This window comes from Anser anser (genome assembly GCF_964211835.1).
Source record: "Anser anser genome assembly, contig: HAP1_SCAFFOLD_118, whole genome shotgun sequence".
Classification (NCBI taxonomy): Eukaryota; Metazoa; Chordata; class Aves; order Anseriformes; family Anatidae; genus Anser; species Anser anser.
This window is the reverse complement of record NW_028153816.1, coordinates 179,864-233,034: the sequence shown is the minus strand read 5'-3', so window position 1 is coordinate 233,034 and position 53,171 is coordinate 179,864. Positions and strand designations below refer to the sequence as shown.

General features: G+C 42.0%; 1 protein-coding gene across 5 annotated transcripts; it reads right to left on the bottom strand.

Moving 5' to 3' along the window:
• Positions 1-3,054: 3,054 nt before the first annotated feature.
• LOC310891409 (tRNA selenocysteine 1-associated protein 1-like) lies at positions 3,055-48,893 on the bottom strand. 5 transcript variants are annotated; one of them, XM_083853673.1, is made up of 5 exons: positions 9,786-9,906; positions 7,406-7,601; positions 6,834-6,879; positions 5,847-6,015; positions 3,055-3,370 (listed from the first exon to the last, which is right to left on the bottom strand). In XM_083853673.1, the coding sequence occupies exons 1-4, from the start codon at positions 9,863-9,865 to the stop codon at positions 5,879-5,881; spliced, it is 459 nt and encodes a 152-aa protein (XP_083709799.1). In that variant the 5' UTR covers positions 9,866-9,906; the 3' UTR covers positions 3,055-3,370; positions 5,847-5,878. The 5 variants fall into 5 exon arrangements, 1 of the variants encoding a protein (XP_083709799.1); XR_014577559.1 differs by lacking the exons at positions 3,055-3,370; positions 5,847-6,015; positions 9,786-9,906 and adding exons at positions 11,632-11,785; positions 47,973-48,167; positions 48,795-48,893; XR_014577560.1 differs by lacking the exons at positions 3,055-3,370; positions 5,847-6,015; positions 9,786-9,906 and adding exons at positions 11,632-11,785; positions 47,973-48,167; positions 48,774-48,841.
• Between the last annotated feature and the right edge of the window lie 4,278 nt (positions 48,894-53,171).

The window sequence follows — 53,171 nt, the reverse complement described above, 5'->3', positions numbered from 1 at the left end:
CATCTCCACTGATTATTTTCAATCCACGTGTAAGGTTTATCAGTTAGCTACACAGTGTCGGCACACGCAAGCTATGGCACTTTCAACATTAATGCACTGTTCAAGCCAGAGGTTTCAACGGTTGCTCTGTAAGCGTGGGGAATGTTTGCATTGCCCTTCCAGGCCAGCTTTAGATGGACAAGATTGATTGTCAATATGTGGTATAAGGGACTTGGCATTTCTGCAAGTGATAAAAACCTAATTGAGCAGCTATCCATGCGTAGCGCTCCCTTGGTTTTGCATATGATAATCAATCCCCTCAGCTACGTTGCTCATTTAATAGCGGAGAGGTTTTGGCTGAACAAACATGTGCACAGGGCATCTCCAGAGCATCTCTCTGGGCGTCCTGACATTTCTTAGCAAAGAGCTGCTGGGAGGGATCTCGGCGCGTCCCCCCTCCAGCACGGGGATTTTCACACCCCGAATTGACGGACCGCTTTCACCATCAACCTGCTGTACCCTACAGCACAAACGAGAAGCAAAGCCTGGCAGGTAACGTTCAGAGAATTGATGATGGGCTGAGGAGGGGTGCAGGGAGCGGGGAAAGCCCTGGGGGTGGCACTGGGGGTCCTGAGGGCAGCGGGCTGGGGGTGAAGGGGAGGGGGAGGAGGGGGGTAATGGGCTGGGTAGAGGGGTAAGGGGGTAAGTAAGGGGCTGAGGGGGTAACTGAGGGGGTTAGGAAGGGGCTGAGGGGGTAACTAAGGGGGTAACTAAGCCGTTGAGGGGGTAACTAAGGGGGTAACTAAGCGGTCGAGGGGGTAACTAAGGGGGTAAGGAGGTGGGTAGGGGGTAACTAAGGGGATAAAGGGGCGGGTAAGGTAAGGGGGTAAGTAAGGGGGTAACTGGTGGGCTGAGGGGGAAGGGCCCGCTGTGGGGGGGCCGCTCCTCACCCGCTTGCTCCTGGCACAGGGGGGCTTCGCGGCGCCCAAACGGTGGCGCCGCCTCTTCACCTTGCCGCCGGCCGCTCCTCCTCCTCCTCCTCCTCCTCCTCCTCCTCCTCCTCCTGCTCCTCCTCCTCCTGATCGGGCTCCTGGGCTGCCGCCCGGCGCCCCGCCGCCACCGGCCCTGCCACCGCCGGCCATGCCGCTGCCGGTCGCGCCGCTACCGGTCGCGCCGCCCGAGGCCATACCGCCCCCCCCCCGCGTTCGGTGCCGTCACGGGGCCCCCCCGCCCCCCGCCGCCACGCGCCGCGGGGCCTGCCCTGCCCCTCGTGGGAATAAAAATGTTGTTTTTGCAGAGTTACGTTGTTTAAAGGTAAGGAATGGGGTATCGAGGTGTGCTTGCAGCGATAAGAACGCTTAGCAGGCGACCTTGTAAAATGCAGACAACCAGACTCCGTAGAACAATTCGGGGAAAATCACGGTGTTGAGTCAAGTCAGGTAAGTGAAGAACCATTACCGCTTCAACCAGTAAAAAAGTCGAAAGAAATTCGAAATTTAACAGGCCGGCAACTGAAGGCCATGCATTGTCTGGGAAGCATCAGACAGATTGTGAGCCTGGATCACCCCCTCAGTGGGGAAACAGGGGAGGGTCCCGTCATCAAAAAGTATATAAACTGGGTTTTGGAACCAGCAGGGGCGCTCCTGCTCGTGGGACGCCCGCCACTGCGATCGCGAATAAATTCCTGCTTCGCTGAGCTCCTCGCCTGAGCCCAAGTTATTGGCTACGGAGTGTTTCTCACAATTTGGGGGCTCGTCCGGGAGCCAGTCGCCTACTGGGGAGCCCCACCGCCGCAGCAGCAGGAAGGCATGCCCCGCTGATTTCAGCGGTCCTGTGCATCGACGGCGGCGGTTCTGCGGAGAGCTGACAGAGGGCCCGAGACTGATGAAAGAGGCAGGATCCGTGAAGGAGTGGGGAAGGGAAGAAGGCAGGCACTCCGGCTTTGAGAATTGATCCGGTAACTCTGTGCACAGACCAAGGTAAGAAATAGGAAGTATTGCCTTGGGGGTCGGGTGAGACTCTGTGTGCCGTGTGATTGAGACGTACTTTTGTACGGAGCGAGTGTGGAGTCCTGATCCGCGGTTCCGCAGCTCCGCGAGGGGCGCGGCCGGAGACGGACGAAGCGTGAGATAAGGGAGAGAAAGGAAGAGTCTCGGGAAATGTGGTGTATGGTAAGCCCTTGCACGGGGAAGTGCTTGGCAATACACCAGGGAAATTTGGTGTGCGGTAGTCCTCGCACGGACGGGACGCCCGCCACTGCGATCGCGAATAAATTCCTGCTTCGCCGAGCTCCTCGCCTGAGCCCAAGTTATTGGCTACGGAGTGTTTCTCACACCCTCCCCCTCCCTCCCTCGCGCGCCCCCTCCCCTCACGGGAACGCGCGCCCCCCCCTCCCGCTGCCGCTCCCGTTCCTCGCCCCGCCCCGGTCCCGTCCCGGTCCCGCCGCCCTCCCGCTCCCGCCCTCAGGACCCGGCCGCCATAATGAACCCCGGCCCGGCCACCGTAAGCACGGGGCTAGGAGTCACCTCCAGAGCCTCCCCGCGCCGTGGCGCCGACCGCTGGTGTGCCGCAGCACCGCGCCGGGCGTGGGACGGCGCCCCGAGCCCACAGTGCTCGTCAGAAAAGCCCCGCACCGACAACCGATACCCCCGCACCGACAACCAACAGCCCCCACGCCGACAACCAACGCACAAGCAGTGTTTTAGGCCGGATTCGTGGCCCCGTTGGTCCGGGAGGCAGTCGTCACGCTAAATTCTACCCCACGGCAGGGGAACGATGGGCATCGTGACAGATCGCCGCCCCAGAAAATAAACACATAAATAAAGAATAAAAACGATAACGGGACATGAATCGTGCCCTTAATAACAGACATTGGGCAGTGAAATCACCGACTTCTGCAACAATACGTGCTCAGGGAACTGACTAAAACCCCTCCTGCATCGGCCATGTAATAGCTAGGCAAACATCACATAATACTTCCCTCCCTCATGTACACCAAACCTATTAAGGCAACCATAGTAGCGTGATAACGTGATTTTTCTCCTCCAGATCAGCGTCAAAGGCAGCTACGCTAGGTTTGCTCATAAGTTCAAACGCTGCTTTATTTATTTATTTGAATTCCATTTTTCTTATTTAGAAGGATTTCCATAGGGTGACAGGCCTTTAATGACACTCACGACTCAGAAACATTTGCCGATGCAGTCAAACGGTGTCTATTAACGCGAGGCACTGAAGTTAATTGGTATTAAAAATGAGCCAAAACGAAAGGCAAGTATCTGCGTGTCCAGCAGAATGACAGCGATCATCACCATTTGATCAACCTTCCCTGTGAGTTCTATCTGCAAGTTACTTTGAGGTAGCGCTAGAAAGAAGCGGTTGGTCCAGAGCATCCCTGCAAAAAGAAACATCCACGGCTTAAGTACCGTTTACTCTTTTGGTATCCTTTTAAGTACTTTTTACCCGTTTCGGACTCCTGCCTTTTCCCGGCTCACTGATGACAGCATTAGTAGCCCCTCAAGCTACTGTCCTACAGCCTTTCCCATCAGTGAAGAGATAGGAAAAACCCCACTACTTCTTGGAAGAGAAAACCAGCAGGTTTTTGAATAAAAGCACTCTCTGTTGCAGCTAGGTACAACGAAAAGAGTTTATGAAATCATTACGGGACATTCTTGTAGAAAACTTCCTCAAGCTTGGAAGAAAAAAAAACATTTCAGCTAAGTAAAACAGAAAATAACTGGAAGAAGTGAAGTATGGCGGTGTTGGAAAAGTTGCTTCAAAGACTTGTTTAATTAAAAAGAAGGAAGAAAGCAAGTCCCTACTGCAATCCCATCTTTGTCAAACTGATGGCGGGCACCAGTACGATGTGTTCAGCTAACACAGGCTGGAAGTTGTAACTGCAGCTGTGAAGTTTACCCAGTAAAAAGACTCCGCAAAGCATTGTAGCAGTTCCGATGCAATCACTGCTTCCTGAATTTGTGACTCATGGTTAACACGGCAGTACAGGAAGAAGTCTGGCATTCACTGTGCTCTTACGGTAAAGAATCTGCACTGCGCACACCATCCCAAGCCAGGTATGCGCTCCTAACAGGAAAGGACGATAGGCTGATAAGTCTCAGCAGAGGGAAAAAGACATCAGAGAACTACTTTATAACAGCAGCACACGGGCTGCAACCAACGTTCTCTTCCTCTCATCATTTTCATTTCTGTGGACTCCAAGAGAATACACTCCCAACATTTTTCAGCTCTGGAGAACAAACAGCCCAACCAATCTCATTCACTGAACTACAAAACTGGTATTTTCGCTATCTAGTCCGGAAAAGGAGGCGCACGTCTCTAACGTACAGTGTAGAGACCTTGTTAATAGGCAAAGTCTGCATAAAATAGGTGGCCACAGCCTGATTTTCTGACGTTCAGGGCCTTGGGTCACACACCACCACAGCATCAGACTTAATGAAGTCACCAATCTATGTGGGCCTCTCGTTACACAGGTCACATGTTATGGACCAACCTCTCAAAGGCCAAAAACCAGCACTGATACTGCCGGGCCAACACATATCTGTAGCATCCCATTTCTGGGTGACAACACAATGAATGTTTCCACAAAGTACTCGATGCAACCTAACTACTGTGTTTGGTGATGCAAAGCAAGCCGTGTCAAAGCAGCGTAGCACCCAGGCACATTCCTGGAAGATGTTTTGCTGCTCACGTTGAAGAAAATAGATAAAAAAATCCTGTGCAGTTTGCACTTCTGAGCTCAAGTACCACAGCTATGCACTGCAATTGAAGTGGCATCAAACCTTGTAAGGTTTTGAAGCTTCAGCACTGCCATCCAAATTCAAGGAGGCTGCATCTATTATCTTGAATTTGCCCCAGCTCAGTCCCCTGAAACAATTCCATAGACACGTACAGGCAACCCTTTTCCCACCCAGATTCTTTGCTTCATCTATTCCACCTCTACCTTGTGTCATATTCTTATTAATCTGCCCCTCAAAAGACTCCCTGGCTCACACAAAGAAGCAACACAACAAATCCCTGTTCCCAGCCACGTTGCTTTCATGCTTTGGGAAGAGTTAACTGCAACAGCTCTAACTGTGATGCCACCTCACCCCCTCCACCTATGTGAGGTTCTTTGCCTTCTGTCTCCTCCTACGTGTACACCTGCACTAGAACCAGGAAGAATGTGCTTCCTACAATACTCCAAGAGCCTCTTCTGTTTCAGGATGTCATCATTTCAATTCAGGACTGAAAGTATTCCTAGCAAAAACCCAACAGCTAATAGCTAACAGAAGCAGATGCTGGTGATCAGCTACAAGTAACCTGGAAGTACTGAGGAGTCACAAAAGAGAATTTGCATTACATTTAAGAACAGCATGCAGCTTAGGACCACTGCTTTCACTGACTACACTAAGCCATAAAAAAGAATTGGATTCTTACCTGCCATCACAGCAATTATGGTTTATGTTGCCCCCAACATGTCGCTTACCTAAGGAACCAGGAAAACAAGGGGAAGCTAGATTTTGCTTGTGTCCTAATGCCCATATAAAAATAAAGACAGATGAAATACCCTTACTACCTTGTTAAATTCCATAAGCCGGAAGAGAACGTGCTGTACACAGGTACAAGTAAAATCTCTTGCTGGCAGGTTTGCAGAAACAAATTTTTTATTTACACAGGCAAGTCTATCTTTAGACCCCATTTACCTCTTTACATTTCTCGAATATTTACATGACTTCATGATGCTCCAAGAAGGGAGTGATGAACAAAAAGATTACAGAAACTGTCAAAAGCATAGCAAAAAAAACCCAACCTATCATTGTGCTTTAAAACTTATGAGCTAGAATAATGTAGAAGAAATGTAGTTTTAGCACTTTGGTCCTAACGGTCATGCTCTAGAAGACACTTAAATAGCAGAGGGGATTTCAGAAGTGACCGTATCCAGAGGTTGCCAGTGACAATTCATGAGTGAATCGTAGAGTTCTTCGCTTGTCTCCGTGAATTGTCTGTTCATTTCATCAACATCCAAGTAGAGCTGTGGATCTGAAAATAAAAGCCTGGTAAGTCCAAGTATCAAATCTGAGGCATGCGCACAAAAAAACTTCACGTGAAATGGCTAATAAAATGTATTTTAAGCTAAGTGTAATAAGCTATTAGATCTACTAATTTTAGTGAGGTATTTAGTCCTCTAAAATTTTGAGCCTCACAACTCCAACTTTTGGGAATTTGTATATTAGAAGGCTGGGACTAGAACTGTCTTTCAAGATAAAGACAAAGACAATGTTTAAGATAGTAAAGATAACGTTTACGGATAATCAGCCATGAAACCCTCCCAAGAGTCATTTAATTCACTTCTACGGCAATACACGTTACATAGGATAGTTTCTAAACACTAACACAAAATGCCTCCACGTGAGGAACTTTGCAAACCTTCCAGGACACAAATATGTTTTGTACCGTATTTGTAAGTGCAAGCTGAATCCTCCTTTTGGAATCTGCAACATAAGCTTTTACCTCAGGGTGGAGAACAAAGCTTTTGCATATTACTGAGTTTCTAATATAAAATCTGTTTAGCGGAACCAATACAAAGAACAAAATTCTGTCTTAGACCATTTTCAAATGGGAATGAAGGCACAGGTACAAGAAACCTGCTGCGAAGCATTGACAGTGTCCCGTTTTACTTGATGCGGTCAGTGTATGCTGTATCAGCTTTAAAACCCCAGCTGATTGCAGATCAACCCCACAGAGGTTTGACCTCAGCTGAATTTTCAAGATGTTCTTCATCCAGTAGAGGTTGGCTTGTATTGTTAAAAGGCACAAGGATGGCTAAACTCAAGTGACAATGATAGAACCCTTATTACCGTCAGTAATTAGGTCATCACCGATTGCAGTCATAACTGAAGATTCCTGAAAGACAGAAAAGGCTAAGTTTAATCATAACTCATTTCAGAAAGCATCACAGATTCAAAGTGCTGCAGTCTCAACCCATTCCTTCTTCCTACAACTACAAGGATAGATGGCATTTTATCTACTTATTTTTAGAAGAAAGCCAATATTACAGTACAGGTTGGAAGGGACCTCCGGAGGTCACAACTAATACATTGACCACGATAAGACCACTTACAACAACTGTTTAATTTGCTTTAAGCAAAGCAAATCAGAAGAACAGGAACAGAAGAAGCGTACGCAATTATGCTGTCAAAACCATTCTTTGGTATGTGTGAACAAATAATGGTGTATAAATCACTAATTCTATGGATTTACTATTTAAGCACTTAAATACAAACACCTCTGAATGGAATCTGCTCTTTTAACTTCACACTAAGCAGAAAGCATGTTTTCAACTTCGGATTCTTTTTGCTGATTCACACAAATCTGTACAACGTATTATCTGTGAAATATTTTCTTTACAGCAAGCGTGCACTATCTTTACCTCAAAAACAGCTGGAGCCATTAAAGAATCTCCTAAAGAGCAGTCTCCAACAGCTTGCATGCTGTCATAGGGAGCATAGGAGCTGTAGTTGTAGTCAGCGTAAGCATCGTAACTCCTCTGCGAGTAGTAGTTCTGGTAATCTTGGCAATAATCATTATAGTTGTATGACTGGTACCGCTGCAATTCTGCTTTCAGTCTGAAACATGAGAAGTTGCATACAGTCAGAGAACAAGAGACTGTAAACCCAGTTCTGAACTTAAACAATTTGTCAGCTTACATACTTCAAAACTTAAAAGGAAGCTTTCCTAAACAGTCACCTAAGTGACAGCTTAAGTCACAGCTCAAAACCTCATTTCTATAGAAGCAAGCATCCTCACCTTTGCCAATACCAGAAGGAATTGTTCTCATGGATTAACTCCAGAGCCTTGACATGGTTACCTGTACACATCAAGTATTTTTAGCGTTGGCATAAGCAAGCTGCTGCTAAGTCTCTGTGCTTTGCTAAAGATTGATTTAAGACCAGAGACATTTATCAAGCACAGCTGCTTTAAAGATGCAGTCTTAACCCTTCTATCTTTTGTTTGGTTAATTACTAGATCTTATTTCCAGAAAGAAGTGAATGGAGTCAGATTATCCATTTCAAAGAAGCATCTGACACTGCCTGTCAGTTTGCCATGTCTACCTCCACCTGCTCTGTTTTTTTGTTTGTTTAAAGTCCATTAAACATTCAACAGCTGCCAACTATACCGCTCAGGTGAAGTCAGTCTTGCTTAACAACACAATCGCGATTCTCCAGCATGACGCCTTATTATTAGTGGGAGAATTACAAAATACGCTGGTTCTTAAGAAGAAAGGGCCAGCTGATTAGCTTTCACTACTTTCCCTTTCAAGATTTTCTCAGGGGCAGCTTCAGACTAATGACAAGAACCAAGACAAGTGCTATCTGTACTAAAACTGAGGTACACTGCATAAAGAACATTCAGATAACCCAGCTGCATATTCAAAAAAATCCGCTGTTTAGACTTGTCTTCACTGATTCTGTACAGGCAGACCTCCTGTGTCTGCAGTGCCCAGTTTCTCTCACTTGAATTGGGGATGCAGAGAAGTGAGTTCTATGCTTTTGGGGAAGAATACAAGCTGAAGGCATTCTGAAATAGCTTCCAAATTCAGCAAACATGAGGGACAAACTAATCCAATGGCTGGGTATTTCAATGCTAAGAGAGCACGGTACTCAGCCATTCAGAAACGTATTACTGATGTGTATTTTAATACCTACATTTGTTTCAATACTGCAAAGCTACACAAGTTCTAATAAAGAGGTAATCCATTGTCTTGTTACTGTAGTAAACAAACAGAAGATACATCATCTTAGGTCTTCTGCTTCCAACTGCACTCTTCCTACATACAGTTGTGTAGGGAAGGAAAATCTGAAAATACTGTTGACGTTCTTCTGGATAGCCGAAGCAAGAAAACATGTTTGTGGCTTATTCTTGTTTTCAAAATAAAACAATATTAATTTAATCAAAAAATTTTGGCAAAGAAGTTTGGACAGTGCTCTCTTGGAGAAGAGCATTTCCATTCTAAAGCAGAAGGAGGCAACATTTGCAGAATTATGCTAGGTAAACAGAAACAGAAGTGTCATTTTTTACTATTTAACAGAACACACAAGCTAACCTCATGAACATACTGAAATTGTTTATATGAAGTCCTGTTTTGTCAGTATCCTGAATCAAAGTTCATCAAATTTGGTATCAATTCTTTAACCGTTCAGAGACCTGAATTGCCTTAAATAAGTGATAGAACTGAGCCGGTAGAGTAAGAAACCCTCTCAGGAAGTGCTAAGCTTTAAACTCCCCATTGCCCTAAGCTCATGAAAAGCAAAGAATAGCATTCTAAACCTGTTCTAGTAATAACGCCTTTGGCTTTCCCCCTGCGTTCCCATTTTTCCCCCCCACTTCTTTCCTGTCAACCCACTATAAAACTAGTTATGTGCTTCTCTCAAACTAGAGGGAAAGCTCTAAGAACAAGAACTCCCTAGCATATAAAACCACTTGTTGTCCCTTCTACCTTATGCAGGCCCAAACCTGAAAATATTTACCAATGCATTCAGCTTTGCTACTGTTGAGAAACAAGGCTGGTTACAATGGCAGCTAAGCCCAAGTTGCGCTGTCTGGCTAGACTTAACAGTTGGATTCCCCCAGCCATCCTGAAGCAGGTTGATGAATCCAGGGAGTCAAAACATAGGACTTCTGCATTTCTGGTTTTGTAGACTGCATCCTGTGTGCAGCCACTACAGCAAGGGCCACAGACTTTCCAAAGGCAGAGCTACAAGAATCTGATTATTTAGAATAACTGTATCAATGCACAACTCCTTGGTTACCTTTTAGAAATTCCTATGCTCAGCCGGATTCCTTTTCCCCCCAGACCTGGTGCGTTCTGGCAGTCTTGCAGTGCCCTCATCTGATCACCTTGCTCACCAAATCTGACATAGGCATACCCTCTACTATTTTCAAAAGGGAGAAAACCAATTCTGGTATGCATAACAGTTACAAAGCTAACGAATTCAGTTTCTGTCTTCTACAAAAAACAGAAGATAGCAGCTACTATAGCTTCTATTACTTAAGCAACCTCTCTGGCATGTGCACGTGCACAGAAAAGGCTTTCACCAAATTAAAAAACTTGGGCCAGAAGCAAAAAGCTTATTCCTTGGTAGCATTAAGATGCAACTCACTGAGAGCCAGCAAAACAATACATTTTAAGTGCTCTCTGCGTAAGTAATCAGATTCCATATTTCTGCATATACAGCAGTTAATCAGTTAGCACTAACCCACTCCTTTTGGAGCCACAAACTTTATTGGTCACAAACACCAAGAGCTGGCTGTAATTATCTGAACCAGTATTAACCGGTACCTCTGAACTCTTCAAACAAAAATATCTTTCAGGTGCTCTTAGAAGAACAACATCAATTGCCTGCAACAATTTGATGGCTTTGCTAAACGGAGCACTGAAAAGCACAGTGGTACAGTTTCTTTTGTAGCCTGTTCAGAAATTATAGCCCCATGCCTACAGCTTCAAATCAGGCCAAGCTTACCAGCCCAACTCTTACAGCTTAAGTTCACTGCACTCGAATGCCTTCAAGACGTGCTTTTAGGAGCCATGGAGAAGAACCCTCTGGTAAGACCACCATTATAAAGTACTGAGTGTTGTTTTACACTTAAAATAGAACTATCTGTTACAGTCATTCATCAGCTTTCCCTAGGCTGCTGCTCTCTCACTACTGAATGTGATCCTGCTTTCAGTTTCCCACTAACTTTTTCCCCCAGCGTTTATGGCCTCTTTTCATCTACGACACTTTTAAGGGACTACACCGTGTTGAAAAATGCTGGTTAACATTTCCTTTTACACAAGGTGCCTCATCGAATTTTCCTGACTAAACCAAACCCCAGAACCTTAACTAGAAGAGGAAGCACACAAACACACACGCCTCCCTGGCCACCATATCTCCCCAAAACATATCTGTTCAGTAACAGACCAACTGTAAGAATACTGCGATTAAAATCAGTATAGCTCTATACACTGCTTTTGTTCGGGATTACTAGCTAATGTCCTTTCCCTTACCCCTTCTGGAATTAATACTGAATTCTGTACTCCAAAACGCGGTTCTTAAGTCATACAAATGACATTTAACAATCAGAATTTTTCCACACAGTGATCCTCAATAAAAACTTCAATCCTCTACTGCAGTCTTTCAACAAATTAAAGGAATACAAAACTGGCTAATAACTGTTCAGTGATTTTTGGACCTTTGTAGCACTAGAGTAACAGCAGTACACTCTGCAGCATAGTTGCAAGTACGTGGGAATAATCTCTTTTTTTCTCTGAAAGGTGTGAGGCCTCTATTTCACCCTACTAAAGATTTTACCACCAACTGTACTGCTAGCATTGAGACACTGCAACTTCTGTGCTTGTATGAGATGCAGGACAGGTTCCTTAAGGTGTCGCAATTTTTCGTCTAAACCTAGTGTTGAGATCAAAAAAGGGATTGCTACTAATTGCGTACGTATCAATAACCAGGACAGAAGACATGCTGCATATAGGAATTAAACTTTTTCTAAAGCTCTAGTACATGAACATATCAAATCCCGCAGATTTTTTCTAGTATGGTTTCAGAGGTCTTACTTGATGGACATAAGCGCACAAGTGAAGACAAAAGATACTCTGTTTACCTGAAGTACTGGTTTGCAAGTACTGCTTCTCTTCTGTCCTTCCCAAAATAAACTGTGAGGCAGCTGCAGACTCTGCACCTGAACACTCTGAGTGAACACCGAATGTAAATGATGGCAAGGCAGCATTTTGTGGACGCAGCCGCAGCACCAAAACCTGCAGAAATAAGTGAATGTCAAGTCCGTAACCCACGGTGTATCTGCAGTACGTGAAGGTTTGAACTACGTTCTAGTCCTGATCTTTCCAGTCAAAACTGTTTAACAAACAACCCACCAAACAGTAAAACAAACAAGAAAACCCCATGCTTCCTCTCTACATAAAACTTTTCACAACTGTGTTTTCTGCCCACCACCTGGCTTTAAAAAGTATACGAACTTCTTTGACAGATCATGTTTTTAGTCTGAACTCCAAATGAACAACGTGTAGGGCATGTAAAGAACAAGCACGTCATTAATGAAAGCTTTTCTCTAAAAAGGATAAACTTATTCTTGGGGAAAAGTGTGGAAACAGAAGTTATCTAGGCAATATTCCTACAGGAAAAACGAATAATTTTGCCACACCTCAAAGGAAAAAATAATTGTGCTTAACAGGTAAGAAAATAAAAAAAATCAGAGCAAACCAAAAAATAAATCACAGAATATGCATCCTCGTTTTAATCATTAAGTATTACCTCTGAGCTCTGCTTTGGTGCTTGGCTTTGCACTTTCACAGGCTACACACTTCGTGGCCTCTGCTTTGTTTTGAACCAAGCAGGTCTCCCAATCCCAGCTTCCTTCGGGCTTCTTGAATTTGTCTAAATCCAGAAATTCTCCAGAAGGAGCAGAAAATGCAGATGCACTGCTACTGGTCACAGGTGTTGGACCCTCTGTGAGACAAACAAGACAGTTAACCATCCTGTTTGAACATGAACTATAAAATGAACATTAACTTTTAAATTTGATTTGTCAAATCCCACAGAAATGTTCAAAATTACTCCACAACTCCCCCCCCCCCGCCCCTGAAAAAAATAAAAGCCACCAAAAACCCACAAAGAAACAAAGAAACAAACAAAAAAACCAGAGTGGAACTCAAAGCTTCCAAACAACACACAACTCTGTTCAGCACACAAGCTTCTGCTGCTGTTGACCACAGTGTAACCTCCATAAAGAGGCCTGACAGGTGCCTTTTAAAAAAAAGGTGCCTTTTAAGAGAGAAGCAGAAGATAACGCTTCAAATTCAAAACCGGAAAGACAAGAATGGCTCTTCCCTTCCACAGCACACGCAGAAAACTTTTATCCTAGTATTACTTGCATCGCTCTTCCTCCTGACAAGTGCAACGTAACCGTGCAATTCACTGCACCATGGTCACAGTAAACCCCTCATTTCCAAAATTCCTCCTTGCAATGGCAAGAGCCTCAGACAAAGATGCCGACTGACCGCTCAGAGGTTGGAAGTCCAAGAGAATCAACTCTGTCTGAAATCCATTATCTTACCTCATGAAATTTCAGTCTTACCGCACAGGATGATTACAAAAGCCCGGTCTAGTCCACCTTAATTTGTTTCTTCCAGGATATATTTGCACAGGTGTTTTTCGATGTAATGGCATGTTAAATGACATTTAGAGTCAAAGTTAGAATTAGAATCGTATTTTAAAAACAATACAACCACGCTCAAAATCAATTACGGTCACACACAATGGGAAACAACCCAGTACTGCCCTGAAGAAGTTACCCAGCGGGTCACTCGCTTTCTTGAAGCCTACCACTGACCTTCATAGGCATCTCTCTGCTTTAGCTTAAGACTAGTTAAGACTACACTGTCTTGAAATCTGGCTTCACATCTCCCCTCAATTACATACAAACGGTGAGTAGAGGCATTTTGGACACATTCTGTAATTTTTTTTACTTATTTTTTGAAAGAGAAAAACGCAGTCATTTTTAACTCTTTCTATGGAGTTCTCATTTTCGCCAGTGAAAAATCACTATGTTGTTTTTAAATTAAGTCACCCACTTCAGCCATCTTCCCTCACCAGCTGCAAAGCCGGGGGTATCTGCATTGATCCAGCTCCGTACTAATACATTTCACAATCAGTTCAATTTATGCGACAGGCTGGAACCTGGGCTGAGACCTCTGAAGTGCCTGTAAACCAATCCTGCAGACAGCCGCTAACCCATCAACCGTACCTGGGAATCGTGTTGCTTAAAATATTCCATATATGCAACGTACTTTTATTCTGTACAAGATTCACAGAGGCTAGGATGGAAACAACAGGAAAAAAAGGACCATACCTGGTTTCTCAGACTGACAGGCTACACATTTGTTATCTTCCGTCTTATTTGGTACAAGGCATATTCCACAGTCCCAAGAGCCTTTCGCCTTCTTAAATTTGTCTCCAAAGCCCAGAGTGGCTGTTGTGTCAGTGCTGCTCGAGGAGGATGTCACTGTCACCGAGCTGTCTGTGACCACTGGTCATGTCAGAGCAGGCATTACTCCCGTTCCAGGTTTTGGTGTCTCACATGCTATACATTTTGTAGCTTCCGGTTTGTTTTGGACAAGACATGTATCGCAATCCCACGTTCCAGGTACTGTTTTGAATTTGTCTCCAAAGCCCAGCATCCCTGCTGGGGGCGCTGCTGGCTTTGAGGTGTCGCATTGACTTGAACTTACTGTCTGTTTCATACTCTCAACTGTTGAGGCTTTAGTAGCTTGACAAGTTACACATTTGTCCTTTATGTCTTTGTTTTGCAGAAAAGGGTCACATGTATCAGATTGCCAGTACGATGCTTGTTTAGAAGTCTCTTTACCTGCAGAAAAAGTTGTTATTGCAGGCCTAGTATAAACCACTGTGCTTGTTGTAGGTTGTGCAGACGTAGAAGAGCGTGTTTTCAACAATCCAAAGTCTAGGAAGCAAGAAAAAAAAGTCTTCCTGTTAGCGCAGCACCTCACTACATGTAACTAAGTGACTTTACTAGAGGGCAAAAATTTCAACTCAGGTGCCAATGGTTACAACTAGACATTCAGACCGAGCGCAACAGGAAGTCCCCAGAAATCTTATCTAAACGGATGAAATTTCATCTGCTGCACTGGGTCACAACAGAACATTTCGTTAAAGCTTCATTTAACTCTTTGTTTCCAAGCAAGCTTTAAATCAACATTTTCACTGGTCGATACAAGTACAAACAGACAGTAGCTGACTGAAATCTGACAGTCCAACGTGGAATGGAAATAATACAATTTGATTAAGACGCGATGCCCAATCGAATCAAATTTCTAAAGCTCCTCCTTCCGTAGCAGATGACTCAAATCTACTCCAGTAACTGTACAGAAGTTTGTACTCGGAGCAGCAATCCGTACGGTATTTTCCCACAGATGCTGAATATTAATTAAATAATAAAAACTCAAGACAATTGAACAACTGTCTAATTTTCTATAATCTTTTTCAAAATGCATCGGACACAGGACAACTCCTTATTTAAAAGGTGGCAATTTTAACAGAAAAGACAAGCTACTAATACAGAAAGACTAAAGGAAATGCATCTTAAACAGCAGCTCAAGTTGCTTGTAAATCTACCTTGAACATAGTTGTTTTGTGGTTTGTTGGTTTTTTTTTAGTCAAAAATGAAGTCTTTGAACAATGTGGATTTAGATTCTGCTTCTTTTAAACCGATAAAGAAAGTGAATGTCACTTCACTCAGAGGTCTTCCCTTAAACAAAATGCACAATGTATTTTCTCTCACTTAGCTCTTTCCAGTAGAGAAGTGTGCTGCCTTCTTAACAAGTATGTAAGTTAGAAGAAGACTTTTGGGAAAAGATCAAACTCAATAAAGCCCTTTTTCTTAAAAGATATCTTTTCCACAGACACACTTTATGAAACTGTTGAAAACAATTGCAATTGCTTAAAAACAAAATTCAGAAAAGGGTTTTTAACGTAAAACACTCCACTTCTGTTTGCAGTTTAAATTTTAATCCACAGGAGCCATTGTAAGCTAAGGCCCAAAGATTCGCAGCTTTCGCCATGTATTTGGAACTGAAGCTCTTTCCTATTCTTTCTTCACCTGGGCTGAAGGTGGGACAGGAGTGTTGAGCTTTACAAACATTTCCTTTTCAATTCCACAAATTGTATTTACTTAAAATGAAACACCGATTATCTGGCTAATTCTCTTAGTACCTCATTTACAATTACATCCTAACACGTAAAGGAGATGCAACCCATCTGCTTTTCATCTTGCAGTTTTACTTCCAGCAACAAACACCACTTAGAATAGAAGGGGGCAGATGCACCCTAACAAACGCAGCGCTTAATGTAATGCTCTCCTACATTCATATTTATAGCAGATACTCTATTAACCATAAGTCGTGTGTTGGTTTTTTTTTAATAAAAAATGCTAGCGTATTTTTTGCAGCATCTTTTTAAAAGGAGTTCATTATCTCTCCAGGATTTTTTAGAACGTCTAAGACGCTTCCTTCCTTTAATACGTGGGCAGTGGTGAAGGGACCACCAGCAAAATCTTTGACCTCCTCTTTCTGTGTGTTGATGTTGGTTGAGGTGGTGGTGTCTTTTGAAACAAAAGAAAACAAAAACAGCTTTCACAATGTGACCTAGTTAGAGCAGATTATACTCACTTTTGTTAGAAACAAGAATTTCCAGCTTTCATGCTTCTCACATAAGAATCTTCACAAATTCTACTTACTTTGCAATGCTTTATGATTACAAGCAAAACAAAAAGCAACAAAACAAAAAAAAAATATAAAAGCAGATCTGTCACTGGAAAAATACTGCAGAAGTCCAACACTGCCTGGAATTGCTAGCATGCGCAGACAGGACAGATTGAAGATTTAATAAAGAAAAAAAGGAAAATCAGCACTTCAGATCTGAAGTGCTAAAGTTTCAGTTACCTAGGGTAAGAAAGGGCGTCACTGGAGTACCACTGGGTCCAGAAAGTTCTGCCGATTTTACAACGGGAACACTAAATGTAAACCCAATCTGCTATGAACAAGAGAGGTTTTTCAGATTCTCAAGCCACAGGAACTTCAATCGAATGCACACACAAAACCAAATCTGAAAGCTGCTCTTCACATTTGTAGCACGCATGCTGAATGACAAATTATAAGCCAGAAGCCTACATACTTTTCTCCATCAAGGCAGATTCTGCTTTAGTGTTCTGCAACAGCCTACTAAATGCCTAAGAAAAAAAGTCAAGCTCCTTTATTATTTTACTTACAGAAGACGTAGGTAGCACTTCTGCCTCAGTAGATTTCACAACTGGAGATGAAAATGCGAACTCAGGACTGCTAACAGTACTTGTTGGTTGTATCTGTATTTTCAAAAGAATTAAAGGTTTATATTTAAGAGCAACAACTACCTGAATTCACTACCCAACAGAAGTCCCGCAGTGACGTCGAAAAACCTGATGTTTGAGTTATTTTGCAGATAAAAGTAATAATAAAACACAGGGAAGTTTCCAAGTGGGTATAGGACAATATCTTCAAAACCAAATTCCAGAAACTGAGAGGAAAAGCTGGAGATGCTACTTAGGTCTAAATGCACGGAAAAGCAAGCCAGGAAGCTGAAGAACGGCAAACTCAGCCCAATGATACTCCAAGAACTTCAGCAAACACCTCAACATGTTAAAGCAGCTGTCTACTTCAAACCGTACAAAAAATATTTCAAGTACTCTGGAACAGATTAATGTTTATTTTATTGCAATAATATGCCAATTATTGCACCCTAGGCTCATTCTATGTGAGGCTTATATGACCACGTTACCTCTAATTTAATAACTTAAATAAAGTTGTGGTTTAACCATTGCAGGCAACTAAGCACCACACAGCCACTCGCTCACTCCCTCCAAGTGGAACAGGGAAAAGAACTGGAAATAAAGAAGTAAAGTTGTTAAATTTGAGGTAGCATTAATGACTCATCGCATGTAATGGCTACCTGGAAAGACAAATGCCATAACCCTGTACATACTCCCCACTCCTTCCCCTTCTTTCCCCCAGCATTTATTGCTGAGCACAATGCTAAATGGTGTGGAATATCCCTTCGGTCCTCTGGGCTCCGCTGTCCTGGCTGAGTGCCCTCCCAGCCTCTTGTGCATCCCCGACCTCCTCGCTGGCAGGGCAGCGTGAGAAACAGAAAAGGACTTGTCACTGTGTAAGCACTGCTCAGCAACAGCTAAAACACCAGTGCCTTACCAACACTGTTTTGCTCACAAATCTGCAACACAGCATCATCTACTACGAAGAAAATTAACTCTACCCCTGCCCAAACCACTATAAATAACTTGGCATAAAGTCCACACCCCCCTTCCCCCGCAGACTTCCACAGCATTTGAAGCAGTTATACAATCACGTTAAATGGGAGTTGGCAGGCTCTAAGACTGAGAGAAGCAGAATCAAAACATTTATGCCTTTTTCCCCAAACTGGCATACAACCCCAATTCATTCAGCTGCGTAGAAACTAATATTTGTTAGTTTCATGAGCACCACAGAAAAAGTCAACTCGCAATAAAGCAGTATACTCATTGTAAACATTATTTATAGCATAAAGATTTACCTTGCCCGCCGCCGTCGCTGCTGCATCTGCCATGCCTGCCGCCTCCGTTGAATTTGCCACGCTTGTCGTTGCCGCTGTTGACCTTGATATGTCCTTTGTCATCAGTAGATATGGCATGCCCGCCGCCATTATTGGACATGTCAAGCCTGAGGGCACTGTTGAACATGTTATGCCCGACGTCGCCGTTGTATAAATCATGTCCTCCACCTCCTCCTCTGATAGATCTGTCAAGTCCTCCACCTCCGATGGATCTATCATGCCCTCCACCTCTGATGGATCTGTCATGCCCTCCACCTCTGATGGATTTGCCATGCCCGTCGCAGCTGCTGGAGTTGCCGTGCTCATTGCTGCTGTTGAAACAGCGCTCGGTGACGCTGAGACAGCGCTACTACCAACGAAACTAGAATTGAACTGAGGCAGCGATGCAGCACTGATGAGTAGGGGTATGTTCGGTAGCACTGGTTCCTCCACTTCCTAAAGTTGCAAATTTTAATTTTTCTTATACAAGACATACTACTTTCTCACCCCATCGCACCCAATTTATTAACAAAATTAAATAGAACAAAAATCCATACAAATTAAGAGAAAGCAAGTTTCCAGAAGAAATCCCGATCTCCCCACCTCTGTCTACCACGTCATTTTAATTTATGGCAGGCCTGCTTCCACATTATACTCTATTCAACAACTGTACAGCAAGAACACTGAAAGTTAACTCAAAACCTGTGCAGAACAGAGACGCACAGATCACATTTTTTTTCTTTCTTTTCTATACTTTAGTCATCAAAGCTCTGGAGAAGCATCATCCTTTCTAACTACCCTCGCATGGCTTCAATTAAGAGTACACTCTCAAGACAAGTGAGAAAGTGTTCCTCTTGCAAAATTAGGCAGGATAGCTGCCAAAGTTTCTAAAGTCATTACAGCAGGGAACGTGGAAAAAGGTAATGTTTAAAGAAGCAGGTAGGTTCAACAACCAAACTAAACACAAAAAGCACCAAAGAAAGTCAGACTAACAGCACTGAAGATTGTGTTCTGGCAAATACAATCTATACCATGTATCAGGATGCAAATATAAAAATCAGAAGAGAGCCTCTTAACAACTTCAATTTTCATCCCTGCCACTTACTTTATTTGATTACTAAGATTGGATGAGTTATGTTTTAAATGGCATAGAAAATCTGACCAAAATTTGTACAGTACTATCATGATCTACTTAGAAATGACTAGGCAGGGATGTAAGTTGGTGCTACTGATATTCAGTGCATCCTGTAGCTTACATCTGTTTCACAGTTTTGATTTGAAAAGTTTATGGAACTTTTGATATTTGGACCATTATTTTATTTGCGTTACAGGAATAAACAACAGTGTTTACGATTTCTTTATATTGCATCATCCAGAAGTCCCATTTAATGATTTGAAACTTAAATTAACTTAAATACTGAATATTAACTTAATATTAATTAAATACTTAATGTTAACGTAAATACTTAAATTAACTTACAGGCAGCTTATATAACATCCAATAAAAGAAAAAATAATCTGAATATTCATGGTCATAGTTTTATGGAATAGATTTTTCCTATTAAAATGAGAAAAAAACTCTCTCACAATGAGTTTGGTGAGTATCAAAAACTGAGTCATCGTTAGCAGACATGCAGAATGCTCTCTTCTACTACTCTTTTTCACACTCTTGGCCTGTATCTTTCTGTATGACTTAAATATGAAACCAAAAATTAAGCTTTTTTTTTCTTTTTATACTTGGCACTCGTTTCAAGTATCATTCCTGTAGAAAAACTATACAAACCTTCACCAAAACTTCTCTTCTTAGGACTCATTCATTCAATTGCTAACGAGAAATGTTATAGTTTGAAGAATCTCCAAGGTAAGAGAATTAAAAATTTCAAAATTACATAAGCAAAGTTCAGGTATTCAAACACAGGAAATCAATTGGAGCCTGCTCTGAAACCCACAAGAAAACAAAAACAATGCAAAAATAAAGCGGTATTGTTATAATTTACTATGATGCAATAAAACTGACACACTTAGCTAGTTACTTCAGTAAGCTCAGTAACAGCAATTAATTTAAGAGTCACTTACCTGTTCTTGTACAGCTCTTGATAAATAGTGTATTCCTCTTTCCCTTCTCATTTTGCCACCTCCGCTACTCACTCCTGAAGACAGACCATTGGACGCAGCAGTACTGAATTTGTAGCTGGTCACATTGCTAGCACACGACAGTACAGAAGTTGGGGGAAAAAAGAGAAAAAAAAATTACCAGCCAAATTTTTTTTTCAAGATATTAGAGCTGTTATTAGTCCTAGAATTGAAACCTGCTGATCAGAAAAAAACTAAAGCTGTCTCACAAGTTGCTAAACGCTGGTAAATACTTGATGTTCTAAATAGGAAAAACTTTATTAACAGCAGCAATGAAAAGGACATACATAAGTGCACCGTTCACACGGGAACAATGACTAAGCCAGAAGACCTGAAATAGAAGAGCTGATTTAGATTGTTATTTTCCAGTGCTTCCTTTAAATAGGACTGGTTCTCTGATTCTGCGATGCACGTGTATCTTTTGCAGGGATATAAAAGAACAGCTCACAAAAATACAGAAAGAGTGCACATATGCACACATACACATGGGAAACACTGCCAACAGCTCTGATAGAATAGGGACGCCTTAGACTTGTGTGGCAAGGTAATATGGCCTAAGCTTCAGAAGCAGCTCTGGCTTTCATGTGGCCATCAGCAGGAACAGCAGAGGTGTTTGGGTATGCCAACATTCCAGAAGTCTTTTCAGACATGAATACAGATCCCTTTTGTAAGGCATACAAAGGCGTTTTTCTGGTACTTAAAAAAGCCTAGCTCAAAACCAGAAAGATATCCTAATCCAAGAGGAAATGGGGAAAAAATAACCCAAACCAGAAGTGGAATAGGGAATAACTCTAACAAAAGTACTATGGCAAGAAAATGAAGTATGCCTGGAAAAACCGTGACATCAAAGCTTATCTTGCAGCCAATCAGTCAGTCAGTACAGAAGTGCATTAGATCGCACTGGAAGACACCAGGTCAAACTCCCACAATACTGAGGAGGAGAACTGGTCTAAACTTGTCAAATACTTGACAACAGCCTGCTTAGCACTGTAACTGCATAGAGGAAGACAGATCCCTAAGGCAGATGCTCAGACTTTTCTCTAATCCAAACTGTCAATCCATTAGAATTCTGAAAAAAGTCTTACATCAAAATAGATCTTCATTCAGACAACTATCGCTTGCCCATAACAGCCCATATTCCTCTTTCTGTTAACACCTGTGAGCTTCAAGGGGGCAAAGACAATTGTCAGCCTTCAAGCAAGTCTAATCTACAATTGGACTCAGGTTTAAAATATATACACACACACACACACACATAGATATATAGCATTGGTGGGCCAGAGATTTACTGAGTATTCCAACTCAACTGTCCAAAGGGACTCTTGCCAGCAGATCAGTGTGGTGCTCCTGCTCCAGAACATGGCACCCAACAGAGACCAGCATCACAAAAAACACTACCACCACTACCTACTCTACAAACAAAAGGTAGGGCACTGCAATAAACTTTGTGAACGAAATCAAAAGCAGTATGAGTTTGCTCTATCTCCTTCCTAAATGGAGAAGTAGAAAGGAGTTCTAACAGAGACAATTTAGAACAGTTTGAAAAAAACATAATTAAAACCCAGCACCTGATTGCACCTGTACCAGAACCTTAAAGCCAGTCGCTTCCACCCCTAAAAAGGTGGTTGTTGTGAAGTCCAACTTTTAGATGCCAAAACAAAGTGTTGAGTTCTTTCTGCAAGCCAAAGAATGCCCATGGTCACCTAAGAATTGCTTGGCAGATGAGCATAGAGTCAACAAAATTCCCTGCTACTGTTCTTTGAAAAGAGCGACCCCCTAAAAACCGAGTGCAAAGTCTCTTAACTCAAGCATTATTACCCAAAACACCATTTGCCCAGAAGGAAAAGCCATCAATATTATCTGGAGGATAACTCATTTGACCTAATCCAAGAAAGCAGTGTAACACAAAGCAGTCTCCTCAAGAAGAAATTCAATTAATTCTGCTGGATTTTTTTTATTTTAGAGATGAGTTAGCATTTGGCCTCAAATGATTCTAAAGAACACATGGTCTTCATGTGAACTCAAAGCAGACAATTAACTTCATCATGAAAGGAGTATTAAAAAAAAGAATAATAAATCATAAACCTTCCTCCATGTTTTTGCTTAAAAAATAAAGAAAAAAACACATCAATAAACATCCTCCTGAACTGTAACTCACTTCCCCTACTTCACCTTCTAAAGAATGCTTCAGAAAGAATCATCCCATTAGGACAGAGCTTTCAAACTGCAAGCAATTAAATAGCTAAAACTAATAGCTTTTCCCCTAGGGAACATTAGGAGGGACAAATTATTTTGTTATAAGTAAACTGAGTTATAAACCATGAAATATCTGTCAAAGCAAAATTTGTAACGCTACAGATTTAGTCAAACTACAAAATGAGCCATATTTCCTGTAGAAGGAAAAAATTAGGCCTCCAATAGCAAAGATCCTTTCTGTGGATACAGCATTATAACGTGCCTCGTTTCCCATCTTCGTATCCTACTCAGAAGATAAACTTGGGATAAAAAGTGGTGTATCAGTACTTTTATTCTTGCTCATCTTCCTTCCTTTCATAAAAACAACAATTTTCTCAAAGTTATATTGATCTTCAAACACAATCCAGACTTTGCAGCTGCCTCAAAATACAAAATTTTCATTGGATTTCCCATTCCTTTTACTGAGAACTGTCACCACCTTTCAGGTGCAGACCGTACTGAAAAAGGAGATTTCTTTCTTCCTTCAAGTAAGTTTTAAATTAATAGATGTCATACCTTTCAGATGGTTCTGCTCGCTGTTCTGCAGGCAAAGTCTTCTCTCTCATCCCCTGCAAGTTAAGTTTAGTTCAAGACTTAGCTGAATATGTACAGAATACACAAAGTACCAACAACCACTTCATGTGTTTTTTTGTGGTTTTTATTTTATTTATTTATTTTTAATTTTATAGCACTGAATACACCTCACCTACTTAACGTTGTTCCCTAATTCAGCATTGTGGGTACAGTTCAGTTAAATTTTGGGGCTAAAGTAAGCATCACTGCTTCACTCAGCATTGAGGACAAACTGATAGAACACTAAATCAAATTTGTCAAATCCTCTAACAAAGAAAGTAATTACTTTAAACAAAATGACAAAAATTGTGTGTGGGGGGGAGAGTTTTCATCAAAACTTGTGTTTGCCAACCCCGTAAAAGGGACATACTTTTCTGTTTTCTATCATTTATCAACAAACAAGAAAAAAAAAACCTCTACCCCCCTAAAAACTAAGCAGTTGCTGCTACATTCATTTTAGAACTTTACCAAATGGAGATTGTGCTGGCTAAACAATACAGAGATTGAAAGAGTTAAAAGCAATAAGCAACCAGTATTACTGTCCACTTTGATTTCCAGCCTAAGAAGCCCATACACTTAACAAGTGGTCATTTGTACACTCAGACTGATACTGGAAACACAGATGTTTTCGCAGAAAGAGATGCCCATTTAATTTTATGGAAAATTTATCAGACTCCATCTACTCCAAAGCAATCAAAACCGATAACTCAGCACATTGTCAGAACTCTCACTTGGAGCACATAGCTCACCTGGAATAGTTTACACAGAACACGAGCATGTTTCATCAGTGACAGCTTTGTGTACATGAGAATATAAAAGGAAAACATTTCTGTCTTTTAATATTCTTTCACTGAGAACAGGATGACTCAATAGCACATCATGACATCGTGAAAACAACCACAAGACACTGAGTGTTCCAAAAACAGAATTAAATCCATAAAAGCTCAATCTATTTCACAATGGTTCCCACTGCCTTAAAGCTCGCCTCAAACATACTATCAGTACTTTTTGCAAAGATAGGATAACAATTGGTTTGAGAAACATTCCAAGACTGGAAAAAAAAAACAGGCACATAAGGACTCAAAAATGTACTCACTTGGTACTTTGTGTCTACTCTCTGGCAAATTTTGCTGGACTGAGTAGTTGAAGTCGGTGATGGTTCAGAATACCGCGTATAACGCATCGGTTGACGGTTTACCGTTGGTGTCACAAGTCTCTTAACAGGTGGAGGCTGGAATGCATTCTGGGATTCCAGCTTTGAAAGGGAAACAGCAATCAATTTATCCTTACGTCCACCCAAATTAATTCCAATATTTATTGATGAAAACAAATTACAGAACTATAAACCTCCCCCCGTCGGTCTTGGCACTCAGTGAATACAATTTGAAAATTCTGAAGACCGTTCAACTTGTAGAGGGAAATCACCAGAAAACCAGTAACGAAATCCATAAAGCTATATATAAGTAGCCAAAGTCTGACTGAATTCCATTTCAAAATTTGGCAGTTAGCTTCATAGACAAAATAATTCATGCTACCATAATTAAAATAACCCATGTTCCTAGAATATGCTCCTATCTTTTCCTCTGCCCACACTGTGATTTTTTTTTTTTAGTAGCTTAATTCATTAATTTAACATTTGAAGTGTTAAGCAACTAATTATACAGGCTTCTGGGCTTCACATTCCCTACATTTTCCCTCTTCAAAGTTACACAAACAATAGAACACACTCAAAAAAACCAACTTGTCAGTCTTACAATAATCTCATTCATTAAAATATGATCCAATGCTTTACATGTACATTAGATGCACTTCAAGTAGTGGGTTTGACTTCCCTTTTCAAAGCATTTTCACAGACCAGAGTTAATTTTTAACACAGACCACTGCGTGTTCTGCAAAACTGACTTAACTGAACTGTCAGACAGAAAACAAACCCTAAAGGCTACAAGATTTACCGATGGCTCCGCCTGCGGTCTTAAGGATCAGAAAATACAGTCTTAGGAAGCATGCTATTGTTCAAATCAATACCAACAGGAAATCGTTTACACCGCAGCTTTAATTTCACAGTATCTCCCAGCTCTTAGTAATAGGATTCACACTCTCTCTAAAGTATACAAAAATACATCTTTCTAAAAAATATTACATTCAGTTTGAAACCTTGAATAAGACATGTTTTATGTAAGTTCACAAATCTACTTCGAGTGAACGACGGTTCATTGCTGGTTTTAAAGGTAAAAAAGAAAAATATTAATTCCCCCAGTTAGGCATTCAATACACCAAGAGCTATTCTGCCTGGTACAGTTCCTTGAAATAAGAAAAATACCACATCACTGCTACCCACTGCAGAAGTTTAGCCCGAGTGCACAAGTGTTCCGTCAACCGCATGTTCACTTTAGCAGGAAAACACACGATCGTCTCCTCAGCAAATAATTGCTTCTCATCACGGGCTACCCTTCTCCCGCCACCATTATGAATTCTAGTATTATGAATAGACAATCTATCTCCTTTCACCCACTGACAGCTGCGTGCAACATTCATTTAGTGGCTGACAATTTCAGGCTCTCTGTTGCAAATCTGGCAGATCTTTCTTAATGCCTTATCACAGGTGTATTGCTATAATATAACTGAGAATTCACACCAGATTTGGTTTTAGTTATTTGGATAATATTTATGATATACTTCACTTCTCCATGCCCTTGTAATTTGGCAGATGGTGAAAAGATGGTCCAGGAAATCTGAGATGTTTGTAAACTCTGAAGTGATTGTAAACTTAATTATACATCCATCCAGTCAAGGAATTAGCACAGAAACTTCTTGAGACACTGTCCCTTTTCTCATTAGAACAGAAGATGAAAAGTTTGCACATCTTGTTATTTCCTTCAGTCACCTGATCTTCAAGTGGTCATTTAAGGGTTTTGCAATTTAATAAGCCCAAGGATACCCCTAACTAAAGTCATCAAAAAAAGATGACTAGTTTTCATTTTTTAAAGAAAATGAAAGGAAATCATGCTTTACCACAGCATTATCACCAGTTCTGTGCTACCTCCAAATAGGAATTTAGGAGCGTTAAGATTTATAGCGTCAGAAAAGAAAAAGAAAAAAAAAAACCTCTACCCCCCTAAAAACTAAGCAGTTGCTGCTACATTCATTTTAGAACTTTACCAAATGGAGATTGTGCTGGCTAAACAATACAGAGATTGAAAGAGTTAAAAGCAATAAGCAACCAGTATTACTGTCCACTTTGATTTCCAGCCTAAGAAGCCCATACACTTAACAAGTGGTCATTTGTACACTCAGACTGATACTGGAAACACAGATGTTTTCGCAGAAAGAGATGCCCATTTAATTTTATGGAAAATTTATCAGACTCCAACGATGGTTCATCGCTGGTTTTAAAGGTAAAAATGAAAAATATTAATTCCCCCAGTTAGGCATTTAATACACCAAGAGCTATTGTGCCTGGTACAGTTTTGCAATTTAATGATACCCCTAACTAAAGTCATCAAAAAAAGATGACTAGTTTTCATTTTTTAAAGAAAATGAAAGGAAATCATGCTTTACCACAGCATTCTCACCAGTTCTGTGCTACCTCCAAATAGGAATTTAGGAGCGTAAGATTTATAGCGTCGGAAATTAACAATTTTCCTCCTCTTTACTTTGAATGGTGATAAAAAGCAGAAAAATTAGTTTTCTGTGCCCGAATGAACACGGAAGTCTGTACAAAGTCTATATGACCACTCAAGCAGTATTTTTCTATTTGTGATCATTTCTTCAAGAGAAAACTTGCCTCAAGAGGAATTTTAATATGCAGCTTCACCCCAAGTTGGGGGACAAGATAAAACGACTTGGTGTGTTCTAGAGCTGTTGCTCTCAACTTACAAAGATAACATAATTCTTAACCTGAGTAATCTTCACAGCCCATCATCTATTGTGGATACATGCCAATATTAACTTGATTTGATGTCTATGTTGTCACTGAGGTTTGAGAAAATTTTTCTAATAGTGATAAAGCATTGAAAAAGTTATCTACCTCAGCTTAAGACATTATTGGTTCTTACCTTTCTTCGTTTGGACTGGAAGTCAGTAATATCCGGTTTATCTATGTCCGGAGGCTGAGGGAAAAAGCAAAGCATAAATATTAGAGGGCAATTTTTTTCTCCTGAGAGAGAGGGTTCCCTGCAACAAAAATGTGGGGGTTCATGGTCAACTTACACAACACAGCGGCAAAAGAGATGTCATTCTTTTAGCATCCTGTTGAAAAAACAGCGCAATAAATTAAACCGGCCACAACGTAAGGAAGAATAGTTTTATCTTTATCCTTTGATGGCACATTTACTAAGTTTTATAAACACATGAAGCAAAAACAGATTAAAAGAAGTGCTATTTACCAACAAAGGGCTTGACAGCTTCTCCACTGCCTCCAAGATGCACCACGCTGAGGTACTCAAGGTAGCGTGGGACCACACAGTTTCTTCTCTAGCTTTCGCTCTCTTTTGTGCCTGAAAAATTAGCATTTTAAGTGTTACAATGGTCAATTCTCAGCTAAGGAGGCATGTTTTTTACGTCCCAAGGCTACACTGATGATACAATCAATATATTCTGATGACAGAGAAACATGCAGTCACTGGGAGTTCAAGCCATAAAGAAGAGAATACGTTCGGAGTTTAATGAAGTTTACCTTGGGCCTCAGTGCATCTTGCACGTGCTTGTTGCACGAGCAATAAAAGAACTCCGTACTTGTAAAAGGTCAAGACGGATGATGCTAGGACTGCTAAGGCCTCCGAAGCAGTAATCAGGGAAACAGAACTCAAGAAAAGGCTTGTGGTACAGAAAGCATTTTCAGTAACAACACAGACCTCAGAGTTTCACGATGGTCTAAGTGTACCATCTTAAAATCAGTGTATACAATCATAACCAGGAACTAGTTTTACTTCTCTCTTGCTTCCTCCCTTCCCCCAAGATTAAAGTTGGCTGCAAATCTTTGTCTTAAAAGATAAAGATCTGATTTAAACTGTAACAGATCTAAACATTACACTGAAAAAGTAAACTGTTTATTTGCACCACCCAACTTCAAATATCAGTCAAAAACTTCCTTTGGTGTGACTTTTTTTCTTCCCAGGTTAAACCCCTCAAATAACCACACTGTGCTTATCACACGATGTGAAGACAGGAAGCAGACCACTCAGCGTGTAAAAACACAAGTGAGACTCACAGAACCACAGAATGGTTAAGGTTGGAAGTGACCTCTAGAGATCGCCTGGTCTACCCCCCCGCTCGAGCAGGGCCACCCCGAGCAGGTTGCCCAGGACCATGTCAAGTCAGCTCTTGAAGACCTCCAAAGAGGGAGACTCCACAGCCTCTCCGGGCAACCTGTGCCAGGGCTCCATCACCCGCACAGTGCAAAAGCATTTCCTGATGCTCAGACAGAGCCTCACGTTTCAGTTTGTGCCTGTTGCCTCTTGACCTGGCACTGGGCACCGCTGAAAACACAATGGCTCTCTATGCTCTTTGCACCATCCATTCAGGTATTTATATACACCAATAAGATCCCCCCAAACCTCCTCTCCTCCATGCTAAACAGGCCCAGCAGTCCCTGCCTCTCCTCAGAGGAGAGGTGCTCCCAGTCCCTTGATCTTCTTGGTGGCCCTTCGCTGGACTCTCTAGTACCTTGCTGTCATTCACAGCAAGCAGCAAGAAGCAAGCTACTCTCTCCTTTAAAAGCCTAGTATTTTGGTTCCTCTTTTTACCATAATGCAGTAATATTGTAAAAAACAAAAATAGCCGACCAAAGAGGGTTCCCAGCTTTGCACCACAAGGTTTCAAGGTTTCCCGTAAGTGAGGTACTTGTACTGCCCTTTTTCCGTTGCACAAATGGACTGTCAGAACAGAGCCAGCAAACCCGCGTTTTCATTTTCTTCAAATTCCTTTTGATTTATCGATAAAAGTCACTTTCATTTAAATACATTCCTACCAAACCTGATTTGACTTTCCTTTTCGATTCAGCTCTAGCTAATCAGAGTTGTCAGCAGTTTTTATTTGCTATTTCCAAGAACTCTTGGGGGCAAATAACTCTCTCCAAGAACTATATGAATCGTTCAAAACAGAAAGCATGTTACTGCTTATCTTGGGACTGCATTTAGTCCTGCATGCCTCTGTGTACCAGAAGAACAAAGGATCAGCAAAGTTGATTTTAGATATTTTCAAAGACTGCAGGTTTATACAACATATCCATAGCATGAATGTAGGCATGCTTGGAAAAGAAGATCCACAGATAAATATTAGCCAGGTTTGACTACTGTAGCTTTTGCTACCATAAACACAAGTTTTCAAAGTTATGCTGTCATTGGTTTTTTTGCATCAAGTTATTTTAACGTAATGTAGTCAGAGGCAGACAATGGCACTTGAATGGAATTTTTTGAAAGACCTAACAACAGAGGAAACCCCAACTACCAACAACTAGCCCAAACTGTCATTCTTGTTCTTTCTGACAAGTGTTACCTGTGGTAAAAACTGTCATTAAAGAATTTAAACAGAAATCAATCTCAGACGTCTATTTTTGTAGACCAAGAGGGCAGAAGAGCAACTGTTACCACATATTCAGCTCCCTGCTCAAAGCTCCTTTGGCAGTGCTGCTTTTTTTATTTCCATCACTATTTCCCACTACACTACTTTTCTCATACCTGATAAGGTTCCGTCTTTGGCTGCCTTGATCTTACAGCTGCACCACCGGCATAGGCCGTCTTTCCGGGGTAAAATGGAGAAAACCCAAGCTGGTTTTGCTTAAAAACAGACGTGCTTCCACGTACCTACGGAAACACAGTATGAGAAGTGGATAGAAAAACAGGTACACATTCAAACTGATTAAAAGAAATACTGTGCAGTACTTACAGGACACAGTCCTCCAAAAACAAATAAACTGAATGCAGGTTTCTTAGAGCTAGCTGCAGAATGCTGCGAGAGGGAATGAGTTCTTTCAGCTTCTGTGGGCCAGAGCAGTGACGATGAAGTATTTTTTAAAACTGCAACATCTGCCAAAATGACGTATGCTAGATGTAAATGCCTCTCGTACGTACAGAACTTTAACAATAAAGATCACACTAATTCAAGTTCTTCAATACAGAAAAATAAGCATGACTTCAGCTTCTTTAAATAGATCAACTTCACGTACAGACTGAAAACCAAGTATCACCTACAAACTTGAAAACTGTTCACAGAGCTGCAAGTAGTTTTCAGCAATCTTACCAAGTTAATACTGTGCTTCCAATGCAGATATTTTTTTCCTTCAGGCTAAGATAAAAGAGGACCGCATAAACATCAGTGCATTTGTACGGACAAAGCTTTTTTCTATGTTGGTAAAAGGCTGGAGGCCAGCACAGATCATAATCGCACAGGTTTTAAACCTGGAAGATTCCCCAAAGGCTGCTCTAAGAGTTAACGATCTTCTGCCCATGTATGTTTTACGAAGACACACCAGAAAGTTCTAGTGCACTCAGGTTATATTGCTAAAGCCCAGCAACTCTACTCTACTACTCAGCTGTACAAAAGTTCTCTGCAAAACCTGCTGAGCACACGTCAGTCCCTGTCTATATGGGGGACTAGAAAAAGCTGCAAACCTGCTGTTCGCCCTTTCAGCGAGAAGACCTATGTACCAACCTACATCGACACGATGCTTATTTTTTATTTTAAAATGGTGTGCTTTCCTCAATGAATTTGGCAAAAGACATGAAAGTATTGACAGCTGAAGCCTTCTACCAAGAAAGGTCAAAAAACAGCCTATAGCTTATGACAGAGTAGTTTCTTTATCTTCTCTTGCTGAAACACAGGAAAACATCTCGTGTTCCTATTTGTCACCTGCACTTATTCACATTTAACCAGCTGTCTGTTAGATATTCTGAGTCACTCTTCCTTCTAGACAATCAGCCTAGTTGTCAAGCTACGGCAAGTCAGCCTGATTTCCTACCGTCCCAGTTCAAAATTTACATATAACCTAGCTGAATGTGTATATTTCAGCATTGACTCTTTCTAACATCAGGGTATCATAAACGTATTCCAAAGCACGCTTCTATTAAAAAGGTGATAGGATTATATACTTCTAAAACACTAAAAATTCAATTTAATTCTCGCATCCAAAGTTGACATTCACCTATTTTATTTACTAAGGTGATGTGGAATATTAAAGAACGCAAGGTACTTCACATTAAAAAAAAAGTCAATTAAACAGAGAACACAAAAATCACCTTCATCAGATGCTCTAGAGGAGGAATCACTGGTTGTTGAGATGTTATCATCGTCTTGTTGAGAGGTAGAATCTTCTATTTCTTTTATCAAGGACAGCCTAGGACTGCCAATGCCAAATACAGAAGATGTCGAGGGCTGACAAGGTGGGACAGGAGAATCCAGCGTGGTATAATTCAGACGGCTCCGATGAAGAGAGGGCCTTGTTAACACAACTGGGAAGTTCAGTGCTGATCTACTTGTGGATGGTTCTAGACAAGAACAGGGAGATAATTAGCTTTGCTATAGACAAGCTCACAGAAGCCAAAACCTGTTTCCTATCGACAGCCATGCTATTGCCAAGTTCTAAGCGCAAAAAGAGAGAAGCCAAATTTAACTTCTTCCTCACCCAGATACGGTTGCATCTAACTGTCTGGCTACAACAACAACACTGCTTGCGATACACAGTATTAATGTTGCATCCAGAAGTAGTTAACTATGAGGATTTACAACACCACATTCTGACCCCGTGCTCAAATGCTCTAACGCTGACTTGGCCGTTCACTAAATCAAACATATATACTCCTTCTCCCATGTACAGCTTGCAATAAGCTTTACAAAATTTGAGATTACACGGTAAATTACAGATAACACTGCAGCTTCCATAATATTGGAACAAAGGTTACATTAATCTGAATACACAACATGAAAATGAACGTTTGCAGTACTTTTTTCCCAAGTTCTTCCATATCAGCTCACGTTAGAGGCAAAACATCATCTCCTACCCATTAACTATTGGGATTTTGACCCAAGGGACAAGGATGTTGACCCAAGTAACCAGATGAGCATTTTTCCCTCTTGAAGCAAAGGGTCTGCAAACAATGCCAGTGGCCTGGAATAGGTGGCCTTGAAGTCTATCTTGCTAAATGAATGGAACTATTCATGGGTATTTTGCCTGATGAAAGCCTACTGTCTCTCCCAGGAATCTGGGCAATTCAAATGACTTTGAGCCACTATCCTCTTGATACTTGAACTGAAGCTTAAACTAGTTAGTTCAATCTTCATAACCACTGCAGTACCACTAATTAGCTCTCCAAACCATGAGCAGATTTTTAGGACAGCACCGTTTGAGATACAGAAAGTTCTTCAGGCGGAAGGCCACCCAATATAGGCTCCAGCACACTGATACCTCAGAACTGAAGAAACACATTGGTTTCAAAATGTAGTAATAATTAAAAAAAAAAATCTTATTCTTAAGCATAGTAAGCAACACCCACGGACAGCAACATAAGCTGCAAAAGGTTCCAGGGTGTCACCTGCTCCTGATCTCCTGGAGTTAGCAAGCTTGCAGTGCAGCTGTTCTTAATGAAAGCTCCTTTCACGCAGTTACATAGGAAAGCCAACATGTGTTCCTCAGTCACGAAGACCTTCTCTATTCTTTTCTCCAAACTCATTCCCAAGCTACAGCTACACAGAAAGCCATCAATCTCCTTGTTTACAATTAGATGAGATTGGAGGCAAAGATATTTCCTCCTTATTTTTTGATTCTGCCAACAACAGAAGCAACTGACTTTCCACATTATCTATGGTTACCTACGCACGCTCAGACAAAACTTCTTTACTTATTAAAAGCTGACTTCCCCAAAACAGCTAATTTAAGAGAAACTCAAATAAGAATAGATGCAAATTTATACAACAGGACTACAGGAACAGTGAGAGGCACTGGATATAAGACAAATTAATCTTTCATGAGGTAAAGGAGTTGCAAACCTCGTTGCCAACGGTCCAAATACCTTTTCAAAGACACCCCCTCCCCCCGCGTAGACCTTAAAGTTATTGAATATTTTAAGGATAATAATCTCATAAACCACATCCGTGCACAAGTTCCCCAGTTCACCATCAAGTTAACGAGGAACTTTACTAAATTGATCAAAGCCCAAAACAAAAACAAAACAAAACAAAACAAACAAAGTCGGGACACGAGACGGAATTTTCCTCTGCCATTCTAGCATCTAGTCTTTTGTTTCGAAGACTGCAAAACAAATTAATTTTTTTAATTGCCTTAGGCAATTAGACAGATTTTCATTCCATATCTTTTAAAAGATGGAAAATGCAACCCAGCACACTTGCAAATGACTTATTTTCAGCATTTAGCACCTGGCTAATAGAGTACCTAAAGTTAACTGATGCCTTCCAAGAGCATAAGATGTATGCTTCGTAACTGTGTATACAGTTTAAAGCTAAGACGGTTTCACAAACAGTTGTTTTGACTTTTTTTGGGTTTTTTTCATTCTGTCAAAACCCTCATTCCAATTTCCTTTTGAAATTCAGATTCAAAACTAGAAATCAGTGAATAAATACAGATGGCCAGAATTCCAAATGATTTTTCACATACCTCGTCTACTAATTCCTGCTGGTTCAGGCGTGAATCTCTCATCGATTATGGTATCTTCATCTGAATAATCGTGGTGATAGTTTACCGGAGTCTCCTCCTGGTTTGCAGATTCATTTCTGTCTACACACTCCTCCTCACGCTTATTGAAATACTTCTGCAGCCAGGCCGGTACAATATTTTTCACCGTTTCTGTCATTCTGCTAATTATTCCCTGCTTGAAAGAAAAAACACTTGTTTAATTACAGAAACGCAGTCAACAGCATATGCTGCGATACCACCTTCCACGGACCTTGAAGACAGATATTATACAGCAAATATTCAGAAGACGACGACGAGGTTGATCCCTGGCATAGGATCGCTACACTTCTGGTAAACCTAAAATTCACCTAAGATTGATTTACAACTACCTATCACTTTCTGCACTTCCAAGTGACCTTGGCAAGGTTCAAAGTTTTGAAACCTCTGCCAAAATTCACCAGCAGGTCGTCAATCTGCAAGGCTATCAGGAAACTCTACGCCTGAACAGCTCCTGACCTACAGACTTGTTCCAGGACTCTTCCTCTTCGCACCCTCCCGTGAAAACCAACTAAACCAGAAGTTCAGCAATTATCTACTGCGACAGTCAGGACCATACTACCCATTAAAATCAGTGAATCTAAATATTTTCAATTTTAGTAATGCTGAATTGCAGTGACTATACGCACAAAAAACAGTTCTGCTCTCAACAGTCAGGCTAACCCAGAAGATGTCCTGGAAGAAACACAGCTATAGCTATAGCACCAGCACCTCCTCTTGCAAGAGCCTTCTAAAGCTGTTGCTGTATTTTGTAGAAGACTGACTCTGCGGCATACATCGGGTACGATCGGAGAATTCCCACCTGACCAAAAGCCCCAGGAACTACGGTTAAATAAAAGATAAATTAATATAAATGAATATAATTAATAATAAAAATTAATAATAAAAATTAATATCCAGAAAGCTGACAATCATGAGCTAGGCATCCTGCTAATCATCCCTCCTGCAGGCAGGGGGAAAAAAAAAAGTAAATTAGATCCAGGACTAGTTCCCAGGAACTTTGAAGCTGCTAACTATACTGTCTACAGTGCCCAGGCACCTTCAGAGCTTAATGGTAAGAGACAGAGGGTTTGGTGGGCTGTAATTAGGATCACAAGCACACAAAACACATCTATTTAAGTATTTCTAAGAATCGACTTATCGACTAAAGTTGTAGGGGGAAGGATGAGAAAAACAGCGGGGTAGGGATCAGAACCAGAGGTATAACCTCACAAAATCGCATCGGTCGCTTTCGTGCCTCCCCAACTGCATCACTGAGAGACAATTAACATTAAGCCACAGAACCTTCTGCAGAGTGGACATGATATTGAAGATAAACTGAAATTAATTGACAAATGCTCTAAGCAAGCTATCTGCTCAAAGCTCGTCCTTTTACGTTATGAACATTTGCACGATTCGTCTGGTTACAAAGCTAACTGCTATAATAAATGCACACATGTAACACCTATCAGTTTGTCTATTTATCAAATCATTAAAATTCTTCCCCGATAAGTTACTGTTAATTTGATCTGCGCTGGATGTGCAGCAGCCATTCTCTGTGCAGAATCCCCCAGATATCCCCACGCACGTGTTTGCTCTGGCACACTCTTTAAATAAACCTACTGGAAAACACGCAGAGATAACAGACAATGGAAAAGTTAGAAAACCATCTCCACTGATTATTTTTAATCCACGTGTAAGGTTTATCAGTTAGCTACACAGTGTCGGCACACGCAAGCTATGGCACTTTCAACATTAATGCACTGTTCAAGCCAGAGGTTTCAACGGTTGCTCTGTAAGCGTGGGGAATGTTTGCATTGCCCTTCCAGGCCAGCTTTAGATGGACAAGATTGATTGTCAATATGTGGTATAAGGGACTTGGCATTTCTGCAAGTGATAAAAACCTAATTGAGCAGCTATCCATGCGTAGCGCTCCCTTGGTTTTGCATATGATAATCAATCCCCTCAGCTACGTTGCTCATTTAATAGCGGAGAGGTTTTGGCTGAACAAACATGTGCAGAGGGCATCTCCAGAGCATCTCTCTGGGCGTCCTGACATTTCTTAGCAAAGAGCTGCTGGGAGGGATCTCGGCGCGTCCCCCCTCCAGCACGGGGATTTTCACACCCCGAATTGACGGACCGCTTTCACCGTCAACCTGCTGTACCCTACAGCACAAACGAGAAGCAAAGCCTGGCAGGTAACGTTCAGAGAATTGATGATGGGCTGAGGAGGGGTGCAGGGAGCGGGGAAAGCCCTGGGGGTGGCACTGGGGGTCCTGAGGGCAGCGGGCTGGGGGTGAAGGGGAGGGGGAGGAGGGGGGTAATGGGCTGGGTAGAGGGGTAAGGGGGTAAGTAAGGGGCTGAGGGGATAACTGAGGGGGTTAGGAAGGGGCTGAGGGGGTAACTAAGGGGGTAACTAAGCCGTTGAGGGGGTAACTAAGGGGGTAACTAAGCCGTTGAGGGGGTAACTAAGGGGGTAACTAAGCGGTCGAGGGGGTAACTAAGGGGGTAAGGAGGTGGGTAGGGGGTAACTAAGGGGATAAAGGGGCGGGTAAGGTAAGGGGGTAAGTAAGGGGGTAACTGGTGGGCTGAGGGGGAAGGGCCCGCTGTGGGGGGGCCGCTCCTCACCCGCTTGCTCCTGGCACAGGGGGGCTTCGCGGCGCCCAAACGGTGGCGCCGCCTCTTCACCTTGCCGCCGGCCGCTCCTCCTCCTCCTCCTCCTCCTCCTCCTCCTCCTCCTGCTCCTCCTCCTCCTGATCGGGCTCCTGGGCTGCCGCCCGGCGCCCCGCCGCCACCGGCCCTGCCACCGCCGGCCATGCCGCTGCCGGTCGCGCCGCTACCGGTCGCGCCGCCCGAGGCCATACCGCCCCCCCCCCGCGTTCGGTGCCGTCACGGGGCCCCCCCGCCCCCCGCCGCCACGCGCCGCGGGGCCTGCCCTGCCCCTCGTGGGAATAAAAATGTTGTTTTTGCAGAGTTACGTTGTTTAAAGGTAAGGAATGGGGTATCGAGGTGTGCTTGCAGCGATAAGAACGCTTAGCAGGCGACCTTGTAAAATGCAGACAACCAGACTCCGTAGAACAATTCGGGGAAAATCACGGTGTTGAGTCAAGTCAGGTAAGTGAAGAACCATTACCGCTTCAACCAGTAAAAAAGTCGAAAGAAATTCGAAATTTAACAGGCCGGCAACTGAAGGCCATGCATTGTCTGGGAAGCATCAGACAGATTGTGAGCCTGGATCACCCCCTCAGTGGGGAAACAGGGGAGGGTCCCGTCATCAAAAAGTATATAAACTGGGTTTTGGAACCAGCAGGGGCGCTCCTGCTCGTGGGACGCCCGCCACTGCGATCGCGAATAAATTCCTGCTTCGCTGAGCTCCTCGCCTGAGCCCAAGTTATTGGCTACGGAGTGTTTCTCACAATTTGGGGGCTCGTCCGGGAGCCAGTCGCCTACTGGGGAGCCCCACCGCCGCAGCAGCAGGAAGGCATGCCCCGCTGATTTCAGCGGTCCTGTGCATCGACGGCGGCGGTTCTGCGGAGAGCTGACAGAGGGCCCGAGACTGATGAAAGAGGCAGGATCCGTGAAGGAGTGGGGAAGGGAAGAAGGCAGGCACTCCGGCTTTGAGAATTGATCCGGTAACTCTGTGCACAGACCAAGGTAAGAAATAGGAAGTATTGCCTTGGGGGTCGGGTGAGACTCTGTGTGCCGTGTGATTGAGACGTACTTTTGTACGGAGCGAGTGTGGAGTCCTGATCCGCGGTTCCGCAGCTCCGCGAGGGGCGCGGCCGGAGACGGACGAAGCGTGAGATAAGGGAGAGAAAGGAAGAGTCTCGGGAAATGTGGTGTATGGTAAGCCCTTGCACGGGGAAGTGCTTGGCAATACACCAGGGAAATTTGGTGTGCGGTAGTCCTCGCACGGACGGGACGCCCGCCACTGCGATCGCGAATAAATTCCTGCTTCGCCGAGCTCCTCGCCTGAGCCCAAGTTATTGGCTACGGAGTGTTTCTCACACCCTCCCCCTCCCTCCCTCGCGCGCCCCCTCCCCTCACGGGAACGCGCGCCCCCCCCTCCCGCTGCCGCTCCCGTTCCTCGCCCCGCCCCGGTCCCGTCCCGGTCCCGCCGCCCTCCCGCTCCCGCCCTCAGGACCCGGCCGCCATAATGAACCCCGGCCCGGCCACCGTAAGCACGGGGCTAGGAGTCACCTCCAGAGCCTCCCCGCGCCGTGGCGCCGACCGCTGGTGTGCCGCAGCACCGCGCCGGGCGTGGGACGGCGCCCCGAGCCCACAGTGCTCGTCAGAAAAGCCCCGCACCGACAACCGATACCCCCGCACCGACAACCAACAGCCCCCACGCCGACAACCAACGCACAAGCAGTGTTTTAGGCCGGATTCGTGGCCCCGTTGGTCCGGGAGGCAGTCGTCACGCTAAATTCTACCCCACGGCAGGGGAACGATGGGCATCGTGACAGATCGCCGCCCCAGAAAATAAACACATAAATAAAGAATAAAAACGATAACGGGACATGAATCGTGCCCTTAATAACAGACATTGGGCAGTGAAATCACCGACTTCTGCAACAATACGTGCTCAGGGAACTGACTAAAACCCCTCCTGCATCGGCCATGTAATAGCTAGGCAAACATCACATAATACTTCCCTCCCTCATGTACACCAAACCTATTAAGGCAACCATAGTAGTGTGATAACGTGATTTTTCTCCTCCAGATCAGCGTCAAAGGCAGCTACGCTAGGTTTGCTCATAAGTTCAAACGCTGCTTTATTTATTTATTTGAATGCCATTTTTCTTATTTAGAAGGATTTCCATAGGGTGACAGGCCTTTAATGACACTCACGACTCAGAAACATTTGCCGATGCAGTCAAACGGTGTCTATTAACGCGAGGCACTGAAGTTAATTGGTATTAAAAATGAGCCAAAACGAAAGGCAAGTATCTGCGTGTCCAGCAGAATGACAGCGATCATCACCATTTGATCAACCTTCCCTGTGAGGTCTATCTGCAAGTTACTTTGAGGTAGTGCTAGAAAGAAGCGGTTAGTCCAGAGCATCCCTGCAAAAAGAAACATCCACGGCTTAAGTACCGTTTACTCTTTTGGTATCCTTTTAAGTACTTTTTACCCGTTTCGGACTCCTGCCTCTTCCCGGCTCACTGATGACAGCATTAGCAGCCCCTCAAGCTACTGTCCTACAGCCTTTCCCATCAGTGAAGAGATAGGAAAAACCCCACTACTTCTTGGAAGAGAAAACCAGCAGGTTTTTGAATAAAAGCACTCTCTGTTGCAGCTAGGTACAACGAAAAGAGTTTATGAAATCATTACGGGACATTCTTGTAGAAAACTTCCTCAAGCTTGGAAGAAAAAAAAACATTTCAGCTAAGTAAAACAGAAAATAACTGGAAGAAGTGAAGTATGGCGGTGTTGGAAAAGTTGCTTCAAAGACTTGTTTAATTAAAAAGAAGGAAGAAAGCAAGTTCCTACTGCAATCCCATCTTTGTCAAACTGATGGCGGGCACCAGTACGATGTGTTCAGCTAACACAGGCTGGAAGTTGTAACTGCAGCTGTGAAGTTTACCCAGTAAAAAGACTCCGCAAAGCATTCTAGCAGTTCCGATGCAATCACTGCTTCCTGAATTTGTGACTCACGGTTAACACGGCAGTACAGGAAGAAGTCTGGCATTCACTGTGCTCTTACGGTAAAGAATCTGCCCTGCGCACACCATCCCAAGCCAGGTATGCGCTCCTAACAGGAAAGGACGATAGGCTGATAAGTCTCAGCAGAGGGAAAAAGACATCAGAGAACTACTTTATAACAGCAGCACGCGGGCTGCAACCAACGTTCTCTTCCTCTCATCATTTTCATTTCTGTGGACTCCAAGAGAATACACTCCCAACATTTTTCAGCTCTGGAGAACAAACAGCCCAACCAATCTCATTCACTGAACTACAAAACTGGTATTTTCGCTATCTAGTCCGGAAAAGGAGGCGCACGTCTCTAACGTACAGTGTAGAGACCTTGTTAATAGGCAAAGTCTGCATAAAATAGGTGGCCACAGCCTGATTTTCTGACGTTCAGGGCCTTGGGTCACACACCACCACAGTATCAGACTTAATGAAGTCACCAATCTATGTGGGCCCCTCGTTACACAGGTCACATGTTATGGACCAACCTCTCAAAGGCCAAAAACCAGCACTGATACTGCCGGGCCAACACACATCTGTAGCATCCCATTTCTGGGTGACAACACAATGAATGTTTCCACAAAGTACTCGATGCAACCTAACTGCTGTGTTTGGTGATGCAAAGCAAGCCGTGTCAAAGCAGCGTAGCACCCAGGCACATTCCTGGAAGATGTTTTGCTGCTCACGTTGAAGAAAATAGATAAAAAAATCCTGTGCAGTTTGCACTTCTGAGCTCAAGTACCACAGCTATGCACTGCAATTGAAGTGGCATCAAACCTTGTAAGGTTTTGAAGCTTCAGCACTGCCATCCAAATTCAAGGAGGCTGCATCTATTATCTTGAATTTGCCCCAGCTCAGTCCCCTGAAACAATTCCATAGACACGTACAAGCAACCCTTTTCCCACCCAGATTCTTTGCTTCATCTATTCCACCTCTACCTTGTGTCATATTCTTATTAATCTGCCCCTCAAAAGACTCCCTGGCTCACACAAAGAAGCAACCCAACAAATCCCTGTTCCCAGCCACGTTGCTTTCATGCTTTGGGAAGAGTTAACTGCAACAGCTCTAACTGTGATGCCACCTCACCCCCTCCACCTATGTGAGGTTCTTTGCCTTCTGTCTCCTCCTACGTCTACACCTGCACTAGAACCAGGAAGAATGTGCTTCCTACAATACTCCAAGAGCCTCTTCTGTTTCAGGATGTCATCATTTCAATTCAGGACTGAAAGTATTCCTAGCAAAAACCCAACAGCTAATAGCTAACAGAAGCAGTTGCTGGTGATCAGCTACAAGTAACCTGGAAGTACTGAGGAGTCACAAAAGAGAATTTGCATTACATTTAAGAACAGCATGCAGCTTAGGACCACTGCTTTCACTGACTACACTAAGCCATAAAAAAGAATTGGATTCTTACCTGCCATCACAGCAATTATGGTTTATGTTGCCCCCAAAACACACACGGCAGTACCAGAACTGTGTCAACTAGCTTTAACAGCTTCCCCAGCTATTAAGTACAGTAATTTCTGCTTCCTTTTTTTTCTTGGAGGAATATTCTTTTGTTTCCAGCCTCACTTACTTATTATACACACTGTTAATTAGCAACTATTTCTCCATACTCATAGGGTTATGGAGTCCCTATGACTGGAAAAGACTCTGTACCCTTCAAGATAAGAACAGCATAAAGGCAGCAACTCGCAAGACTGCTCTAGCTTAAAGCAAAGCTTTCCTCATGGCTCTCATCTCCTTTGACTTGAGTACTGTCATCCTTCTACCAGAGCTTTAAAAACTTCATTACCACGAATGAAGGAAGACCAGAGCAATCAGAGAGGGTAGCAGAGGGTATAACTTAAGGAGCTGTTACTAGGATTTTTTTGTTGTTCCTGGTGGACTATTTTTCTCCTTGCCAGCAAGGAGGGAAAACCAGCAAGTTGTTTTCTCCAAGATTTTTTTTTTTTAGGTTTAAGAACACGGATTATGTTGTAGCAATTTCTTCGCTGTAAAGCGTCAGCTGAGAAGTCTAACAGTAAGAAGGGCAAGGGAAAACTGAATGCTGATGCAGAGAGTGCCAGCAGACATCATCCTCATTCCACGGGATGTTTGTAGCTATGGCAGTTGAAGTCTACACTTCCATATGCTTAACATACCCTATTTATAAGCCAATTTTAGCTGACCTAGCATATATCAGTAGTACAGTTAGAGCCAGCAGCCTGCAGGAAAAAGTGGGCACAGGTGTTTCCATAGCAAGGCCTGTGAGTGTCTCCCATACATACTTCCAGTCTAAGCAAGCACATGAAAGGCTTGGCTTGTCGCTTACCTAAGGAACCAGGAAAACAAGGGAAAGCTAGATTTTGCCTGTGTCCTAATGCCCATATAAAAATAAAGACAGATGAAATACCCTTACTACCTTGTTAAATTCCATAAGCCGGAAGAGAACGTGCTGCACACAGGTACAAGTAAAATCCCTTGCTGGCAGGTTTGCAGATACAAATTTTTTATTTACACAGGCAAGTCTTATCTTTAAGATAAGACCCCATTTACCTCTTTACATTTCTCGAATATTTACATGACTTCATGATGCTCCAAGAAGAGAGTGATGAACAAAAAGATTACAGAAACTGTCAAAAGCATAGCAAAAAAAACCCAACCTATCACTGTGCTTTAAAACTTATGAGCTAGAATAATGTAGAAGAAATGTAGTTTTAGCACTTTGGTCCTAACGGTCATGCTCTAGAAGACGCTTAAATAGCAGAGGGGATTTCAGAAGTGACCGTATCCAGAGGTTGCCAGTGACAATTCATGAGTGAATCGTAGAGTTCTTCGCTTGTCTCCGTGAATTGTCTGTTCATTTCATCAACATCCAAGTAGAGCTGTGGATCTGAAAATAAAAGCCTGGTAAGTCCAAGTATCAAATCTGAGGCATGCGCACAAAAAAACTTCACGTGAAATGGCTAATAAAATGTATTTTAAGCTAAGTGTAATAAGCTATTAGATCTACTAATTTTAGTGAGGTATTTAGTCCTCTAAAATTTTGAGCCTCACAGCTCCAACTTTTGGGAATTTTTATATTAGAAGGCTGGGACTAGAACTGTCTTTCAAGATAAAGACAAAGACAATGTTTAAGATAGTAAAGATAACGTTTAAGGATAATCAGCCATGAAACCCTCCCAAGAGTCATTTAATTCACTTCTATGGCAATACACGTTACATAGGATAGTTTCTAAACACTAACACAAAATGCCTCCACGTGAGGACCTTTGCAAACCTTCCAGGACACAAATATGTTTTGTACCGTATTTGTAAGTGCAAGCTGAATCCTCCTTTTGGAATCTGCAACATAAGCTTTTACCTCAGGGTGGAGAACAAAGCTTTTGCATATTACTGAGTTTCTAATATAAAATCTGTTTAGCGGAACCAATACAAAGAACAAAATTCTGTCTTAGACCATTTTCAAATGGGAATGAAGGCACAGGTACAAGAAACCTGCTGCGAAGCATTGACAGTGTCCCGTTTTACTTGATGCGGTCAGTGTATGCTGTATCAGCTTTAAAACCCCAGCTGATTGCAGATCAACCCCACAGAGGTTTGACCTCAGCTGAATTTTCAAGATGTTCTTCATCCAGTAGAGGTTGGCTTGTATTGTTAAAAGGCACAAGGATGGCTAAACTCAAGTGACAATGATAGAACCCTTATTACCGTCAGTAATTAGGTCATCACCGATTGCAGTCATAACTGAAGATTCCTGAAAGACAGAAAAGGCTAAGTTTAATCATAACTCATTTCAGAAAGCATCACAGATTCAAAGTGCTGCAGTCTCAACCCATTCCTTCTTCCTACAACTACAAGGATAGATGGCATTTTATCTACTTATTTTTAGAAGAAAGCCAATATTACAGTACAGGTTGGAAGGGACTTCCGGAGGTCACAACTAATACATTGACCACGATAAGACCACTTACAACAACTGTTTAATTTGCTTTAAGCAAAGCAAATCAGAAGAACAGGAACAGAAGAAGCGTACGCAATTATGCTGTCAAAACCATTCTTTGGTATGCGTGAACAAATAATGGTGTATAAATCACTAATTCTATGGATTTACTATTTAAGCACTTAAATACAAACACCTCTGAATGGAATCTGCTCTTTTAACTTCACACTAAGCAGAAAGCATGTTTTCAACTTCGGATTCTTTTTGCTGATTCACACAAATCTGTACAACGTATTATCTGTGAAATATTTTCTTTACAGCAAGCGTGCACTATCTTTACCTCAAAAACAGCTGGAGCCATTAAAGAATCTCCTAAAGAGCAGTCTCCAACAGCTTGCATGCTGTCATAGGGAGCATAGGAGCTGTAGTTGTAGTCAGCGTGAGCATCTTAACTCCTCTGCGAGTGGTAGTTCTGGTAATCTTGGCAATAATCATTATAGTTGTATGACTGGTACCGCTGCAATTCTGCTTTCAGTCTGAAACATGAGAAGTTGCATACAGTCAGAGAACAGAAACTGTAAACCCAGTTCTGAACTTAAACAATTTGTCAGCTTACATACTTCAAAGCTTAAAAGGAAGCTTTCCTAAACAGTCACCTAAGTGACAGCTTAAGTCACAGCTCAAAACCTCATTTCTATAGAAGCAAGCATCCTCACCTTTGCCAATACCAGAAGGAATTGTTCTCATGGATTAACTCCAGAGCCTTGACATGGTTACCTGTACACATCAAGTATTTTTAGCGTTGGCATAAGCAAGCTGCTGCTATGTCTCTGTGCTTTGCTAAAGATTGATTTAAGACCAGAGACATTTATCAAGCACAGCTGCTTTAAAGATGCAGTCTTAACCCTTCTATCTTTTGTTTGGTTAATTACTAGATCTTATTTCCAGAAAGAAGTGAATGGAGTCAGATTATCCATTTCAAAGAAGCATCTGACGCTGCCTGTCAGTTTGCCATGTCTACCTCCACCTGCTCAGTTTTTTTGTTTGTTTAAAGTCCATTAAACATTCAACAGCTGCCAACTATACCGCTCAGGTGAAGTCAGTCTTGCTTAACAACACAATCGCGATTCTCCAGCGTGACGCCTTATTATTAGTGGGAGAATTACAAAATACACTGGTTCTTAAGAAGAAAGGGCCAGCTGATTAGCTTTCACTACTTTCCCTTTCAAGATTTTCTCAGGGGCAGCTTCAGACTAATGACAAGAACCAAGACAAGTGCTATCTGTACTAAAACTGAGGTACACTGCATAAAGAACATTCAGATAACCCAGCTGCATATTCAAAAAAATCCGCTGTTTAGACTTGTCTTCACTGATTCTGTACAGGCAGACCTCCTGTGGTTGCAGTGCCCAGTTTCTCTCACTTGAATTGGGGATGCAGAGAAGTGAGTTCTATGCTTTTGGGGAAGAATACAAGCTGAAGGCATTCTGAAATAGCTTCCAAACTAAGCAAACATGAGGGACAAACTACTCCAATGGCTGGGTATTTCAATGCTAAGAGAGCACGGTACTCAGCCATTCAGAAACGTATTACTGATGTGTATTTTAATACCTACATTTGTTTCAATACTGCAAAGCTACACAAGTTCTAATAAAGAGGTAATCCATTGTCTTGTTACTGTAGTAAACAAACAGAAGATACATCATCTTAGGTCTTCTGCTTCCAACTGCACTCTTCCTACATACAGTTGTGTAGGGAAGGAAAATCTGAAAATACTGTTGACGTTCTTCTGGATAGCCGAAGCAAGAAAACATGTTTGTGGCTTATTCTTGTTTTCAAAATAAAACAATATTAATTTAATCAAAAAATTTTGGCAAAGAAGTTTGGACAGTGCTCTCTTGGAGAAGAGCATTTCCATTCTAAAGCAGAAGGAGGCAACATTTGCAGAATTATGCTAGGTAAACAGAAACAGAAGTGTCATTTTTTACTATTTAACAGAACACACAAGCTAACCTCATGAACATACTGAAATTGTTTATATGAAGTCCTGTTTTGTCAGTATCCTGGATCAGAGTTCATCAAATTTGGTATCAATTCTTTAACCGTTCAGAGACCTGAATTGCCTTAAATAAGTGATAGAACTGAGCCGGTAGAGTAAGAAACCCTCTCAGGAAGTGCTAAGCTTTAAACTCCCCATTGCCCTAAGCTCATGAAAAGCAAAGAATAGCATTCTAAACCTGTTCTAGTAATAACGCCTTTGGCTATCTCCCTGCGTTCCCATTTTTCCCCCCCACTTCTTTCCTGTCAACCCACTATAAAACTAGTTATGTGCTTCTCTCAAACTAGAGGGAAAGCTCTAAGAACAAGAACTCCCTAGCATATAAAACCACTTCTTGTCCCTTCTACCTTATGCAGGCCCAAACCTGAAAATATTTACCAATGCATTCAGCTTTGCTACTGTTGAGAAACAAGGCTGGTTACAATGGCAGCTAAGCCCAAGTTGCGCTGTCTGGCTAGACTTAACAGTTGGATTCCCCCAGCCATCCTGAAGCAGGTTGATGAATCCAGGGAGTCAAAACATAGGACTTCTGCATTTCTGGTTTTGTAGACTGCATCGTGTGTACAGCCACTACAGCAAGGGCCACAGACTTTCCAAAGGCAGAGCTACAAGAATCTGATTATTTAGAATAACTGTATCAATGCACAACTCCTTGGTTACCTTTTAGAAATTCCTATGCTCAGCCGGATTCCTTTTCCCCCCAGGCCTGGTGCGTTCTGGCAGTCTTGCAGTGCCCTCATCTGATCACCTTGCTCACCAAATCTGACATAGGCATACCCTCTACTATTTTCAAAAGGGAGAAAACCAATTCTGGTATGCATAACAGTTACAAAGCTAACGAATTCAATTTCTGTCTTCTACAAAAAACAGAAGATAGCAGCTACTATAGCTTCTATTACTTAAGCAACCTCTCTGGCATGTGCACGTGCACAGAAAAGGCTTTCACCAAATTAAAAAACTTGGGCCAGAAGCAAAAAGCTTATTCCTTGGTAGCATTAAGATGCAACTCACTGAGAGCCAGCAAAACAATACATTTTAAGTGCTCTCTGCGTAAGTAATCAGATTCCATATTTCTGCATATACAGCAGTTAATCAGTTAGCACTAACCCACTCCTTTTGGAGCCACAAACTTTATTGGTCACAAACACCAAGAGCTGGCTGTAATTATCTGAACCAGTATTAACCGGTACCTCTGAACTCTTCAAACAAAAATATCTTTCAGGTGCTCTTAGAAGAACAACATCAATTGCCTGCAACAATTTGATGGCTTTGCTAAACGGAGCACTGAAAAGCACAGTGGTACAGTTTCTTTTGTAGCCTGTTCAGAAATTATAGCCCCGTGCCTACAGCTTCAAATCAGGCCAAGCTTACCAGCCCAACTCTTACAGCTTAAGTTCACTGCACTCGAATGCCTTCAAGACGTGCTTTTAGGAGCCATGGAGAAGAACCCTCTGGTAAGACCACCATTATAAAGTACTGAGTGTTGTTTTACACTTAAAATAGAACTATCTGTTACAGTCATTCATCAGCTTTCCCTAGGCTGCTGCTCTCTCACTACTGAATGTGATCCTGCTCTCAGTTTCCCACTAACTTTTTCCCCCAGCGTTTATGGCCTCTTTTCATCTATGACACTTTTAAGGGACTACACCGTGTTGAAAAATGCTGGTTAACATTTCCTTTTACACAAGGTGCCTCATCGAATTTTCCTGACTATTTCACCCTACTAAAGATTTTACCACCAACTGTACTGCTAGCATTGAGACACTACAACTTCTGTGCTTGTATGAGATGCAGGACAGGTTCCTTAAGGTGTCGCAATTTTTTGTCTAAACCTAGTGTTGAGATCAAAAAAGGGATTGCTACTAATTGCGTACGTATCAATAACCAGGACAGAAGACATGCTGCATATAGGAATTAAACTTTTTCTAAAGCTCTAGTACATGAACATATCAAATCCCGCAGATTTTTTCTAGTATGGTTTCAGAGGTCTTACTTGATGGACATAAGCGCACAAGTGAAGACAAAAGATATTCTGTTTACCTGAAGTACATGAAGGTTTGAACTACATTCTAGTCCTGATCTTTCCAGTCAAAACTGTTTAAAAAACAACCCACCAAACAGTAAAACAAACAAGAAAACCCCATGCTTCCTCTCTACATAAAACTTTTCACAATTGTGTTTTCTGCCCACCACCTGGCTTTAAAAAGTATACGAACTTCTTTGAAAGATCATGTTTTTAGTCTGAACTCCAAATGAACAACGTGTAGGGCATGTAAAGAACAAGCACGTCATTAATGAAAGCTTTTCTCTAAAAAGGATAAACTTATTCTTGGGGAAAAGTGTGGAAACAGATGTTATCTAGGCAATATTCCTACAGGAAAAACGAATAATTTTGCCACACCTCAAAGGAAAAAATAATTGTGCTTAACAGGTAAGAAAATAAAAAAAATCAGAGCAAACCAAAAAATAAATCACAGAATATGCATCCTCGTTTTAATCATTAAGGATTACCTTTGAGCTCTGCTTTGGTGCTTGGCTTTGCACTTTCACAGGCTACACACTTCGTGGCCTCTGCTTTGTTTTGAACCAAGCAGGTCTCCCAATCCCAGCTTCCTTCAGGCTTCTTGAATTTGTCTAAATCCAGAAATTCTCCAGAAGGAGCAGAAAATGCAGATGCACTGCTACTGGTCACAGGTGTTGGACCCTCTGTGAGACAAACAAGACAGTTAACCATCCTGTTTGAACATGAACTATAAAATGAACATTAACTTTTAAATTTGATTTGTCAAATCCCACAGAAATGTTCAAAACTACTCCGCAACTCCCCCACCCCGCCCCTGAAAAAAATAAAAGCCACCAAAAACCCACAAAGAAACAAACAAACAAACAAAAAAAACAGAGTGGAACTCAAAGCTTCCAAACAACACACAACTCTGTTCAGCACACAAGCTTCTGCTGCTGTTGACCACAGTGTAACCTCCATAAAGAGGCCTGACAGGTGCCTTTTAAAAAAAAGGTGCCTTTTAAGAGAGAAGCAGAAGATAACGCTTCAAATTCAAAACCGGAAAGACAAGAATGGCTCTTCCCTTCCACAGCACACGCAGAAAACTTTTATCCTAGTATTACTTGCATCGCTCTTCCTCTTGACAAGTGCAACGTAACCGTGCAATTCACTGCACCATGGTCACAGTAAACCCCTCATTTCCAAAATTCCTCCTTGCAATGGCAAGAGCCTCAGACAAAGATGCCGACTGACCGCTCAGAGGTTGGAAGTCCAAGAGAATCAACTCTGTCTGAAATCCATTATCTTACCTCATGAAATTTCAGTCTTACCGCACAGGATGATTACAAAAGCCCGGTCTAGTCCATCTTAATTTGTTTCTTCCACGATATATTTGCACAGGTGTTTTTCGATGTAATGGCATGTTAAATGACATTTAGAGTCAAAGTTAGAATTAGAATCGTATTTTAAAAACAATACAACCACGCTCAAAATCAATTACGGTCACACACAATGGGAAACAACCCAGTACTGCCCTGAAGAAGTTACCCAGCGGGTCACTCGCTTTCTTGAAGCCTACCACTGACCTTCATAGGCATCTCTCTGCTTTAGCTTAAGACTAGTTAAGACTACACTGTCTTGAAATCTGGCTTCACATCTCCCCTCAATTACATACAAACGGTGAGTAGAGGCATTTTGGACACATTCTGTAATTTTTTTTACTTATTTTTTGAAAGAGAAAAACACTAATTTTTAACTCTTTCTATGGAGTTCTCATTTTCGCCAGTGAAAAATCACTATGTTGTTTTTAAATTAAGTCACCCACTTCAGCCATCTTCCCTCACCAGCTGCAAAGCTGGGGGTATCTGCATTGATCCAGCTCCGTACTAATACATTTCACAATCAGTTCAATTTATGCGACAGGCTGGAACCTGGGCTGAGACCTCTGAAGTGCCTGTAAACCAATCCTGCAGACAGCCGCTAACCCATCAACCGTACCTGGGAATCGTGTTGCTTAAAATATTCCATATATGCAACGTACTTTTATTCTGTACAAGATTCACAGAGGCTAGGATGGAAACAACAGGAAAAAAAGGACCATACCTGGTTTCTCAGACTGACAGGCTACACATTTGTTATCTTCCGTCTTATTTGGTACAAGGCATATTCCACAGTCCCAAGAGCCTTTCGCCTTCTTAAATTTGTCTTCAAAGCCCAGAGTGGCTGTTGTGTCAGTGCTGCTCGAGGAGGATGTCACTGTCACCGAGCTGTCTGTGACCACTGGTCATGTCAGAGCAGGCATTACTCCCGTTCCAGGTTTTGGTGTCTCACATGCTATACATTTTGTAGCTTCCGGTTTGTTTTGGACAAGACATGTATCACAATCCCACGTTCCAGGTACTGTTTTGAATTTGTCTCCAAAGCCCAGCATCCCTGCTGGGGGCGCTGCTGGCTTTGAGGTGTCGCATTGACTTGAACTTACTGTCTGTTTCATACTCTCAACTGTTGACGCTTTAGTAGCTTGACAAGTTACACATTTGTCCTTCATGTCTTTGTTTTGCAGAAAAGGGTCACATGTATCAGATTGCCAGTACGATGCTTGTTTAGAAGTCTCTTTACCTGCAGAAAAAGTTGTTATTGCAGGCCTAGTATAAACCACTGTGCTTGTTGTAGGTTGTGCAGACGTAGAAGAGCGTGTTTTCAACAATCCAAAGTCTAGGAAGCAAGAAAAAAAAGTCTTCCTGTTAGCGCAGCACCTCACTACATGTAACTAAGTGACTTTACTAGAGGGCAAAAATTTCAACCCAGGTGCCAATGGTTACAACTAGACATTCAGACCGAGCGCAACAGGAAGTCCCCAGAAATCTTATCTAAACGGATGAAATTTCATCTGCTGCACTGGGTCACAACAGAACATTTCGTTAAAGCTTCATTTAACTCTTTGTTTCCAAGCAAGCTTTAAATCAACATTTTCACTGGTCGATACAAGTACAAACAGACAGTAGCTGACTGAAATCTGACAGTCCAACGTGGAATGGAAATAATACAATTTGATTAAGACGCGATGCCCAATCGAATCAGATTTCTAAAGCTCCTCCTTCCGTAGCAGATGACTCAAATCTACTCCAGTAACTGTACAGAAGTTTGTACTCGGAGCAGCAATCCATACGGTATTTTCCCACAGATGCTGAATATTAATTAAATAATAAAAACTCAAGACAATTGAACAACTGTCTAATTTTCTATAATTAGGACAACTCCTTATTTAAAAGGTGGCAATTTTAACAGAAAAGACAAGCTACTAATACAGAAAGACTAAAGGAAATGCATCTTAAACAGCAGCTCAAGTTGCTTGTAAATCTACCTTGAACATAGTTGTTTTGTGGTTTGTTTGTTGGTTTTTTTTAATCAAAAATGAAGTCTTTGAACAATGTGGATTTAGATTCTGCTTCTTTTAAACCGATAAAGAAAGTGAATGTCACTTCACTCAGAGGTCTTTCCTTAAACAAAATGCACAATGTATTTTCTCTCACTTAGCTCTTTCCAACAGAGAAATGTGCTGCCTTCTTAACAAGTATGTAAGTTAGAAGAAGACTTTTGGAAAAAGATCAAATTCAATAAAGCCCTTTTTCTTAAAAGATATCTTTTCCACAGACACACTTTATGAAACTGTTGAAAACAATTGCAATTGCTTAAAAACAAAATTCAGAAAAGGGTTTTTAACGTAAAACACTCCACTTCTGTTTGCAGTTTAAATTTTAATCCACAGGAGCCATTGTAAGCTAAGGCCCAAAGATTCGCAGCTTTCGCCATGTATTTGGAACTGAAGCTCTTTCCTATTCTTTCTTCACCTGGGCTGAAGGTGGGACAGGAGTGTTGAGCTTTACAAACATTTCCTTTTCAATTCCACAAATTGTATTTACTTAAAATGAAACACCGATTATCTGGCTAATTCTCTTAGTACCTCATTTACAATTACATCCTAACACGTAAAGGAGATGCAACCCATCTGCTTTTCATCTTGCAGTTTTACTTCCAGCAACAAACACCACTTAGAATAGAAGGGGGCAGATGCACCCTAACAAACGCAGCGCTTAATGTAATGCTCTCCTACATTCATATTTATAGCAGATACTCTATTAACCATAAGTCGTGTGTTGGTTTTTTTTTAATAAAAAATGCTAGCGTATTTTTTGCAGCATCTTTTTAAAAGGAGTTCATTATCTCACCAGGATTTTTTAGAACGTCTAAGACGCTTCCTTCCTTTAATACGTGGGCAGTGGTGAAGGGACCACCAGCAAAATCTTTGACCTCCTCTTTCTGTGTGTTGATGTTGGTTGAGGTGGTGGTGTCTTTTGAAACAAAAGAAAACAAAACCAGCTTTCACAATGTGACCTAGTTAGAGCAGATTATACTCACTTTTGTTAGAAACAAGAATTTCCAGCTTCATGCTTCTCACATAAGAATCTTCACAAATTCTACTTACTTTGCAATGCTTTATGATTACAAGCAAAACAAAAAGCAACAAAACAAAACAAAAATTATAAAAGCAGATCTGTCACTGGAAAAATACTGCAGAAGTCCAACACTGCCTGGAATTGCTAGCATGCGCAGACAGGACAGATTGAAGATTTAATAAAGAAAAAAAGGAAAATCAGCACTTCAGATCTGAAGTGCTAAAGTTTCAGTTACCTAGGGTAAGAAAGGGCGTCACTGGAGTACCACTGGGTCCAGAAAGTTCTGCCGATTTTACAACGGGAACACTAAATGTAAACCCAATCTGCTATGAACAAGAGAGGTTTTTCAGATTCTCAAGCCACAGGAACTCCAATCGAATGCACACACAAAACCAAATCTGAAAGCTGCTCTTCACATTTGTAGCACGCATGCTGAATGACAAATTATAAGCCAGAAGCCTACATACTTTTCTCCATCAAGGCAGATTCTGCTTTAGTGTTCTGCAACAGCCTACTAAATGCCTAAGAAAAAAAGTCAAGCTCCTTTATTATTTTACTTACAGAAGACGTAGGTAGCACTTCTGCCTCAGTAGATTTCACAACTGGAGATGAAAACGCAAACTCAGGACTGCTAACAGTACTTGTTGGTTGTATCTGTATTTTCAAAAGAATTAAAGGTTTATATTTAAGAGCAACAACTACCTGAATTCACTATCCAACAGAAGTCCCGCAGTGACGTCGAAAAACCTGATGTTTGAGTTATTTTGCAGATAAAAGTAATAATAAAACACAGGGAAGTTTCCAAGTGGGTATAGGACAATATCTTCAAAACCAAATTCCAGAAACTGAGAGGAAAAGCTGGAGATGCTACTTAGGTCTAAATGCACGGAAAAGCAAGCCAGGAAGCTGAAGAACGGCAAACTCAGCCCAATGATACTCCAAGAACTTCAGCAAACACCTCAACATGTTAAAGCAGCTGTCTACTTCAAACCGTACAAAAAATATTTCAAGTACTCTGGAACAGATTAATGTTTATTTTATTGCAATAATATGCCAATTATTGCACCCTAGGCTCATTCTATGTGAGGCTCATATGACCACGTTACCTCTAATTTAATAACTTAAATAAAGTTGTGGTTTAACCATTGCAGGCAACTAAGCACCACACAGCCACTCGCTCACTCCCTCCAAGTGGAACAGGGAAAAGAACCGGAAGTAAAGAAGTAAAGTTGTTAAATTTGAGGTAGCATT

Excerpts from the sequence above, each read along its gene's own strand:
- LOC310891409 (XM_083853673.1), bottom strand. The coding sequence starts at position 9,865 with ATGAGGGCACTGCAAGACTGCCAGAACGCACCAGGTCTGGGGGGAAAA. Across the intron at positions 6,880-7,405 it reads TGGCTCCAGCTGTTTTTGAG|GAATCTTCAGTTATGACTGC; the intron begins GTAAAGATAGTG and ends TCTGTCTTTCAG. Across the intron at positions 6,016-6,833 it reads TGATGACCTAATTACTGACG|ATCCACAGCTCTACTTGGAT; the intron begins GTAATAAGGGTT and ends TTTTATTTTCAG.